The sequence below is a fragment of the Electrona antarctica genome, assembly GCF_951216825.1.
Source record: "Electrona antarctica genome assembly, chromosome: 9".
Classification (NCBI taxonomy): Eukaryota; Metazoa; Chordata; class Actinopteri; order Myctophiformes; family Myctophidae; genus Electrona; species Electrona antarctica.
In genome coordinates this window covers 56,015,487-56,081,360 of record NC_136790.1, presented here as the reverse complement: position 1 = coordinate 56,081,360, position 65,874 = coordinate 56,015,487, and the positions used below count along the sequence as shown (strand labels likewise).

General features: G+C 46.8%; 2 protein-coding genes and 1 pseudogene across 3 annotated transcripts; 1 reads left to right on the top strand and 2 right to left on the bottom strand.

Annotated features, from left to right (window-relative positions):
• Positions 1-46,364: 46,364 nt before the first annotated feature.
• LOC306928994 (uncharacterized protein) lies at positions 46,365-47,507 on the bottom strand. Its single transcript, XM_079509321.1, has 4 exons — positions 47,414-47,507; positions 47,252-47,299; positions 46,988-47,098; positions 46,365-46,801 (listed from the first exon to the last, which is right to left on the bottom strand). The coding sequence occupies exons 2-4, from the start codon at positions 47,289-47,291 to the stop codon at positions 46,575-46,577; spliced, it is 378 nt and encodes a 125-aa protein (XP_079365447.1). The 5' UTR covers positions 47,292-47,299; positions 47,414-47,507; the 3' UTR covers positions 46,365-46,574.
• A 50-nt stretch (positions 47,508-47,557) lies between these two features.
• Positions 47,558-53,387, bottom strand: LOC306930082 (uncharacterized protein; the record flags this gene model as incomplete). Its single annotated transcript, XM_079510824.1, has 14 exons — positions 47,558-47,623; positions 47,743-47,967; positions 48,052-48,300; positions 48,782-48,945; positions 49,094-49,165; positions 49,297-49,523; positions 49,596-49,767; positions 49,914-50,132; positions 50,290-50,322; positions 50,407-50,490; positions 50,577-50,645; positions 50,726-50,841; positions 53,091-53,197; positions 53,316-53,387. 14 exons carry the CDS (start codon positions 53,385-53,387, stop codon positions 47,558-47,560), a joined length of 1,875 nt encoding a protein of 624 aa, XP_079366950.1.
• An 11,058-nt stretch (positions 53,388-64,445) lies between these two features.
• On the top strand, positions 64,446-65,509 carry LOC306930081 (kelch domain-containing protein 3-like; annotated as a pseudogene). Its single transcript has one exon. The product of its transcript is annotated as a kelch domain-containing protein 3-like (transcript).
• Positions 65,510-65,874: the final 365 nt, after the last annotated feature.

The following is a 65,874-nucleotide window of genomic DNA, read 5'->3' as shown; positions in this document are numbered from 1 at the left end:
CCAGCATGCCTGTTAGAGCATGGATCATGAACCAGACAGTATTGGCATGTCACAGAGTTTTATTCAGGCTTTGCAGATATGGCATGATGGCAATGGTGAATGACGGATGATGATGATGATTTTAACTAAACAAGAAGAGAGAGAGTAGCAATCAGTAGTGCAAACAGTAAACAAATGAAACTACAGCAAACGTATAAGCATAAACACATTAACCAGATAGACTACTCAAGGGGGCATTTGGCAAATAGAATGTAGGCATAAACACATTAAGCAAAGGGGCATTTGGCAATAGAAAGGAAACTTACGAGTAATGCATCAATATAGGCACAGACACAGAGGTGCTACCAGCACCTCTCCAGTAAGGTACAAATGTTTGTCTGTGGCTTCTAATTTGTCTATATAGTCCCCATGTGTGCCAATTTGGTGGCCCCACCCACCACCAACAAGGCAACCTGCTACTGCTCCACCCCCACTCTCAGCTAGAGTGGTGGGGTTTTCTATAGCCGCCCCATCAAATATCTATTTGATTAACAGAAGCACAGTTACGAAAAACAAACCAAAACAAACAGAGAAATGTTCAGGCGTTTGCCTTTGAGGATTCGGGGTCGGCCATTGCTGGGAGAGCCACTAGTCTGGCCACGGGTCTGGTGTACACTTTGCCCTTGATCTCCACTTCTGCCGTGCGAACGCGCCCATCTTTGCTAGGCCTGAGTTGAGTCACCCTGCCGATTGGCCACAGACCTCTGGGCAGCTGTGGGTCCATCACCATGACAACGGTGGATTCCTCCAAGTTGGCTTTCTCTCTCTGCCATTTTTGGCGGATTTGAAGGCTGGGTAGGTAGTCCTTAATAAAGCGTGACCAGAAGTGGTCAGCTAAAATCTGGCTATGCTTCCACTTACGTCGGCCAATGAGGTCTGAATCGTCGTACATTGCCTGAGGGAGAGAGGCGTCCCGCCGCCCCATGAGGAGGAGGTTTGGGGTCACAGGGTCGGGGTCGGCCAGGTCTGATGAAGTGTATCCGAGGGGTTTTGAGTTGAGGATTCCTTCTATTTCTATTAGAACTGTGTTCAGCACCTCCTCCGTAACTGTTTGGGCCCCCAAGGTCACTCGCAGTGCTGTCTTAATAGACCTCACTTCTCTTTCCCACACACCTCCAAAGTGGGGGGCGTTTGGGGGGTTGAACTTGAACAGGATTTTCCTTTTACCCAGTTGCTCCTTCAATGCTGGGCTCATTGAGGCAAAGGCGTTGCTGAGTTCCTTCGCTCCGCCTCTGAAGTTTGTCCCACAGTCAGACAAAATTTCGAAGGGTTGGCCTCTGCGTGATGTAAAACGGCGCAGGGACATCAGGAAACTGTCCGTATCGAGACTGGTTAAGATTTCAATGTGAAGGCAGTGCGTGGTAAGGCATTTAAATAGGATCCCCCATCTTTTTTCGGTTTTGCGGCCGGCCTTTATGACTAGTGGGCCAAAGCAGTCCATCCCTGTGGACCAGAACGGGGGCTGTGTTAAACGGACTCTAGAAGGAGGTAGATCGGCCATCTTGGGTACTGTTGGTTTAGCCCTCCACTTCCTGCATTCCACACAGTTCCACTGATGCTGCTTAATGGCCTGACGTCCGCGAGGGATCCAGTATGTGCGTCTGAGCTCAGCAAACACCCTCTCAGGGCCAGGGTGTAAGAGGCGAGTGTCATAGTCCTTTATTATCAGGAGGGTTACTGTGTGTTTGGGGTCAAGCACAATGGGATGCATTGCTCCTGGTTCCATCTCTGCAGCTAACCGAAGTCTGCCTCCGACTCTGATAAGGTTAAGTTTGGACTCTAGCTGTGGGGAGAGGGGAAGGAGGCGACTATGGGTTGGGAGTTCCCTTCCTGACTTGAGAGCCTTGAGGTCGTCGGGAAAGCTTTCTGCTTGGGCTTGTGCAAGGATGCGAGCTTCAGCATCCGCTCGATTGCGTACTGGGGGGCCGGGGGGGGGTTTGTCCAGTGGGATCCTGAGAGCGTTGGTAAGTGGCCTCTACGAGCTCTGCCCAAGTGGTAAATTGGCTGGATCAGGGATATCAGATGATATGCTACTCTGGGTGAGACCACAGAACAGGGGTTTGCGTATGTCAGGTATTGGGTCGGGGGTATGAAGTGGTAAGGCGGGCCATTGGTCAGGGGATAAAGCCAGGAAAGCTGGGCCTCTGTTCCATCTGTTGGGTCCGGTCAGCTCATCGAGGCGCTTGCCCCGAGTAATATCGTCAGCGGGATTGTTACCCGAATCGACATATCGCCACTGGTCAGGGGAGGTGAGCTCTAGTATTTCAGTGATGCGATTGGCGAAAAAAAAGACTTTGTACCTGCATGACACTGACTGTAGCCAGGTCAGAACTACCGTGGAATCTGACCAGAGCACTGTTTTGTCGATTGGGATTGTAAGCTCTCTCTGGAGGAGCTGAGCCATCTGGGCTCCGGTCAGTGCCGCGGACAGTTCCAGGCGAGGAATGGTAATCTGTTGTTTGGGGGCTACTCGTGATCTGGCCATGATGAATGAAACATGAGCCCCCCCTTTCTCATCGTCCATCCTCAGGTAGGCTACAGAACCATACGCTCTTTCTGAGGCATCACAGAAAATATGCAGTTGTCTTAGCTTAACAGGGTAAGGGGCGTTAGCTTCGTACCATCTCTGGTAATGCAGGTTGGCCAGTTGGTTAAGCTCGTTCTCCCACTCATACCATGCTTTCTGAAGCTCTCCAGGAGGGATAGGGTCATCCCATTCTCTTTTCTCCAGCCAAAGCTGTTGGAGGATAACTTTGGCTCGGGTGGTGAAAGGTGATATAAATCCAAGGGGGTCATACTGTGTGGCAAGTACTTTGTATACGTTCCTCATGGTCAAAGTGTCATACAATACAGGTCTATGCTTGTAGCCCAGTGTGTCCACAGTAAAATGCCAGCTTAGGCCTAGAGTGCCCTCTGTCGGGTCGGTTGGGTCTTGGCTCAGCCAGCACTCAGTACTGTCGGCCCGGGCCTCAGGAGGTAGGTGGTCTACAACGGATTGGGTATTGCTGGCCCACTGTCTGAGGTCAAATCCTCTGGTGAGTAACCCTTCTCGCAATCTCATGACCAACTCTTTGGCCTCTACGATATGATGGGGAATATACCAGGACTCTTCGGGTTTAGAGGTCTGCTCAGTGGTCAGTTTCTTTACGTAGCCCGCCTGTAGCAGTTTATCTATTTCTTGGCAGTAGATTTGGGCCAATTCTGAGTTTTGGGTAAGGCGGCGTTCGGTCTGGCGCAGGAGGGGCATGACAGAATCTTGGGAGGATTGCAGCTTTGGGGCATTGGGAATACGGGTAAGGGGTGTTGCATAGCGTTTAAGTCTGTCAACTTCCACTCTTATCGTCTTGGCTTCTAGCAGGTCCATGACCTCTTTGTCCTGTTTGGATCTTGTGATGAGTTTCTCGTTCTTAAAGGGGAGAACATCCAGCTGCCATAGTTTTTCGATGTGGCGACTAAGTTCTGCGTACGGGGTGCCGGTTGAGGTAAAAAGGGCTTGAGCGGTGTCTGACTGCTCCTGAAAAGAGGTTCGCCCTTGGAGTGTCCAGCCTAGCTGGGTATGGAGGGCTACAGGTGTCCCTGATGGCCCTAAGCAGACCTTCTTGGTTGGGGTTAAAAGGTGGGAATTATCTGCTCCTATTAGGAGGAGGGGCTGTGCAATGGAAAAGGGCTGGAGGGGGAGGCTCTGTAGATGGCGATAGCGTGTTTTAAGTTTATCTACTGGGTAGGTCTGTTCTGCCAGTGACAACTTGGCTGAGGTAAATGCATTCGTAATTGGGAATGTTTTCTGGGGGTTAGAGGAGGGTGAGATCTCAAAGCTCACTGAAGCCCCATCCAATGCCTCGGTTTGTTGTCTGATGGTGCGTACAACCAGGCGTTCAAAGTCTCCTTCGAGCTTGAGTTGCTTATATGCTGCTGGTAGGAGCATTGTACGCTGAGAACCATCATCCAGAATAGCATAAGTATCCAAGGTGTGATGTTGATTACGTAAGATCACCTTAACTACTTTAAGGAGGACTTTGGGGGAGCTGGGCTGGGGATTTACGTATAGAACCTTGGATTCCGTCTCCCTATTATTAACATGATGCAGGATACTCAGGTGTTTCCCCTTACACAGGGGGCATGGTGTTCTCAGGTTGCAGTTCCTGGCTACGTGAGGTCCTGCACATCTCCAGCACCTCCTTTCTTGCTTTATCCATACCTTTGCCTCCTCTGTCGTCAGCTCCTTAAAGTCTTTACAGTTGATTATTGAATGGTCGGAGGAATTGCAGTACTGGCATGCTCTGGGTTTACTCTGATTACTTGTAGAGGGTACTGGGGGGGGCTCGGAGCTGGTACCGTGCAATATGGTGGCTGGGAAAGTGGGGGGCCTCGGCATCGATCTCCCGGCTGGGATTATGGTGTCGGTTGGATTCTGAACTTGGGCAGCTACTGACATTAGCATTGAAGCCACCGAGCAAAGTCAATTAGGGTGTAGTAGGTTCCTGGTCGGGTTGAACGCATGTGGCGAATAAAGTTAGCTACTAGGTCAGCTGGCAGCTTACTCAGGAGGTGCTGTACGTGGGAAGAACAGGCCAGCTCGGCAGCGCCCTCGCTCTGGCCCATGGCCTGTAACATTCCCACCAGGGACTGGACCCTAACTGCAAAGGCATGGAAGGCTTTGGAGTCGCCAGGTTGGACCTTTGGGAGGTTTGTTATAGTTGTAATTTCTGTCATGGCAAGGTGGTGGGGCTGCCCATACTGTTGGTCTAGTGCGGCTAAGGCCTTAGTATAGGGCTGGGGGTCGTGGGCATAGGCCAGTGCTATATGGCGTGCTGAAGGTAGTTTGAGGTGGTCTAACAGGATGTGATACTTATGTGTTTCGGTTTCCCAGGGGGACAATAGGTTGGACAGGGCCATCTTAAGCATTATGTATTCGTGGGGGTCTTCTTTATTAAGGTTTGGGAATGTGGGTCCCTCAACTCTGGAGGTCTTGTAGCCAAATGATGAGTCTGTGTGTGGGTTATGCGTTGGGGCTGAGGGCCATTGCGTGTGGGAAGGTACTGGGTGAGTCCACTGTTGTGGCAGGAAGTAGGTGGGAGGTACCTGGTAAGGGATAGTCACTGGGGAGAGTTGGGGTGGGGTGGAGGGCCATGGCTGCGGCTGAAAAACAGTTGAGTGAGGCCATGCAGAGAGTGCTGGAGGTGGTGCTGTGGCCCATCGTTGCTGCTGAGGGGGGGGGCTGCTGCTGAGGGGGCTGCTGCGGGGGGGCTGGGGCCCATAGCTGTTGCTGAGGAGGGGGCTGCTGCTGAGGAGGGGGCTGCTGCGGGAAGGCTGGGGCCCGTAGCTGTTGCTGAGGAGGGGGCTGCTGCTGAGGAGGGGGCTGCTGCGGGGGGGCTGGGGCCCATAGCTGTTGCTGAGGAGGGGGCTGCTGCTGAGGAGGGGGCTGCTGCGGGGGGGCTGGGGCCCATAGCTGTTGCTGAGGAGGGGGCTGCGGGGGGGCTGGGGCCCATAGCTGTTGCTGAGGAGGGGGCTGCGGGGGGGCTGGGACCCATAGTTGCTGCTGCGGGTGGGCTGGGGCCCATAGCTGTTGCTGAGGGGGGGGCTGCTGCTGAGGAGGGGGCTGCTGCTGAGGAGGGGGCTGCTGCTGAGGAGGGGGGTGCTGCGGGGGGGGCTGGGGCCCATGGTTGCTGAGGAGGGGGGGCTGGGGCCCGTAGCTGCTGCTGAGGAGGGGGCTGCTGCAGGGGGGCTGGGGCCCATAGTTGCTGCTGCGGGGGGGCTGGGGCCCATAGCTGCTGTTGAGGAGGGGGCTGCTGCGGGGGGCCTGGGGCCCATAGCTGCTGTTGAGGAGGGGGCTGCTGCTGAGGAGGGGGCTGGTGCTGAGGAGGGGGCTGCTGCGGGGGAGCTGGGGCCCATAGCTGCTGTTGAGGAGGGGGCTGCTGTTGAAGAGGGGGCTGCTGCTGAGGAGGGGGCTGCTGCTCAGGAAGGGGCTGCTGCTGCGGGGGGGCTGGGGCCCATAGCTGCTGTTGAGGAGGGGGCTGCTGCTGAGGAGGGGGCTGCTGCGGGGGGGCTGGGGCCCATAGCTGCTGTTGAGGAGGGGGCTGCTGCGGGGGGCCTGGGGCCCATAGCTGCTGTTGAGGAGGGGGCTGCTGTTGAAGAGGGGGCTGCTGCAGGGGGGCTGGGGCCCATAGCTGCTGTTGAGGAGGGGGCTGCTGCTGAGGAGGGGGCTGCTGCGGGGGGGCTGGGGCCCATAGCTGCTGTTGAGGAGGGGGCTGCTGTTGAAGAGGGGGCTGCTGCTGAGGAGGGGGCTGCTGCTCAGGAAGGGGCTGCTGCTGCGGGGGGGCTGGGGCCCATAGCTGCTGTTGAGGAGGGGGCTGCTGCTGAGGAGGGGGCTGCTGCGGGGGGGCTGGGGCCCATAGCTGCTGTTGAGGAGGGGGCTGCTGTTGAGGGGGCTGCTGTTGAGGGGGCTGCTGCTCAGGAGGGGGCTGCTGCTGCGGGGGGGCTGGGGCCCATAGCTGCTGTTGAGGAGGGGGCTGCTGAAGAGGGGGCTGCTGCTGAGGAGGGGGCTGCTGAGGAGGGGGCTGCTGCTGAGGAGGGGTCTGCTGCTGAAGGGGGGACTGCTGCTGAGGAGGGGACTGCTGCTGGGAGGGGCGCCCGGGTGGTGGCTGGCTCCGGGCAGGCGATGAGTGAAACCTAGCTCGGGGGTCCAGGAGGGGCTCTGGAGACTGATGGACGGAGACCGACTCTAGTTCGAACACATCGCTCCCATTTGCACCATTGTCGCTCATAATTGAGGTGGACTGATCCTGTGTTGGGGGATAAGGGCGGGCAGTGGCTTGATAGTGGTTGTAGTCCCTCAGATGTGTTGGTGCCGTCTTCTGCCTCGCTCCTTTCCCAAGTGCCTCGTCATTTTCCATCTGCCTACTGTGGTCCGTATCTGGTGGCGGGGTGCTCCTGCTCGAAGGACCATGAAGAATTCTCTCTAGCTAGTATAAGAGGAGGTTGCTGGCTATGTACCTGTGCACCTCTACACCAGCATGCCTGTTAGAGCATGGATCATGAACCAGACAGTATTGGCATGTCACAGAGTTTTATTCAGGCTTTGCAGATATGGCATGATGGCAATGGTGAATGACGGATGATGATGATGATTTTAACTAAACAAGAAGAGAGAGAGTAGCAATCAGTAGTGCAAACAGTAAACAAATGAAACTACAGCAAACGTATAAGCATAAACACATTAACCAGATAGACTACTCAAGGGGGCATTTGGCAAATAGAATGTAGGCATAAACACATTAAGCAAAGGGGCATTTGGCAATAGAAAGGAAACTTACGAGTAATGCATCAATATAGGCACAGACACAGAGGTGCTACCAGCACCTCTCCAGTAAGGTACAAATGTTTGTCTGTGGCTTCTAATTTGTCTATATAGTCCCCAGGTGTGCCAATTTGGTGGCCCCACCCACCACCAACAAGGCAACCTGCTACTGCTCCGCCCCCACTCTCAGCTAGAGTGGTGGGGTTTTCTATAGTTACCGTGTTGCAGCTTTCCATGCTCCGTGTTTACACAAACCCTCAAAGCTGGCGCCTCAAAAACTGTTTTCCAGGCCTTTGTCCAAGTTGACCCAATAGTAAAATGTGGAATAGTACTGTGACCTTTACTGGTAACAGTATTTCTACTCTGTGGTTTTTTCATTGTACTATTACTGGAACAAATAAAAATACATTCATAAACCAGTAAGACGCCTGAGGGCGAGAAGCGAGCATGCCGTAAAGGGCGAGGTCGAGTGCACACATCCGCCTCGTTGACGTCAGACTGCTGGGCGAGCGCTGGCGCTTTGTCACGGGGGGTCAGATCAACATATGGAATTAATTCTGTACTGGCCATATACGCAGCGTGTCTTGAGTGTACAGGGTGCGCACTAAGATTAGACACACCAGCAGTCACGACATGTGGAAACAATGGTCAGACAACCTTTGGTTGGTTCGTAAACCTTTTATATCAATAAACACAAGACGTGTGTAACAGCATAGGTTTGTTTATTCCGCCATCTTGGATCTCCCCTAGCATGAACTCCCGTCCCGAAGTCTCGCGGGACTATACCAGTGTGCAACAGGTAACAGGTAGTCTGTGCTACAGTGCCATCGTGTGGTGGTAAATACATGCAGTATGTTACATCTCCCTTCTTAAATAAAAGACAGTTGTTCCATATATTTGAGGTAGCATGGCTTGTAAGGCAAAGTCCAAAAGGCACAATCATTGGCTGAAAAATATATGTGCTCAAAATAGCAAAGTGAAATAGCAAAATAGGCACGTGGCATAAATCACTTGAACAGTGCATTATACGTACTTAAACCTGGGCAAAATGTCCTGTGCAAAATGTTGTATATGTAAACAGGTGTAGGCATGAGGATAGCTGGTTAGAGTAAGTTCAATACTTACTATTATTTAATACCTTAGTGCAACTTCCATAAATGCAAATTCACATGTATAATAACCACAGGTAAGTTATATAATGCATCAAAATAATCAGTGTAAATTTCTTCAAAATGCAATAGGCCTACCCTTCCCCCCCCCCCTTTTTTTTTTAGGAAGGCACAGGCAAAATCAGAGAAAATACAATGTACAATCAAGAACTTGTCTCGGCTTGACAGCACGGCCTGATCGTGTGATGTATTCTTGCCGAGGGTTATCCGGCTGACAGTTCAGGTCTGGAGGTACCACAGGATCACGGTGACGGACCTGTGTGTTGCTGGTGTTGGGCTCCAGCTGTTGGATGACCTCTGCTGTCGCACCGCCTCCGTTGTCGTGTCTCTCTCGGCTCTCTCGGAGGTGTCGGCGGTTGCGTCGATAGGTCTGACCTCCGCTGGTGGTGATGTGGTACCTCCTGTCTGTGTGTGCAGGTCGTGTCACTGTTGCAGGTTTCCAGGAACCGTCCTGCTGGCGAAAACGGACAGGCGTACCAGCAGCTAGCTGGGGTAGAGGTCTGGCAGATCTGTTGAAATACGACTGCTGCCGCTGCTGACAGATCTCTCTCCTCTCACGTACTGACTGCTGACAGACGACTTGAGGTTGCAGGTGTTTGGCTGTTGCAGGAAGAATCGAGCGTAGTCTCCGACTCATGAGAAGCTGTGCTGGTGATTTCAGGTTGTCTACAGGCGTGTTGCGATACTCTAGTAGACTGAGGTAGGGGTCTTTGTTTTCAGCTTTGGCCTTGTCCAGTATGCGCTTGGCTATCTGGACATACTTCTCTGCGAGGCCATTGCTCTGTGGGTAGTGGGGGCTAGTGGTGGTGTGTGTGAAACCCCATGACTCTGCAAAGTGTTGAAACTCACTCGAGCTGTAACAAGGTCCATTATCGCTGATCCAGACCTCTGCGATGCCTTGCCTGGACATGATGGACTTGAGTTTGGAGATAACAGCTGCTGAAGTACAGCTGTATAGTCTTTCCAGCTCAAAGAATCTGCTGTAGTAATCTACAACGATGAGATAGTCTCTTGAGTTCCAGGTGAATAGGTCGGTGCCTATCACCTGCCACAGCCTTTCTGGGATGGCATGTGACAGCAGGGGCTCTCTGGGGTTTGCGCTGCGTCGCTCTTGACATATGCTGCTGGCTTCCACTGCTGCCTCGATCTCTTTTCCCATGCCGGGCCAGAATAGAAGGTATCTAGCTCTGTTTTTGCTCTTTTCCACACCCATGTGGCTGGAGTGTATGCGCTCTATCATGGTCTCCCTGAGCTTACGGGGAATGATGATCTTTTCACTCTTGAACATGATACCGTTGATTTCTGAGATTTCATCTCTGTGGTTCCAAAACTCTTGAATGCTAAGCGGGCAGTGTGACCTTGTGTCAGGCCAGCCATCCAGTGTAGCTTTTCTCAGTGTAGCGAGCTGTGAGTCTTGGCTCGTAGCCTCTCTTATTTCTGACAGTCTCTTGTCACTCACAGGAACGCTGCTGATAACTGTGTGCACCTGGGCCTCCATTCCTTCATGCAGGGTTCTGTCATGGTACTCTATGGACTTCCGTGACAGCGTGTCAGCCACAGGTATGTCTTTTCCAGGCCTGTGAGTGATTGTGATGTCGTACCTCTGGAGTTGCAGTATCATCCTCTGCAGTCATGGTGGCGCTGCTGCCAGTGGCTTCTTGAGTATAGCCTCCAAAGGCTTGTGGTCCGACTCCACAACTACCTTGCGGCCATACATGTACTCGTGGAAACGTTTGCAGCCGAACAGCACAGCATACAGTTCCAGATCTGTGCATAATTCTCTTCGGTGCTGTTGAGAGATTTTTATGCATAGGCAACTGGCTTGCTGTCTTGAAGCATGACTGCACCAAGGCCACTTTTAGAAGCGTCCACTTGGAGCCGTAGCTCTTTCTCAGGGTCAAAGTACGACAGTACTGGGCCTGGCTGCTGAGTTATCAGTTCTTTCATCTGTTTGAATGCTTTGTCGTGGTTGGCATCCCACACAAACTCACTGTCGTGTTTTAGTAGTTGTCGCAGTGGTAAGTTGATCTCTGACAGATGTGGAGCGAATCTGGCCAGATAGTTTATCATCCCTAGGACTGTCTCCAATTCTGCCTTGTTCCGTGGTGGCTGCATCTCCTTCACAGCGTTCACCTTCTGTGGATCAGGCTTTATGCCTTCGTGTGACAGTGTGTGGCCAAAATAACTGACCTCTGACACGCAGATGTGGCATTTGTCAGGGTTCAGTCTCACACCTCTCTCTCTGGTGCGCTGCAGCATGGCTCTGAGGTGTCGGTCGTGTTCCAGCTTGGTTTTACCGAACACCAATACGTCATTGACGATGGCTGCCACACCGCTGAGGCCCTCGTATGTCTTGTCTACACGCCGCTGGAACTTGTCCTGTGCTGAGATGATCCCGAATGGCAGTCTGAGGAAGCGATACCTGCCAAACACTGTGTTAAACGTGGATAACATTGAAGACTCATTGCTCAGCTTTATGGCCCAATAGCCTGACCTAGCATCTAGAACGCTGAAGTATTTTGCTCCGGCGAGCTTTGTGATGACGTCCTCCAAAGTAGGTAGGGGGTAGTGAGGCCTCAGTATGGCCTTGTTGAGGGGCCTGGGTTCTAGGCACACCCTCAACTTTCCTGTCTTTGGCTTCTCCACGACGACGAGTGCGTTCACCCAGTCTGTGAGTTCTGTGACCTTACAGATAATGTTGTTTTCCATACTGTCGAGCTCATCTTTAAGGCGGTTTCGTAGAGCTATAGGGATCCTGCGTGGTGGGCAGACTACTGGTGTGATGTCAGGGTCAACACGAAAGTTGCATTCACCTGGCAATTCACCTATGCCCTGGAATACATCGGCGTACTCCTCCAATATGCTCTGACAGTCAGTGTCCATTTTTCCTTTGTCTTCAGACACGGCCATCACTATCTTGACTAGGTTTAGGTCACGGCATGCTTTCATAGCAAGAACAGGTGGGGCGCTAGTGTCTACAATGTGGAAGTCTAGCAGCAGTGTACTGTTTTTGTGTCTGCACTTCAACTTGCATTTTCCATCCACAGTCAGTGCATGTCCTCCATAGTCTGTGAGCTTGCGCGTCACTGGTTTCAGTGGAACGTCCTGGAAGAGTGTCTGGAAGATGTTGACTGGAATGGTGTTGGCCTGTGCACCGGTGTCCACCTTGAATCTGACCTTTTGTGGGGGAGAGCCAAGCTCAACATATGCGTAAGCTTGCTCACTGCTTTTCCCTTCATTCTCAATAGTGATGCTGTCGATGTAGAGCCCTGACTCCTCTTCATCAATGTCCTCTTCGTATTGTAGTGGCAGAAAATACTACACTGCCTGGAGCAAGGCTTCCACCTGTTGATTGTCTGTCAAGATGACCTATTCTTACCCAAGACCCATGTTTGACCATGTCCACTGACCACACCTCAAATGTATTTGTGTTCCTTCACTGTGTATAAGAGAGACTCATGTCTACAGCTAGGGAGGCTGGCATCCGTGCACCTCCCTGGACTGGTACAGATCATGTTCCTTGTAATAAACGTGACATTGGTTCAGTTCACTCTCTACCTCGATTATTTCTTAAAGTCTCTGTTATGAGTATTAATAATCCACCACAATTATGGCGCATGTGAGCGGCGTGTTTCTACTGTCCGTCAGCATTCTCTTTTTCAGATGAGAGCGCTGTGCATATGGATCTGAGATGCTGGTCCGACAGGGACAACACCTAAACGAACTTTGGGGTAAGAGTGTTTTGACTCAATGTACAACATTTTGTATTTTGAGGCTGTGTTGTTAGAGATACAGCCGTACAAAGTACTAGTTCATCGTATTCATCGTATTTAAAAGAGCTGGTGACAGTCCCTCATCGTATTCATCGTATTTAAAAGAGCTGGTGACAGTCCCTCATCGTATTCATCGTATTTGAAGGAGCTGGTGACAGTCCCTCCTCATCGTATTTCATCGTTGCCGAGTGGTAACAGTCTTTCATAGACATTTATATAGAGAAACTATAGCCTATATCAGTAGGATAGGGAATAGCATAGGAAATCATACAGACAGCGTCCACCGTTATTTTCTTTCTTTTCTCTCCTGTTGGGACCAAACAGCCCACAGGGAAGATTAAAAGAGAATGGTGAAACAGCAAATTGTATATGAGATTGATTCATAGGTTCTGGTAACGCGTAAGACTCGAGCAGCAGGTATGAATGTGGAATGTGGAATGTTGAGTATGAAGTATGGAAGTGGGTGGACACGTACGTGTGGATGAACGGAAAATACTATTTTTGTAAAAAGTCAAATGGTGATTTCCTAGTATAAATGTGGCGTTGTGAACAAGTAAGTATGAAGAATGTAGTCCTGGTATTTTAGTTAAGTGTCACCACCCATGGTTAGTAGGACAGCAGTTAGCAGTTGTCAGCGGCAGACTCAAAATAGCAGGTCTACCGGGACGCACATCCCAGTAAGTGCTGTCTTGTTGGCAGTATAGCAGGCTAGATAGTAGTAATGGTTAATAGTAGGGTTGTTTTAAGGTCCGAGTATTCAAAGTAATTAACAAACAGTAACGTGGTTAGCTGATCATCATGGTCATATATATATTATCTTATTACGTCTTATTATAAAATAATGACAATATAACAATTTCCCAGAGTCACGGCAAGTTGAGTGTAATTGGGCTTTGTCACTCTCTATATTTGGACTAAATAGATAGGCAAAATTATACTCAAAGCATGAAATGTATAGGTAGTAAGTAACTCCTTACAATAGGTAATATTTGTAACTGTCATCACATTTTTACCCAGTCAAGACAGGAACCCCTGTTTGTGTTTTTCCTAGGAACCTTTCGTTTTTGTCGCTATACAGAATATATCGGTATGGCATTTTTTGTGGAAAGATTAGAGAGGTCCTCAGGGAACTTAAGATCAGATTCAAGTAAGGGACATTTTTCAGGACAGGCAGTTCAGAAAGTAGCCCCGTTCTTCTCCCCTACCATTGACAGCAGCTGCTCTGAGTGGACACACTTGGGACGGGTCGAGCTGGGAAGTCTGGTGAGTGTAAATAAGTCTATTATTACAGTAATATGAGTGGTGGAGAAAGGTTCTGAAATGTGTTACTTATACATACACGATATAGGAATACTCTGTAGCAAGTAAATGTCCAGAATTCAAATGTAGGCTTAATAGTAAATTAGTGTTGGCTGTGGCTGTATTTAAGAAACTATAAAACTAAAACAATTTAGCAGAATGTCTCATTTTTAATTATAAAATAACTGTAAAATAAGCAGATCTACGAGCTCACAATGTGTTGTTCTTGTAAATTAGTTATTTGCAACATGGAAAAAATGTATATAGGGCTGGAGTGGTTAATGTATGATTTGTAATAACCATAATCTACACAGTAACCAGTAATTACAGTATTCAACTACATGCGTATTACGGTCCCATATACGGACAGGTCATCCATTAGGGAAGACATGGTTTGAAGTTGTGTTGAGTTGATCATATGGACAAGCGCAATTCCCTCATGAGAAAACTTGAAGTGAGACACAGAACTCATACGTTAGTGTGAGTGACGTGCAATTAGATATGTAAAGGGTATTATTGGCCAAGTTGATTCACCAGACATATAAATGAGTAGTACTGTGTTTTGCGTAACCTGGGTACTGCTGGACCATTGAGTGCACCACTTATCACATCGCACGATTGCTAAAAGAGAGGTCAATAAGTCACATGTACAGTCAGTAGACTGCTTCCGCACTTTGATGTTTGAACGTCAGCATTATGGATAGCTTCAATTCAACTTTATTGTGGTGAGCAGCAACCCAGTGCTCCTGGGCCACGGTCTCTTGGCGTCATTCATGGTGTTGATTTCGTCACCTCCGTTGGTGCATGGTGACGGCGTTGACATTGTTGGTGCCTAAAAGAAGCAGTTTTGCGACGTGGGTAACAGGATACTGTCCTTTGGCTTGTGAGTTGAGATGACATGCAGTATAGTATTTACGTGAACCAGCACTATGCCTATTGCTAGCTGACATGTCATATTTGTTTTAGATGAGATACTGGTGATTTGATTTGGATAAGGAATGGCATGTCGATATGATCATACAACTGTCCTATAGTCAATAATATATCAGACAATTGAATGAGGGGAGGTTAAGGACTCACTCATTTTGTAGTAAATTGGTCTTGATTCAAACGTAATATTAATGAACAAATAGGTCAAATCAGACAACCCCACAGCCAAATAGGGGATGATTCCCTATGTAATGTTTAATGCAGAGTGGTCAATTGCCACTCAGAGACATCATGCAAATAGGGATAAAGAATTGGCATGAGCACACAAGGTTCGACTTTATACATTGACTAATTATGTAGATTTAAAATGCGTAAATACTACTGTAGCACCCTTAAACAAAATAGGTAATTTACGACATAGATATGGAACAGTAAAGTAAGAAATAAGTTGTTGTCACCAACAGTGGATGGCATGACGTCATGTCTCCCTCCCATGCGTGCCCAGGAGCACTGAAGAATATATATAACACAGGCAGATAGATACCGTATACTACTGAGTATCTCATATTGTAAGTAAGACTCGCATATCAAGGGGTACCTAAATCAGTGGGCTTGACTAGTTCACCAGCCCCCCCAACGCCTAAGGCAAGATAGCATAGGCATTTTCAGTTACATAAGTAAACTTGTCCGCAGAAATAGCCCGATCACAGCTGTTAAAATAACAGTGGGGGCTCATATTGGTCAGTTTCAGTTCAGTTGAGTTTTTCTAATTTAAGGAGAGTTTCACAGCATGACATGTCACTTACGCCAACCAGGTGTCCATTTGCACCCCTCATTTCAGAGTAGCAGTGTGATTGACAGGCATCAGTGTTTGGGGGGGGGGGCAAGAGAAGGTCCCCTAATAGTTGGATAATTCACACTCATGGCAAATGCCCTGTTGGCTCATTTTTGTAGTCAACATTTACCTAATACCTCTCCTACCTCACTTTATTCAGCTAGAGATCGTGGTCAGGCATTTCACTTAACTATATTCTTGATTCCAAGCAGTGATGTAAATAGATTATCAATGTAATGAGTCCTGGGATGCAGGAATGATTTTGTAAATAAGTCAGGGGGATATAGTCCCACTTCAACAACGTTAGGAGTTATATTTTGCCATTTTTACAAAGTGCAGCATACTCCACAGTTCAGTAACATAGCGTAATACACACATGCACTGTCACTGACGGTGCATGGTTACAGCTGCTGTTGCATTGTAGTCAGTCTTTTTCCTGTATGAACAATGGTCAGATACCTGTGCAACCGGATTTCTGAATCCGATTGTGTTTTCATTACTGTTAGCAACACTACCAGTGTTGAAAGTGCGAGCTTCATCTTTGTACATAGAATATGGCTTGTAATATCCCAAAAAGGGGCGTAAACAGTTGTCGCTTCCAGCCGGCATCCTTGTTTCAGACAGGGACTTGTCCATGCAATTATGTGCCGGAGGAGGACTTTAGAAGGAAGGATTTTTATTGTCTGGATTTTCCATCAAACAATCAAGCAGCAAGCATACTGGTCAATTAATTAAGACGCATACACATTTGTATGATAAGCTATGAGGTTCAATTTGAATGTCTAGTTGATCATGGTGTTTATTTATATATCAATAAATATATCAATAATAGTGTAAACCATCTACAGCAATGAGAACTTACAGCAGAGTCATGTACATACTATTTTAACAATGAGAACCTACAGCAGAGTCATGTAAATACTATTTTAACAAAGAGAACATTATGTAAATACTATTTTAAGTTACGAGTCATGCAAAGACTAGCATTTTATTTTAAGAAATCAGTTGAGTGAACCCGTGGATCAGCTATTTTCAATGAACAAGATTTAACAGTTAAAAACCATTTAACCAAGTCGGCCTTCCTACTTACCGGAGAAAGTTTATTGTTAGTGTGTGTTTTTTCAAAATGTATTCCTAGATGTGTTTCTTTCCAAATTTAAGTATTTCTAGGTTATCCTTAGTTTATTTCTTTATAGATGTGAGATCATTTTATTTGAAGTTAGGGAAGAAAAAAAAAATACCGAAAGATAGAAAATGATTTAAAAAAAAATAGCAGATCTGCGTGCACAAAACATACCTAGCACGTTGTTTCAATTATAGATAGACTGGCAGGAGGAAGTGACAAATAGGGTAAAATAGCTTAGTGTTAATAGGATGTTGATGCTGTTAAATAGCTTAGGTAATATTAAAAATGTTTAAAGTAAAGCAATGGTTCTAGCAATTATGAGCAATTCTATGGATAAATTCTATCCGAAAGAAGTGCTCAGAGGGGGGACATGTATAGTTTAAGAAGTGTATAGTTTAAAGAAGTATAGTTTAAGTTGAACATAATTTAATTCAAATTCATTTTAAGCATTGGAACATAATTTAATTCATTACATAATTTAATTCAAATTCATTTTAAGCATTGGAACATAATTTAATTCATTTTAAGAATTGGAACATTTTAATTTAATTCATTTTAGGGATTTGTAAGTATTTTAAGTATTTGTAAGTATTTTAAGTATTTGTAAGTATTTTAAGTATTTGTAAGTGTTAGTTGAGTGATTAGCGAGAAAAGGATAGCATATACTGTATTTAAGTAACTAAGGTTATTGAAAAATAATTCATCATGTATGATCTATAAAGAGTTTAGGCATAGGATGGTATAGCTTTGCACATGAGTGTGAGGCAGTTTTTTCTTAGTATATAGCTGTGTGCATTATTAGTTCCATTTAGAGGGAGCATCTTGGTGCAAGAAGGTCTCATATGGGCTGACAGGGGAGGTTTGAGCCAATTAAGGGTCCTAGCAATTACGGGTCCTAGGGTTGTCATGTCAACCTAACAAGGTAACATTAACTTGTCTTCATGGGGGGCATGAAATCAGGTCACCAGTCTAAAAGAAATTGTGACAACAAGAGTGTCTGTGACACATGTAAAAGGAAGCACCCTACCAACCAAGTTAAGCAGACAGGTGGGGCCCAGCCGGGGGTCAAGTGGCGACCTATGGGTTAGGCCACTACACAGATTTGGTGTGATATGGAGCGAAGTAGAATGAAGACCTACGCAGTGGCAAGTGTGGAGAATGAATGGCCCGGGTATGTGTGGAATGTGATGTTTATCGAGTAGGCCTATAAGTAAGTAAAATGTTTTAAGGTATCACTGTGTACAACAGTGTTATTTTTAGGTGAAGTCATTCTAATGAAAATTGTTCTTTCCTACTTTCCAGGACTGGATGGTGAATCAATGAGATGGTCTAAATGTGTTGACAATTTAATGAATAGCTTCCTTTCCCAGTGTGCATGGCATGGTTAAAATGGCGATATTGACTAACTCACTAAAAACTTAGAATAACTCGTCTAGGAAGAGTGTTGTGATACAATGCAATTACAGGAGGAAGGACAAAGGGAAAAATGAGTATCTATAGACATTACATCGACAAGGTAAGAACCCACTCACTCCCACACGATCTCATACATTATTGAAATATTTGTATTGACAGGAGGATACTAGTAGTGATGAAATACAGTGTAAAGATGCAATAATGTGTAACCTGTCAATATAGCTAATAACCATAAGAGAGGGAGTTAACCATAAATCAGACTGTGAAAGATTGTGATCAACTGTGATCAAGATAGATCTTAATAAATTCCTAATTATGTATTATCATCTGGGGAAAAGTATAGAACAAATGTTTTAGAATAGGGGTAGTGTGTTGTTTTGTTTTTTTCCAGCTCTGAAATCCAATAAATTAAGAGAAACATATCAGGAGATGTGTTTAAACAAGGAAAAAACAAACAAACAAATGAAGACAACCAGAGAAAGCACTGAAAGGATTTGGGTTTGTATGATGGGTAAATAGACACACATACATTGACGTCAGTCTAGTGTTATATGAATTACAATTTAGGCATTTAGCAGACGCTCTTAATCCAGAGCGACTTACATTAAGCAATAACAAAAAGCATGGCATACATCACATGTATAAAAAGTAGTTATCATGAATCATGCGTAAACTAAGAACGTAACATTGGAGTATCTATGTAAACTATACATACTATACTATATAATATATTATACATGTGTACTATAAAGTGCTATGACTACATAAAGTGCAATTCTAGAGCTGTCTACATAACAAGCTGAAGCTGAAGACAATTAATGTAAAATAATAATAATAATAATAATAATATTGAAATTAATTTTGTATAACCACCTTTTTAACCACGGTGGAAATAATTCAAGTGAACAAAATTACCTGCAAGTTGTTCTCCCTCTAAGAAAACCTGACAGACATATAAATATGTCACATGGGCCAGTGACACCAATGAGAGCCAAGCCACATCATCATGTCCGTCCAGAGACTCCAGACGTCCCTACAAGGCCCACACGCATTCAATCCCCGCAGTCACCCCCCAGTGACAGCGATGGGAGCCGGATAAAGACGAAATACTGGGCCCACCATGGGGAAAAAAGACTAAAATGCCATGCCACAACGTGTGACAGAAACATAAGGAGAGGAGAACATTTGCATGGAGGAAAGAACCACGGAAAAAGACTACACCTGATGCTGGCTTATGAGTGATCGCTCAAGACAAATCGAGGGTCGTAGGTTGGAATTTCCCAATAAGAAGGAAATGGGTTTTCGCCCCTACCAGCCATCAGAAGTTGTGTGTAATAAAAATAAAATTATCATGTGGGTGAACATTGAATACACTTAAATGTAAACCTTTCTTACTCTAGGAGATAGTCCATATATAAGTCATCTTTTTGTAGTAAATTTGCAGACAGTATAGTATCTCATGTTCCTTGGTATAAATTAATATTAGGAATTTAATTTACATATTTGAAATGGCGGACTGTAGTGGCAGAAAATACTACACTGCCTGGAGCAAGGCTTCCACCTGTTGATTGTCTGTCAAGATGACCTATTCTTACCCAAGACCCATGTTTGACCATGTCCACTGACCACACCTCAAATGTATTTGTGTTCCTTCACTGTGTATAAGAGAGACTCATGTCTACAGCTAGGGAGGCTGGCATCCGTGCACCTCCCTGGACTGGTACAGATCATGTTCCTTGTAATAAACGTGACATTGGTTCAGTTCACTCTCTACCTCGATTATTTCTTAAAGTCTCTGTTATGAGTATTAATAATCCACCACAGTATGCATCTGTGTTCTCGCTGACAGTATGCACTGTCTTGCGGTGAAAACCTGACTGTGCTGGGGCCTTTGATTTACATGCTCTGGCGAAATGATTAAACATTTTGCATTTCATGCATTGTTTTCCTTTTGCTGGACAAACATCCTTGCTGCTGTGTTGCCCTGCACAGTAGCCACAGGTTCTCTGAGTTGAATCATGTTCTCTTGGTCTTGCAGCTTTCTGCGGTCTCTCCTGCCTGTATGGCTTTCTGCTTACAGCATGCACAGTATCGTGATCTCTGGCATTACATTGTCTTCAGCTGCTGCTTTGCTAGCTCATGGGACCTTGTAATGTCAATGGCTTTCTCCAATGTGAGCTCTGCTCCCTGGCTGAGTAGTTTCTCACGTACATGTGGTGAATTTGTTGCAAAAACAATGCGGTCTCTGACCATTTCATCACTATCTCGGTAGCCACAGTCTTTTACAAGCAGTTTTAGCTCAGTCAAAAACTTTTCAATTGATTCATGCTCACCCTGCATCCTTTCTTGAAACTTGTATCTAGCATAGATGGGGTTGGCTTTGGGAGTGATGTAGGCCATATACTTATCATAATAAGTTTGTAACTTCTTGGCGTCGTCTGCTGTGAGTGTCCAAGTGTTGAAAACATCACAACCTTTTTCCCCGATCCATAGAAGGAGATAGCTGCATTTGTCCGCCTCTTCCTTCTCTCTGAGCGGGCCGGTGACCATCAGCTGGGCATGTTGCTGGAAGCGTCTCCATGCTTCAGGCAGGTTTGTGGAATCCCAGTCCATCCGTGGAGCAGGAACACCGTAGGAATCCATTTTTTCAGCGATGGGTTAGCAGATTGTCCGCTACTCTGACACCATGTATTAGTTTACCATTTGGTTGGTTCGTAAACCTTTTATATCAATAAACACAAGACGTGTGTAACAGCATAGGTTTGTTTATTCCGCCATCTTGGATCTCCCCTAGCATGAACTCCCGTCCCAAAGTCTCGCGGGACTATACCAGTGTGCAACAGGTAACAGGTAGTCTGTGCTACAGTGCCATCGTGTGGTGGTAAATACATGCAGTATGTTACAATATGTAATGTCAGAACAGGTGAGCTTCAGTATATGGAGATCTAAGGGTGGTAGCGGGGACATTCTCTTGAGTGTACAGGGTTTGATGAGGGCCCAGGTATGGCCGGGCCTTAATTTTCCGGCCTGTTTGAGAACTTCAGTTTTCGCCGGCTGCCCCGGGTGCGGCTGCACTAATAACTTTGGGGCAGGCACGTCTAGAGTTTAAATTTTGAATGGACAGGTATAAGTCACACACACACACACACACACACACACATACACACACATACACACACACACACACACACACACACACACACACACACACCTGGATTCCTAGTTAAAATAACCACTGTAGCACATGTCAGAGTAGTAGCAGGTCAGTCTATGACGTCAGTCATCTACGACACACCAATTTGGCCTACATGTGACATCATGTCTACGTCACACGTAGGCCCGCTAACCTATATAAGTGCTGACCCACACAGTAGGACTGCATTCCTTCAAGTCATTCATTCAAGGTATTCAGGACTGCATTCTTTTACAGGGAGAAACCTATAAACTACTGTGTGAAATGTTTCGTTGGACGGTGCACCTAAAAGGGCTTCCAGAGACACCGTATGATGCTGCTGTAGCAGTGGACCACAAAGTGTACTGCTTTAGAGGAGACGTTCTCGAGTCTGAGCGTCGGACTGCAGTGCATGTCTTCAACACATTGTCTTTATGCTGGACCGAGTTGCCCCCAGAGACACCCGGAAGAGGACAACACCCCCTTGAGGTTCACCCCATGAAAACCAGCCGCACAGCTGTGCTGATCGACCCTTTCATCTACATCTGGGGGGGAGTTACTGACAAATGGAACTACAGCAAGGCGCTTTATGCATTTGATATCGACGACCACAGAATGCTCACACCCAAGGTTTCTGGGACTGTTCCAGAAGGGAGACATGGCCACTCAGCCTGTGTCGTTGAGAAGGTCATGTTTATCCATGGAGGATACATCGAGAATACTGAAGACACTAATGACATCTACAAGTTGGACACCACCACGATGGTCTGGACTTCAATCAACACCAGAGGAACTCCACCTCCTGCTACAGATGGCCACTCTGCCACCATCATCGGGCCAAAGATGTTTTTATTTGGGGGCTGCTGGTCCAACAACACCATCAGAGTGTTTGACACAGAGAACAACCATTGGATGAACACTCCTTCTGCACAGCCTCTTCCAGAAGGACGCTACGGTCATTCAGCCTTTTCCTACAATGGAGAGCTGTACATATTTGGTGGCAGGAACTATAACCAGCACTTAAATGATCTGTGGAAATTCAGTCCAGCGACGTTCACCTGGAAGAAGGTTGAGTCCAAAGGGAATGTTCCATGTTTAATAACTCCTAACACATTACGGGGTCACATGGTATGCTGTTGCATGGTGGGAGATCGTATCATCCTCTTTGGAGGACATCAATCACCATACAGTTCATCAGTCAATGATGACCTGTATGTCTTAGACTTGAGTCCTAGTCTGAAGACCTTATGCAAGCTGGCAGTTATTCAGTACGGTCTGGATCAGTCTGAACTCCCACACAACATCAGGTGGGAACTGGCAGCCATGACAACCATCAGCCAATAGAAAGAAAAATCAGACTTGTGTGAAGTGAGGGGCGCTCTTATCATCATACATCATCATACATCACAATCCGTGCTCAGCCTATCAAATCATTGCTATGGGGTACACACATTGCTCAACCAATCAAATCATCACACAAAAAATAAATCACCGCTCAAAAAAAAAAGAGAAGGCCGGCATCTCCAAATATGGAGTTCCAGGCTGACGTCATCAACATGCCATCAGAGATGAATGAAACAGTCAGATTGTTCTGATCCGACTTCGGCGCTCTGTAGCTGATTCATCATAGAGGTGACCTTTGACCCCTAGACTCATTAAAGTAATATATTCTACAGCTGATTCATCATATGGCCAAACCCACCTGACACAGAGGTGACCTTTAACCCCTAAATGGAACTATTGGGCCAAATAACTAGTGCACTGTTTGTTTCCCAAACAGTGGGTCGGGACCCCCATGAGGGTCGCGGACCAATGTTTATGAGTCTAGAGTAAATTACCCTTTATTTGTTTGTCTTTTGCTTCCTACATTTTGTTTTTAATTAATTATAAAGTAAAACAATTAAAACAAATCTTCCACTCCCACAGGGCAGATAACAGCGTGAAGCCCCTATGCCCCACTTCCACGGGGCAGGTAACAGCTTGAAGCCCCTACGCCCCACTTCCACGGGGCAGGTAACAGCTTGAAGCCCCTACGCCCCACTTCCACGGGGCAGATAACAGCTTGAAGCCCCTACACCCCACTTCCACGGGGCAGGTAACAGCTTGAAGTCCCTACGCCCCACTTCCATGGGGCAGATAACAGCTTGAAACCCCTATGCCCCACTTCCACAGGGCAGATAACAGCTTGAAGCCCCTACGCCCCACTTCCACAGGGCAGGTAACAGCTTGAAGCCCCTACACCCCACTTCCACGGGGCAGGTAACAGCTTGCAGCCCCTACGCCCCACTTCCATGGGGCAGGTAACAGCTTGCAGGCCCTACGCCCCACTTCCATGGGGCAGGTAACAGCTTGCAGCCCCTACGCCCCACTTCCATGGGGCAGGTAACAGCTTGAAGCCCATACGCCCAACTTCCACAGGGCAGATAACAGCTCTCCAGCCAGCCTCCCTGCACTCCACCACCAGGTCTGAATACTTGGCTCGCTTGCGCTCCTTAGCAGCATCCAAACCTCCCTCCCATGGCACGGTGAGTTCCACCAGAAGGACTGTCTTCAAGCCTCTGACCACATGACTAGGTCAAGCCTCTGACCACATGACTAGGTCAAGCCTCTGACCACATGGCTAGGTCAAGCCTCTGGCCACATGTCTGGCCACAGCGACTGATGCCCACTCTTCCTGCACCCTTTTGTGAAATTCCACCTGTTGAGTTTCACAGATCCTTAGCGTGTGTACCAGGAATAAATAAGGTGAAGAATAATATACGGAGGAATAACACTCAGTAAACTAGAAAAAGTGCCCTTCTGGGCACAGGTCTCCACCAGGAGGATAGGACTGTGTGAGATGTTTGGCAAAATGTTTAGGATTAATATAAACATGTTTTTGAAGCATTTTGTTCCAAAAATGTGTTTTGCAAAAATCAACCTGTTGGTGGCGCTATAACAGGCCAATGTGAAAAGGGTGGGATATATTCCTCAGCCTAGTAAGAAAATGTGTGAAAGATTTCACGTAAATGGCATGCTGCGTTCATGATTTGAGGCTTTTGTTCAAAACGGGGCAATCTTGCAAACTGTGAAAGCCAATTATAGCCAATTAGGATGGAATATGAAATATCGGACAGATCCGACTTGAGCACATGACCATAGAGATACTGTGTAACGATGTGTGAGATTTTTGGACAGAATCTGGAGGAGTAATATCAAAAAATGTGTTTTACGAAAGTCGGCCTCCTGGTGGCGCTATAAAAGGCAGATGCGGAAAATGCAGGTCAAAGGTTTGTCCTTGGCCTCTAGGGAGTGTGTGTGCAAAGTTTGGCATTGATCGGGCCAACGATGCCGGAGATTAGCTGATAACGGACGGACGGAAGGACGGCAGGAAGGACACACACACACACACACACACACACACACACACACGGACGGAGTGCAAAACATACTCTCTCCCCATGCCTTCGGCCTGGTGGAGACAATAATAACACATGAGGAGGCATCAGCGTTGTGTTGCTGGATCTCAGTACGACACACGTCAACTCAGCAGGTTTATTATGTCAGACTTATATACACATAGGACTTAACAAGCACTTCCTGTCTAGGTCTTGTCACTTCACAATAAGAGGGGTCCTATCTTTTCAAATGGGGGTCCACAGGCTAATACTCTATTATGGGGGTCCTTGACATGAAAAGGTTTGGGAACCACTGTCTGTCAAAGGGTGCTAAATGGAACCAAAAGTCGCTATTTGCCAAAAAGTACTAAATTGTTTACACGTTAGTCATGGCAGATATCATAGATGACTTAATATGCTTCTAAATTCACACTTCTATTTTTACCAAATAGGGCTTCAAAGATTCAGAATCAAACTTACAATTTAGGCATTTAGCAGACGCTCTTAATCCAGAGCGATTTACATTAAGCAAGAACAAAAAGCATGGCAATAAATCACATACATAAAAAGTAGTTATCATGAAACATGCGTAAGCTATAAGAACGTAACAGTGGAATATCTATATAATGAAACTATACATATAAACTACATACTATACTATACTATACTATACTATGGATATATACTATAAAGTGCTATGACTACTTAAAATGCAATTATAGTGCTGTCTACGTAACATGCTGTCAGGATCTGCCTTCTGTGTGTTGTGTTTGGTGTTCCTGAATCTTATTTTGAAGTGATGCTTTTGTGTTTCCTGTCCTCCCTTGTAGTAGTTCTCCTGCCACACCTTCCCTGATTTTTGGTTCTTTGTTTCACCTGTGTCTTGTTTTCCCTCAGCCAATCCTTGTGTTGATTTGATTTGAGTTCACCTGTGTCCTGTTAATCTTGTGCCTATTTAAGCCCTGTGTTTGGTTGTGTTCTCTGTTGGATTATTGTATTGTCACCTGAGTTCCAAGTCTGTTTTATGTTTGCTAGTGTTGCGCTACTGCAGGTCTTTGTTTGAATAAAGATCCCGACTTCCTTGCATTTGGGTCCTGCTTGAAAACCACCCCTGACACATGCTATAAGTCTGTTTAAAATACTATCTAAGTCTATACATAAAGTGCTATCTAAGGGGGTAGGGTAAGTGCTACGGGCCATGATGGAGTCTGAAAAGGTGGGCTTTCAGACTACGGTGGAAGATTGGGAGTGAGGCTGCAGTTCTGATTGTACTGGGAAGTGCATTCCATAGTTTTGGAGCCAGAATGAACTAAAAGCATATTGAGAAACACAATACATAACTTTTCAAAACTCATATTTATTCAAATATTCAAATATAAATGGATAAATAGATACATAAATAAATAGATACATAGATAGATATATTGATAGATAGAAAAATAAATGCATAAATAAATAAATAGATTGATACATAAATGAATGAATGAACGGACAGACGGACGAGCGGACGGACAGGTGATCCATAGACTAATGCATGTCAAACTGCATGGGGGCCCTTGAAATTAAACGTGTTGAGAATCAATGGGCCGTAAACATGCATGCATGGGGTCCCTGACATATCACTATAAACTGGGCCGTAAACATATGCATGCATGGGGTCCCTGACATATCACTATAAACTGGGCCGAAAACATATTGCATGCATGGGGTCCCTGACATATCTCTTCAAACTGGGCCGTAAACATATCATGCATGCATGGGGTCCCAGACATATCTCTTTAAACTGCAGGGTGAGCCTGTCTCTTGTGAACGCTGAGGGACGAAGGCTGTTTCAGTCCTTAGGACACATGTCGCACTTATAAGGCCTCTCCGTGCTGTGAGACATCATGTGGCCCTTCAGCTCCCGGGTGTTTCGGAAGCTCTTCTCGCACTCCTGGCACTTCACGGGCTTTGCCCAGGCCTGGCGGTGCACGACCTGGTGCCGGGCATGAGCTCCTTGTGTGGAAAATGATTTTTTTGCACGATCCACATGGGTAGTCCTGCTGCTGCTCCCCGATGGCCTCCTCCGCAATCACCTCGTTCTGTAATGGATGGAAAGAACAGTCACAATTCAATTACAATTCACAATGTAGGCATTTATCAGACACTCTTAACCCTGTAACACCCAGCGTTGCAATAATACAACATCTTTTAATTAATTAATTAATTATTCATTTTTATGTTCTTTTTTCACCTAAAAGTCATCATTGATGTTCATTGCAATGCCATTGGTTATGATATTTGCATATAAATAACCCCACAGAGGCTGAAATTCACACAAATTAAAAATCTCTGGACTTATTTTTCATGTAGATTCCATGTAGTTTTCGTCAGTCGGAAAAAGGGTAATCGATGGACATTTTTCGTCTTAGTTTTAGTCGACAAAATCAACAGTAGGCTACCAACCTCTTCCAAACTGGCCATGTTTTCTACTCTCTTCTCTGCTCGGCTCTGCTCGTCTCTTCAACGTCTGGAGACAAACCAAAGTTTGGTTAATTAGCACCAACTACATAACATTATTATTATTATTATTACATCAACAAGGTTTTCAACCACTTTCATATCAAGGCCCATCATTTATTTATGTATTTATTTATTCAGCATTTGGTGACATTTTGCCTCTCAGAAATGTTGATCAAAATAACAATTCTTCTACATTAACTAATTGTGTCGACTTCTAGTAAATTAAGTGATGTCCAACCATGGTTTGGTTTAATTTCATCCTCTCAAGAGTTAAAGATATTTAAGGGTTAAATATCCATCATGGGTCCATTTGGTTACCAAGTCAAACCACTGACATAGACTGATTGTTGGTGATGTTTTAATTAAAGTGATTTAAACAGTCATCATAGAGTCACCATATTAAGCTCTAGATAGAGAAGTATTTGTTGTGAAATGATAGATTTATTGTTTCTCCACCTACCGTCACTCGTTCTATCTTCAAAGTATTTTGCCTAAATAGGTCAAAATGTTGTTTTAAAACAAAGACAAAGTTTGTCAACCAATTCCAACAATCATCGATGTGTCTTAAATTGTCACTTAAGTTTATGTGGCGGGAAGTTAGATTCGCGGGCCTTCACCTACGTGATGATGACGTCATCGCGCAGTGTGTGTGTGTCTGTGTGTGTGTGTGTGTGCATGCATGTGCGTGTGCGTGTCCCTCCTCTGTATGAACGCACGCGCACACGTACATGCACACGCACACACACACACACACGCACACACACACAGAGAGAGAGAGTGACTAAAGTTTGTGTGCAGCCTGCACAGGTCTACAGAGCAGCAGCGAGGCTCCGTGCGTGTTGAACCGGGTCCGTGCATGCACAACAACAACAACACCATGCGGGTCAGTGCACCGTGCTTTTGGAATAGCAGCAGATGAAGGTAATTATTCTCTCTATGGATGTGATCTCCATGTCTCCGTGGCTTGTTACCCCTTTTCCCCTTACTATATATTTTTTCCGGTCTATTTGGTACGTCTCTAAGGGGCAATTCACACTATGGTCCCGGGTGCGCACTCGGGACCACTTGGCAGATCATGTGGTAGTGTGAATGATGCGTACCGTTCCCGGGAGCGGATCGCCCAACCGTCCCCGAGACCGCATGGGGGGCGGATACATAGATAGATATATTGATAGATAGAAGAATAAATAATAAGAATAAATGCATAAATAAATAGATTGATACATAAATGAATGAATGAACGGACGGACGGACGGACAGACAGACAGACAGGTGATCCATAGACTAATGCATGTCAAACTGCATGGGGGCCCTTGAAATTAAACGTGTTGAGAATCACTGGGCCGTAAACATATGCATGCATGGGGTCCCTGACATATCTCTTCAAACTGGGCCGTAAACATATGCATGCATGGGGTCCCTGACATATCACTATAAACTGGGCCGTAAACATATTGCATGCATGGGGTCCCTGACATATCTCTTCAAACTGGGCCGTAAACATATCATGCATGCATGGGGTCCCTGACATATCTCTTTAAACTGCAGGGTGAGCCTGTCTCTTGTGAACGCTGAGGGACGAAGGCTGTTTCAGTCCTTAGGACACATGTCACACTTATAAGGCCTCTCCGTGCTGTGAGACATCATGTGGCCCTTCAGCTCCCGGTTGTTTCGGAAGCTCTTCTCGCACTCCTGGCACTTCACGGGCTTTGCCCAGGCCTGGCGGTGCACGAACTGGTGCCGGGCATGAGCTCCTTGTGTGGAAAATGTTTTTTTTGCACGATCCACATGGGTAGTCCTGCTGCTGCTCCCCGATGGCCTCCTCCGCAATCACCTCGTTCTGTAATGGATGGAAAGAACAGTCACAATTCAATTACAATTCACAATGTAGGCATTTATCAGACACTCTTAAAACACTGTAACACCCAGCGTTGCAATAATACAACATATTTTAATTAATTAATTAATTATTCATTTTTATGTTCTTTTTTCACCTAAAAGTCATCATTGATGTTTATTGCAATGCCATTGGTCATGATATTTGCATATAAATAACCCCACAGAGGCTGAAATTCACACAAATTAAAAATCTCTGGACTTATTTTTCATGTAGATTCCATGTCGTTTTCGTCAGTCGGAAAAAGGGTAATCGATGGACATTTTTCTTCTTAGTTTTAGTCGACAAAATCAACAGTAGGCTACCAACCTCTTCCAAACTGGCCATGTTTTCTACTCTCTTCTCTGCTCGGCTCTGCTCGTCTCTTCAACGTCTGGAGACAAACCAAAGTTTGGTTAATTAGCACCAACTACATAACATTATTATTATTATTATTATTACATCAACAAGGTTTTCAACCACTTTCATATCAAGGCCCATCATTTATTTATGTATTTATTTATTCAGCATTTGGTGACATTTTGCCTCTCAGAAATGTTGATCAAAATAACAATTCTTCTACATTAACTAATTGTGTCGACTTCTAGTAAATTAAGTGATGTCCAACCATGGTTTGGTTTAATTTCATCCTCTCAAGAGTTAAAGATATTGATGTATATGGAAAACCATAATTCACATTAATATAGTCTGTTTTAGCTAGTGTAAACCTGGATCTTTGTCTCTCATTGAGAGAGTGACATGACATGTTTAGACAGGATGCCTGCATGGGCACTGCAGGAGGGACCCTAAAGATCTGGCTTGCTGATAGTAAACGGCCAGGCCTGCAGGACACCTACTGTTCTGTGCTTGCTTCCTGGTGACCATATATGGAGACAATTTAGGCATGTTTGACCACTTTAGACTTAAGGGGGGTTGGGACCACCTTTGCATTCTTCCTTTGATGTCTCTGTCTTTAAGGTCTACTGAAAATGTTTGTAACAGTTAGTCAGTGGCTCACACGCCGTGAGGCGGGTGGCCTAGGCCCATGCAGGAGAGATGATCTGTACTTTGTGTCTGCAAATAAACTGAACTCCGGAACCTTCATCCATCTGCTTGCCTGCCTGTGCTCCTTCATCCATCTATCTGTCTGCAGATTAGAACTTCTCCGTATTTTTGCCTGAGTATTTTCTAGTCTAAGTATTTAACGTCTGTTTATGCTCTATGGGGAGAGGAAAAGCACTCTCTCCTTTGTAGATTATATTCTTCAAAGTGGTGCCGAGCTCGGTCGTGTTGATGCATTTTTGCGTCGGGCGAGAGGACCAGTGGACAATTGACAATTCAGTCTAATAGATATTTCGGTCGGCAATTTTTTTGGACGGAGGAGAACGACGACGGCGCTGCAGTCGACCGGCGAGACAATGGCGACGGCCTGCCCGGCGCGGTGGGGGGGGTTTCATTCATCACCACCACGACGGAGGCGGCCTGCACCGAGGAGCGGCGATGGGCAACGGCGTGATGCTCTCGGCGATCGTGGCCGGAGGCGATGCTCGGCGGCTGGACGGCGGGGAGAGGGGTGCTACGGAGCACAGCGTGCCCCGGCCCGAGGGCGTTCATCGGCGGTCTGCGGTCCAAGGGAGGCGATGGCCACTTCATTGACTCTTCTCGGCGCGTCTCGACTCGACAGGCGGCGAGGCGTCGTGGCTTCGTTCCATTCAGCGGCTCGACAGAGCTGATCTACAAGCTCGCAACGCGGCGAATCGCAAGTTTCTGCCTCGCAGAGGCCTACGGCTCCTGTGATGACACTGGTTCACTTTCTCGTTTTTTAGTCATGTTGTATTATCATGACTGAAAGGGAGGAGGTGATAAAGTGAATTCAGATCAGAATTCAGAATGAAAGTTTCCGGACGGGACAAAGGGCAACTCGACAACAGAGCGGCCTACGCCATGCGGTGCATAAGTGTACTGCATCACAAACCTCGTTTGGCCCGTGTGCGCTGACTGATGACGAAGGTGAGACAAAAGGAGAAGAAACGTTACAGAAGATTCTATTATATCAGATGGATATCGTTCCATTTGATTCCAAATGTATGTCTACGTTTGTCTAGTTCAACATAGTAATGGGCATGTATGTTGATTTTATGTGTCAGTATTTAATTAGTGAAGTTGGCTTAATGGGATGAATATGCCTACGGGAGATTTGGAGCTGAATAGAAATATTTACCGGAGTAAAATTAGTTAGATGTTTCTTTGTCAGGCGAAAGACAGCGCTCCTGTCGTACGCATAAGTGTTAATCGTCCTAATTGTGCATAAAGTTCTTATTTTTGTTCGAATAAATTTGTGAATGGGAAAAGTCAACGAAGGTATTTCTGCTATGACATGTGGGGAAAACTCTAAAGTTATATAAATTACTCTAGGATTTTAACATAAGTGGGTAATAGTAGCATGCACGTTTTTTATATGTTGTTTCGTGGGTGTGAATCACAAAGAGGTGGTCAGGTCTCGCATTGGTCCGTCCATGACCTAAGGGGTCATGAAGTGAATGTTGTAAGTGCCGCAGTGCTGTTATTTGTACGAGCCTTGGGAAATCTAGAGTGTTGAAATAATTTGGATGATTTCTGCATGTCCTAAAGATGAGTTAACTAAACAAAAATGAATCATTTTATGGATGACTATGGTAAAATTTATCCTTAACATTAACTGATGCTAAGAGCATCAGATGTAAAGTTTGAAGAACCGTAACACACTTTGTATTCAATAATTGGGTGCTTTGGAGTGAAGCAAAAGGGGTTGGATTTAGCGACGGTGTATTGTGTTTAAATGTCAGATATATGTTTACGGGTTATCATTTATGTCAATGATCATGTTTTGAGTTATGTAAAGGTTAAAAAGTGAAGTTGATTACAGTACAGAGAAGTTAGTGTGTAAGAGAGAACACAGAAGGGAGTTCTATAAGCACACCGATGATAATACTGTAATGGAATGAGAACACTGGTAACAAGTTATGTGATTTGAATGCCTAGAAGTTTGTACGCCATTTTTAATTCTACTGTAATTGTTTGATTTCTTTGTGTCATCTTGATGTTCCAGTCAGTGCCAAAGGGAGGACGAGGGTCAATAATTGTGTTTCCATATTCGTTTTTATGAGACATGATTGTCTCAAAGGGAGGTTATGATGTATATGGAAAACCATAATTCACATTAATATAGTCTGTTTTAGCTAAAGTGTAAACCTGGATCTTTGTCTCTCATTGAGAGAGTGACATGACATGTTTAGACAGGATGCCTGCATGGGCACTGCAGGAGGGACCCTAAAGATCTGGCTTGCTGATAGTAAACGGCCAGGCCTGCAGGACACCTACTGTTCTGTGCTTGCTTCCTGGTGACCATATATGGAGACAATTTAGGCATGTTTGACCACTTTAGACTTAAGGGGGGTTGGGACCACCTTTGCATTCTTCCTTTGATGTCTCTGTCTTTAAGGTCTACTGAAAATGTTTGTAACAGTTAGTCAGTGGCTCACACGCCGTGAGGCGGGTGGCCTAGGCCCATGCAGGAGAGATGATCTGTACTTTGTGTCTGCAAATAAACTGAACTCCGGAACCTTCATCCATCTGCTTGCCTGCCTGTGCTCCTTCATCCATCTATCTGTCTGCAGATTAGAACTTCTCCGTATTTTTGCCTGAGTATTTTCTAGTCTAAGTATTTAACGTCTGTTTATGCTCTATGGGGAGAGGAAAAGCACTCTCTCCTTTGTAGATTATATTCTTCAATATTTAAGGGTTAAATATCCATCATGGGTCCATTTGGTTACCAAGTCAAACCACTGACATAGACTGATTGTTGGTGATGTTTTAATTAAAGTGATTTAAACAGTCATCATAGAGTCACCATATTAAGCTCTAGATAGAGAAGTATTTGTTGTGAAATGATAGATTTATTGTTTCTCCACCTACCGTCACTCGTTCTATCTTCAAAGTATTTTGCCTAAATAGGTCAAAATGTTGTTTTAAAACAAAGACAAAGTTTGTCAACCAATTCCAACAATCATCGATGTGTCTTAAATTGTCACTTAAGTTTATGTGGCGGGAAGTTAGATTTGCGGGCCTTCACCTACGTGATGATGACGTCATCGCGCAGTGTGTGTGTGTCTGTGTGTGTGTGTGTGTGTGTGTGTGTGTGCATGCATGTGCGTGTGCGTGTCCCTCCTCTGTATGAACGCACGCGCTCACGTACACGCACACACGCACGCACACGCACACAGAGAGAGAGAGTGACTAAAGTTTGTGTGCAGCCTGCACAGGTCTACAGAGCAGCAGCGAGGCTCCGTGCGTGTTGAACCGGGTCCGTGCATGCACAACAACAACAACACCATGCGGGTCAGTGCACCGTGCTTTTGGAATAGCAGCAGATGAAGGTAATTATTCTCTCTATGGATGTGATCTCCATGTCTCCGTGGCTTGTTACCCCTTTTCCCCTTACTATATATTTCTTCCGGTCTATTTGGTACGTCTCTAAGGGGCAATTCACACTATGGTCCCGGGTGCGCACTCGGGACCACTTGGCAGATCTTGTGGTAGTGTGAATGATGCGTACCGTTCCCGGGAGCGGATCGCCCAACCGCCCCCGAGACCGCATGGGGGGCGGATACATAGATAGATATATTGATAGATAGAAGAATAAATGCATAAATAAATAAATAGATTGATACATAAATGAATGAATGAACGGACGGACGGACGGAAGGACGGACGGACGGACGGACAGACAGGTGATCCATAGACTAATGCCTGTCAAACTGCATGGGGATCCTTGAAATTAAACGTGTTGAGAATCACTGGGCCGTAAACATATTGCATGCATGGGGTCCCTGACATATCTCTTCAAACTGGGCCGTAAACATATGCATGCATGGGGTCCCTGACATATCACTATAAACTTGGCCGAAAACATATTGCATGCATGGGGTCCCTGACATATCTCTTCAAACTGGGCCGTAAACATATCATGCATGCATGGGGTCCCAGACATATCTCTTTAAACTGCAGGGTGAGCCTGTCTCTTGTGAACGCTGAGGGACGAAGGCTGTTTCAGTCCTTAGGACACATGTCGCACTTATAAGGCCTCTCCGTGCTGTGAGACATCATGTGGCCCTTCAGCTCCCGGTTGTTTCGGAAGCTCTTCTCGCACTCCTGGCACTTCACGGGCTTTGCCCAGGCCTGGCGGTGCACTACCTGGTGCCGGGCATGTTGTGTGGAAAATGTTTTTTGCACGATCCACATGGGTAGTCCTGCTGCTGCTCCCCGATGGCCTCCTCCGCAATCACCTTGTTCTGTAATGGATGGAAAGAACAGTCACAATTCAATTACAATTCACAATGTAGGCATTTATCAGACACTCTTAACCCTGTAACACCCAGCGTTGCAATAATACAACATATTTTAATTAATTAATTAATTATTCATTTTTATGTTCTTTTTTCACCTAAAAGTCATCATTGATGTTCATTGCAATGCCATTGGTTATGATATTTGCATATAAATAACCCCACAGAGGCTGAAATTCACACAAATTAAAAATCTCTGGACTTATTTTTCATGTAGATTCCATGTAGTTTTCGTCAGTCGGAAAAAGGGTAATCGATGGACATTTTTCGTCTTAGTTTTAGTCGACAAAATCAACAGTAGGCTACCAACCTCTTCCAAACTGGCCATGTTTTCTACTCTCTTCTCTGCTCGGCTCTGCTCGTCTCTTCAACCTCTGGAGACAAACCAAAGTTTGGTTAATTAGCACCAACTACATGACATTATTATTTTTATTATTATTATTACATCAACAAGGTTTTCAACCACTTTCATATCAAGGCCCATCATTTATTTATGTATTTATTTATTCAGCATTTGGTGACATTTTGCCTCTCAGAAATGTTGATCAAAATAACAATTCTTCTACATTATCTAATTGTGTCGACTTCTAGTAAATTAAGTGAATTAAGTGATTAAGTGAACCATGGTTTGGTTTAATTTCATCCTCTCAAGAGTTAAAGATATTTAAGGGTTAAATATCCATCATGGGTCCATTTGGTTACCAAGTCAAACCACTGACATAGACTGATTGTTGCTGATGTTTTAGCTTCAGGTTAGCTGTAGCTAAAGTAGCTAACAATTAAAGTGATTTAAACAGTCATCATAGAGTCACCATATTAAGCTCTAGATAGAGAAGTATTTGTTGTGAAATGATAGATTTATTGTTTCTCCACCTACCGTCACTCGTTCTATCTTCAAAGTATTTTGCCTAAATAGGTAAAAATGTTGTTTTAAAACAAAGACAAAGTTTGTCAACAAATTCCAACAATCATCGATGTGTCTTAAATTGTCACTTAAGTTTATGTGGCGGGAAGTTAGATTTGCGGGCCTTCACCTACGCGATGATGACGTCATCGCGCAGTGTGTGTGTGTGTGTGTGTGTGTGTGTGTGTGTGCGTGTCCCTCCTCTGTATGAACGCACGCGCACACGCACATGCACACACACACACACACACACACGCACACGCACACAGAGAGAGAGAGTGACTAAAGTTTGTGTGCAGCCTGCACAGGTCTACAGAGCAGCAGCGAGGCTCCGTGCGTGTTGAACCGGGTCCGTGCATGCACAACAACAACAACTCCATGCGGGTCAGTGCACCGTGCTTTTGGAATAGCAGCAGATGAAGGTAATTATTCTCTCTATGGATGTGATCATGTCTCCATGTCTCCGTGGCTTGTTACCCCTTTTCCCCTTACTATATATTTTTTCCGGTCTATTTGGTACGTCTCTAAATGCTTTGATGAATTGAACAAGGTGGACCCTCTTGTAAACAAGTGTAATGCTTTATATTGGGTCGTCCACTCACAGTTAACAGTCTTTGTATTGAGTTGTGCTTGAAATGTAGGGGAGAACGGGGTAAGATGAGCCAGCGGGTAAGTTGAACCACCCCCGTTATCTAGAAAACTAGAAAACTGTGTTGCCATGTGACCTTAAATCTAGTAAGCATCCATCATTTACACCTGGCTGTGAAGTTGGGAAGCACATGGGGAAAGTAGAAAACATTATTTTACACAAAAAACAGTTTTTTGTCGGTCAAAGTAATATTTCGACACATCGTGTAAAATGACTATTATAAAAAGCAAAATGTACCTAGGTCTAAAATGTAATATCATACACGTTGATGATTTGCCAATGGATAGAACCATACCATGTGAATCATTTAGCAATTAAATTGTCTGAAGTAGCTTATTCTAGTCATTGTTTTCTAAAATGGTGGCTATGGGTAAGATGAGCCAATGTCCGGGGGTAAATTGAGTCAATGGGAATCACTATTCATATTTTTCGTATTAAGTCTACTCAAATTATACTGAATGACCTTTAATTTGCATGTACATACTCATTTAAGAGAAGTTTGCAATATTGTATTAATAATATTGCAAATATAAGGTTCTTAATAACAAACTTTATTTAATTGTCTTAATATTGTTTAAATAATAAATAAACAAATAAATAAGACTATTTGCAAAAGGGAAAACTGTTATTATATTATTATTGATAAGTGAATACATTATCTGTTCAAGTTTAGGCCCAGGCCACACCACTCTGGATCTTTTGCAAAACGGAGATTTTCGTCCTCCGTTTTAGAAAAAATCCCTGGCCATACGACAGAGATATCTATGTCCACACCCAAACGCAGAAACGCATTGAACACTGGATAAAATCACTGCAGTAGCAGATTTCAATTGTAGGCTATATTATATTTGATTTTATATTTACACTTATGAGGTGCCAATCATATTTTTAATGAAGGAATAAGTACAGCATTTTAAAAACCACCTAAATTGTGAGTGGAAGTATATGTTTCTTTCATTGTCTGTCAGCATGTCACACTATGTGCGTAAATCTCCAGATCCCGACTCTCGACTTTTCTCTCCATATAATTTAAAAATGATAGACACTTTACCATTGCTCTGGCGACCTGGCAAGTCCTGCACAGAAATTAATAGCAGAGTCAGACCTATAGAAGTGTCCACAACCAGTTGTGAGCTTGCAGAGTGGCTATATTTTAGGCTAATACAAGTTCACGCGCACATTGTCAGCATGTAGGCACAGTGACATGCAGTCAATGGTGCGCCCTAAACATGAGAGAGATGTGCCATAATGCGCACGCACGATGCGATCCCATTCACACGTCTCTCTCTCTCTCTCTCTCTCTCTCTCTCTGCACCCTCTCTCTCTCTCTCTCTCTCCTCGCATGACCATGATGCAACATACAGCACGATATAGTTTCACATGCGGCTATGCACACACCACGCATAGACTTGTTGGTGTAGGCTACTGCGCAATGGCATTTGGCCTGGGTCCTTATTGGTAGGTTAATATCCACAGTTTATCTGTAGCGGTCGCAATGAACCTATTGGCTTCGCACTCGGCACCAATACAAATGAAACTATTTGAATAAAGGTTGTACACATCAGTGAAATTAACCTCTGGGAAAATCCCTAATTGAGAGTGTAGACCTAGCAAGCGCACCACAGCTCATATAGGCTGCATGGCTATACGGGCTTGGACACTACCCTACCATCTCTCTATATCATTTGATGAAGGCATATTAAAAACATGACTTGTACACCCAATGAAAATATAAACTTCACGGAATATATACCACTTCGAATTATAACAATCGGTTGAATATTATCTGAATATAGCACGAGTAAAATCTCAACCTCTTTGCGCAACGGGCCATTGCGCTGAGGACTGGGCTGGCAGTGTTTTTTTTACCTATACTTGTGAGGACCTCTGCTTGACAAGCTGCATGTGGGCGGTGGCGGTGACATCATCGTTTCTCAAAAACTCCGTTTCGCATGACTACACCGCTCCACTGATCCGGATATTTTCGAAAATCTTCACTTATTTATCCGTTTCAAAAAACCTCCGTTTGAGTGGCCGAAAACGCCGTTTGCGTGTGGCTGAAAGGCCCAAACGCACAGAGAAATGTGCGTTTTGCAAAAGACCCATATACGTGTGGCCTAGGCCTAAATCTTTTAACATTAGCTTTAAATTGCCTCCTGGCGCCCCCTGGACCCTGGAAAAGAAGAAGAAGAAAGTTAGACAGTACTACGGTTGGTAGACAGCCCAGACGGGAGCCTGAGGCCCCACCTAGCTACTGTCTCTGTACTTTGACCTCATGCTAATCCCACCTCTCATCCTCTGCAGTGGGGAACCTACCTGAAGACCAGACTACGTGAAAGAAAGTTAACGCATGAACATTCTCTGATATAAAGTGACATTTATTTGCTTTTGTGTGAAATAAAACGAGGGGCACCACCGTGTGTCAAACCCCTGATACTGCATCTGACTCCTGATTCCCACCAGACCTCCCACAGTAGTCATTGGCCATCTCCCCCCCCCCCCCCCCCCTTCATTTGTATTTACCTATTTTTTTGTATTGTTTTTGTATTTTATTTCAGTTATAGTTGACATCATTAATGTACAATTTGTGGTTTTTACATTGTATTTCAGACTTTTATATTGTATACATGAATGTTGAGTACTGGTGTTGTTGTTTTGTCCTGTATCTGTTGTCTGTCCTGTCTTAAGTGCAAACTTCAATAAAAATACTTGAATAATAATAATGGACCTTCCCATACATCTTGCCAGTTATTCCAGTCATCCGGGTTCTCCATACATCTGCCCGGGTGCAGTACTTAGTTTAGACAGTACTTAGTTTAGACCAGTCATTGGTCGAACAACTACAATCTATCTCAAACCCTCACCCTAACCCTAATTAGGGATATTATTGCTATTTATCGGGTATTGAGGGCTAATTGGGCGTTGTGTTGATGGGTTATTGGGTCTAGGGGTTGATGGGTTATTGGGTTAGTTTGATACGAAGTTGGGTATCGCCCTATTAATCTTTTTTCACATGTTTAATCATGTTATAAAAAATTATTGACAGGTGATAAATTAAGTTCCCACCCCTGTCTTTCCCTTAAAAATACCGAGGGGTCTTTATCTCATTTCTAGACAGAGATATGATTTTTTGAAAAAAAATTGGTTAGGGTTTTTTAGGGGTGCACTACACAACTTACAACACACGATTGAGGGGGGCGTAAGGGCTGGATTTGAGCCCCCAATTAACCATAATTGACCCCTCCCAATGCTTATTAATTGTCCCTAAACCCTAAGCTAGACCCCCACCCCAAAACCCATCAAGGACCACCCCCAATGCACATTAATTGTCCCTGACCCCTAACCTAGCCCCCCACCCCAAAACCCATCAAGGCCCCTCCCCCAATGCACATTAATTGTCCCTGACCCCTAACCTAGCCCCCCACCCCAAAACCCATCAAGGCCCCTCCCCCAATGCACATTAATTGTCCCTGACCCCTAACCTAGACCCCCACCCCAAAACCCATCAAGGCCCCTCCCCCAATGCTTATTAATTGTCCCTGACCCCTAACCTAGACCCCCACCCCAAAACCCATCAAGGCCCCTCCCCCAATGCACATTAATTGTCCCTGACCCCTAACCTAGACCCCCACCCCAAAACCCATCAAGGCCCCTCCCACAATGCTTATTAATTGTCCCTAGACCCTAAACCACTTTTTTTGCGAGCTTAGGGACCCACCAATGTGTCACTAAAAACCCTTACCAATTGACTCCAAATCGTCTGAAACATGCTCCTAGCTCATTTCCCCACAAACTTCTGAAAAAAAGAGGAAAAAATAACTAGGTGTAACCCTAAGTGCCCCCCAGTGCCTCCCCAGACAGTTCCCCCAAGTGCCCCCCCCCAGTGCATCCCCAAGCAGTGCCCCCCAGTGCCCCCCAATGCCTCCCCAGACATTGCCCCCCCAAGTGTCCCCCAAGTGCCTCCCCAGACAGTTCCCCCAAGTGCCCCCCCAGTCCATCCCCAGACAGTGCCCCCCAGTGTCCCACCAGTGCCCCCCCAAGAGCCCCCCAATGCCTCCCCAGACAGTGCCCCCCCAAGTGCCTAAGCCCCTGGGTTAGGGTTAGGGTTAGCCCTAAGCCCCGCCCACCTGCATTTCAGAATGGAATTGATATGGAATTGGGTAACCCTAATTGAATGGAATTGATATGGAATTGGGTAAACAAAATCGAAAAAATGACTAAGTGTAACCCTAAGTGCCCCCCCAGTGTCCCCCAAGTGCCTCCCCAGACAGTGCCCCCAAGTGCCACCCCAGTGCCTCCCCAGACAGTGCCCCCTCAGTGCCCCCACCCAGTGCCTCCTCAAGTGCCCCCCAAGTGTCCCCCAAGTGCCTCCCCAGACAGTTCCCCCAAGTGCCCCCCCAGTCCATCCCCAGACAGTGGCCCCCAGTGTCACCCCACTGCCCCCCCCCCCCCCAAGTGCCCCCCCAATACCTCCCCAGACAGTGCCCCACCCCCCAAGTGCCTAAGCCCCTGGGTTAGGGTTAGGGTTAGCCCTAAGCCCCGCCCACCTGCATTTCAGAATGGAATTGATATGGAATTGGGTAACCCTAATGGAATGGAATTGATATGGAATTGGGCACCCCAATATCTTATCAAATCAATTCATTTCTTCACCCAAGAAGGTATCACTTCCAGTTTCAGATATTGGGTGAGAAATGAATGGAATTGATACGGAATCGGGCACACCAATATCTTAACAAATCAATTCATTTCTTCACCCAAACAGGTATCACTTTCGGTTTTCAGATATTGGGTGAAAAATGAATGGAATTTATATGGAATTGGGCACCCCAATATCTTATCAAATCAATTCATTTTTTTCACCCAAAAAGTCTCACTTCCGGTTTCTCCCCCCCAGTGTCCCCCAGTGTCCCCCTAGTGCCTCCCCAGACAGTGCCCCCTCAGTGCCCCCCCCCCCAGTGCTTCCCCAAGTGCCCCCCCAGTGCCTCCCCAAGTGCCCCCCACCCCCAGTGCCTGAATTTTTTTTTCAGTGCCCCCCCAAGTGTCCCCCAAGTGCCTCCCCAGACAGTGCCCCCCCAGTGTCCCCCAAGTGCCTCCCCAGACAGTTCCCCCAAATCCCAGTCCATCCCCAGGCAGTGCCCCCCAGTGTCCCCCCAGTGCCCCCCCCCCCCCAATTGCCCCCCAATGCCTCCCAAGACAGTGTCCCCCAAGTGCCTCCCCAGACAGTGCCCCCCAGTGTCCCCCAAGTGCCTCCCCAGACAGTTCCCCCAAGTCCCTGTCCATCCCCAGACAGTGTCCCCCCAGTGCCCCCCCAAAGTGCCCCCCCAATGCCTCCCAAGACAGTGCCCCCCAGTGTCCCCCAAGTGCCTCCCCAGACAGTGCCCCCCCAAGTGTCCCCAAAGTGCCTCCCCAGACATTGCCCCCCCAAGTGTCCCCCAAGTGCCCCCCCAGTCCATCCCCAGACAGTGCCCCCCAGTGTCCCACCAGTGCCCCCCCCCCCCCCAAGAGCCCCCCAATGCCTCCCCAGACAGTGCCCCCCAAGTGCCTAAGCCCCTGGGTTAGGGTTAGGGTTAGCCCTAAGCCCTGCCCACCTGCATTTCAGAATGGAATTGATATGGAATTGGGTAACCCTAATTGAATGGAATTGATATGGAATTGGGTAAACAAAATCGAAAAAATGACTAAGTGTAACCCTAAGTGCCCCCCCAGTGTCCCCCAAGTGCCTCCCCAGACAGTGCCCCCAAGTGCCACCCCAGTGCCTCCCCAGACAGTGCCCCCTCAGTGCCCCCACCCAGTGCCTCCTCAAGTGCCCCCCAAGTGTTCCCCAAGTGCCTCCACAGACATTGCCCCCCCCAAGTGTCCCCCAAGTGCCTCCCCAGACAGTTCCCCCAAGTGCCCCCCCAGTCCATCCCCAGACAGTGGCCCCCAGTGTCACCCCACTGCCCGCCCCCCCCCCCCCAAGTGCCCCCCCAATACCTCCCCAGACAGTGCCCCACCCCCCAAGTGCCTAAGCCCCTGGGTTAGGGTTAGGGTTAGCCCTAAGCCCCGCCCACCTGCATTTCAGAATGGAATTGATATGGAATTGGGTAACCCTAATGGAATGGAATTGATATGGAATTGGGCACCCCAATATCTTATCAAATCAATTAATTTCTTCACCCAAGAAGGTATCACTTCCAGTTGGGAGGCATTGGGGGGCAATTGGGGGGGGGCACTGGGGGGACACTGGGGGGCACTGTCTGGGGATGGACTGGGATTTGGGGGAACTGTCTGGGGAGGCACTTGGGGGACACTGGGGGGGCACTGTCTGGGGAGGCACTTGGGGGACACTTGGGGGGGCACTGAAAAAAAAATTCAGGCACTGGGGGTGGGGGGCACTTGGGGAGGCACTGGGGGGGCACTTGGGGAAGCACTGGGGGGGGCACTGAGGGGGCACTGTCTGGGGAGGCACTAGGGGGACACTGGGGGACACTGGGGGGGAGAAACCGGAAGTGAGACTTTTTGGGTGAAAGAAATGAATTGATTTGATAAGATATTGGGGTGCCCAATTCCATATAAATTCCATTCATTTTTCACCCAATATCTGAAAACCGAAAGTGATACCTGTTTGGGTGAAGAAATGAATTGATTTGTTAAGATATTGGTGTGCCCGATTCCGTATCAATTCCATTCATTTCTCACCCAATATCTGAAACTGGAAGTGATACCTTCTTGGGTGAAGAAATTAATTGATTTGATAAGATATTGGGGTGCCCAATTCCATATCAATTCCATTCAATTAGGGTTACCCAATTCCATATCAATTCCATTCTGAAATGCAGGTGGGCGGGGCTTAGGGCTAACCCTAACCCTAACCCAGGGGCTTAGGCACTTGGGGGGGCACTGTCTGGGGAGGCATTGGGGGGCTCTTGGGGGGGGGCACTGGTGGGACACTGGGGGGCACTGTCTGGGGATGGACTGGGGGGGCACTTGGGGGAACTGTCTGGGGAGGCACTTGGGGGACACTTGGGGGGGCAATGTCTGGGGAGGCACTTTGGGGACACTTTGGGGGGCACTTGGGGGGGCACTGTCTGGGGAGGCACTTGGGGGACACTGGGGGGCACTGTCTTGGGAGGCATTGGGGGGGCACTTGGGGGGGGGCACTGGGGGGACACTGTCTGGGGATGGACAGGGACATGGGGGAACTGTCTGGGGAGGCACTTGGGGGACACTGGGGGGCACTGTCTGGGGAGGCACTTGGGGGACACTGTCTTGGGAGGCATTGGGGGGCACTTGGGGGGGGGGGGGGGCACAGATATTGGGTGAGAAATGAGAAATGAGAAATGAATGGAATTGATACGGAATCGGGCACCCCAATATCTTATCAAATCAATTCATTTCTTCACCCAAACAGGTATCACTTTCGGTTTTCAGATATTGGGTGAAAAATGAATGGAATTTATATGGAATTGGGCACCCCAATATCTTATCAAATCAATTCATTTTTTTCACCCAAAAAGTCTCACTTCCGGTTTCTCCCCCCCAGTATCCCCCAGTGTCCCCCTAGTGCCTCCCCATACAGTGCCCCCTCAGTGCCCCCCCCCAGTGCTTCCCCAAGTGCCCCCCCAGTGCCTCCCCAAGTGCCCCCCACCCCCCAGTGCCTGAATTTCTTTTTCAGTGCTCCCCCAAGTGTCCCCCAAGTGCCTCCCCAGACAGTGCCCCCCCAGTGTCCCCCAAGTGCCTCCCCAGACAGTTCCCCCAAATCCCAGTCCATCCCCAGACAGTGCCCCCCAGTGTCCCCCCAGTGCCCCCCCCCCCAATTGCCCCCCAATGCCTCCCAAGACAGTGTCCCCCAAGTGCCTCCCCAGACAGTGCCCCCCAGTGTCCCCCAAGTGCCTCCCCAGACAGTTCCCCCAAGTCCCTGTCCATCCCCAGACAGTGTCCCCCAGTGCCCCCCCCAAGTGCCCCCCCAATGCCTCCCAAGACAGTGCCCCCCAGTGTCCCCCAAGTGCCTCCCCAGACAGTGCCCCCCCAAGTGTCCCCAAAGTGCCTCCCCAGACATTGCCCCCCCAAGTGTCCCCCAAGTGCCTCCCCAGACAGTTCCCCCAAGTGCCCCCCCAGTCCATCCCCAGACAGTGCCCCCCAGTGTCCCACCAGTGCCCCCCCAAGAGCCCCCCAATGCCTCCCCAGACAGTGCCCCCCCAAGTGCCTAAGCCCCTGGGTTAGGGTTAGGGCTTAGCCCTAAGCCCCGCCCACCTGCATTTCAGAATGGAATTGATATGGAATTGGGTAACCCTAATTGAATGGAATTGATATGGAATTGGGTAAACAAAATCGAAAAAATGACTAAGTGTAACCCTAAGTGCCCCCCCAGTGTCCCCCAAGTGCCTCCCCAGACAGTGCCCCCAAGTGCCACCCCAGTGCCTCCCCAGACAGTGCCCCCTCAGTGCCCCCACCCAGTGCCTCCTCAAGTGCCCCCCAAGTGTTCCCCAAGTGCCTCCACAGACATTGCCCCCCCCCCAAGTGTCCCCCAAGTGCCTCCCCAGACAGTTCCCCCAAGTGCCCCCCCAGTCCATCCCCAGACAGTGGCCCCCAGTGTCACCCCACTCCCCCCCCCCCCCCAAGTGCCCCCCCAATACCTCCCCAGACAGTGCCCCACCCCCCAAGTGCCTAAGCCCCTGGGTTAGGGTTAGGGTTAGCCCTAAGCCCCGCCCACCTGCATTTCAGAATGGAATTGATATGGAATTGGGTAACCCTAATGGAATGGAATTGATATGGAATTGGGCACCCCAATATCTTATCAAATCAATTCATTTCTTCACCCAAGAAGGTATCACTTCCAGTTTCAGATATTGGGTGAGAAATTAATGGAATTGATACGGAATCGGGCACCCCAATATCTTATCAAATCAATTCATTTCTTCACCCAAACAGGTATCACTTTCGGTTTTCAGATATTGGGTGAAAAATGAATGGAATTTATATGGAATTGGGCACCCCAATATCTTATCAAATCAATTCATTTTTTTCACCCAAAAAGTCTCACTTCCGGTTTCTCCCCCCCAGTGTCCCCCTAGTGCCTCCCCAGACAGTGCCCCCTCAGTGCCCCCCCCCAGTGCTTCCCCAAGTGCCCCCCCAGTGCCTCCCCAAGTGCCCCCCACCCCCAGTGCCTGAATTTTTTTTCAGTGCCCCCCCAAGTGTCCCCCAAGTGCCTCCCCAGACAGTGCCCCCCCAGTGTCCCCCAAGTGCCTCCCCAGACAGTTCCCCCAAATCCCAGTCCATCCCCAGACAGTGCCCCCCAGTGTCCCCCCAGTGCCCCCCCCCCAAGTGCCCCCCAATGCCTCCCAAGACAGTGTCCCCCAAGTGCCTCCCCAGACAGTGCCCCCCAGTGTCCCCCAAGTGCCTCCCCAGACAGTTCCCCCAAGTCCCTGTCCATCCCCAGACAGTGTCCCCCCAGTGCCCCCCCCAAGTGCCCCCCCAATGCCTCCCAAGACAGTTCCCCCCAGTGTCCCCCAAGTGCCTCCCCAGACAGTGCCCCCCCAAGTGCCCCTCCCAGTGTCCACCAAGTGCCCCCCGCCCCAAGTGCCCCCCAATGCCTCCCAAGACAGTGCCCCCCCCCCAAGTGCCCCCCCAATGCCTCCCCAGACAGTGCCCCCCCCAAGTGCCCCCCCCAGGGTCCCCCAGTGCCTTCCCAGACAGTGTGTCCCCCCCCCCCCCCCCCCCCCCCCAAGTGCCTAAGCCCCAGGTTATGGTTAGAGTTAGCCCTAAGCCCCGCCCACCTGCATTTCAGAATGGAATTGGGTAACCCTAATTGAATGGAATGGATATGGAATTGGGTAAACAATATCTTATCAAATCAATTCCTTTTTCCACCCAAAAAAGGACTCACTTCCGGTTTCAGATATTGGGTAAGCATACATTGGAATTGATATGGAATTGGGTATACCAAATATATCAAATCAATATTTTTTTCAACCAAAAAGTCCCCACTGTCCCCCCAGTGCCTCCCCAGACAGTGCCCCCTCAGTGCCCCCCCCCCAGTGCCTCCCCAAGTGCCCCCCCAGACAGTGCCCCCCCAGTGTCCCCCAAGTGCCTCCCCAGACAGTTCCCCCAAGTGCCCCCCCAGTCCATCCCCAGACAGTGCCCCCAGTGTCCCCCCAGTGCCCCCCCCCAATGCCTCCCAAGACAGTGCCCCCCCAAGTGTCCCCCAAGTGCCTCCCCAGACAGTGCCCCACAGTGTCCCCCCAAAGTGCCCCCCCAATCCCTAAGCCAGTTTCAGATATTGGGTGAGGAATGAATGGAATTGATACGGAATTGGGCACCCCAATATCTTATCAAGTCCATTCATTTTTCACCCAAAATTGTCCCTAAACCCTATGTTAGCCCCAGAACCCATCAACCCAGCCCAATAGCATATCAATTACATGAATTATCTCTAAATCTTAACCAAAGCCTCACACGTATCCCTGGCCAACCAAAGTCTTGAAAGAAACAACCATAGCTCAAAGTTCAAACATTTATTATTTTTTCACGCACACACACACACACACACACACACACACACACACACACACACACACACACACACACACACACACACACACACACACACACACACACACACACACACACACACACACACACACACACACACACACACACACACACACACGAGGCAACTGTGCCTGAAACACAATAGCCTTATCAAAGGCACACAACACAAATAAAACAATGGGGTTGGGGATAAAAACAAAATAAAACGACCTGCCTCAGGTGACTTAAATGAGAAAAAAATTAAAACAAACAAAAAGAAACAGCCGTGCTGTTCGGCTCACATCTAGCCAGGGCTAGAAGGCTTCCTCGTTCTCAGAGTCTTCAAATTGGATGGGGTGGGGTAGTGGGGTAGCCTCAGTCTTGGAAGCGGATGGGGGGGGTAGTGGGAGGAGGGGGGAGGCTTCCTCAGCCTCAGAGTCTCGGAAGAGGATGAGGGAGGTAGTGGGAGGAGGGGGGGAGGCAGGGAAAGGAGGTTGTGGAAGTCCTCCAGTGGATCCTTCCACTACTCGGGGAGCTTTATCTGTTGAAATAAAGATGATTTATTTAGTTTTACTGACACACACACACACACACACACACACACACACACACACACACACACACACACACACACACACACACACACACACACACACACACACACACACACACACACACACACACACACACACACACACACCAATTCCTCTTGAGTAATTGTTCTCACCTTGTGGCTCTGCTGGGCTGGAGGGACGGAGTCCCAGGGAAAACATTGGCGGAAGGATACGCCGGTGAGGAACTCGTCCACGACGGGGGCCACCTGTTGACCTCTCCTCTCCTGTTGAAACAAACATTATGGATGTTAGACACCATTATTATTCGATGTCCTTTGTTTTGCATGTGTGAAGGTTGTCAGGACCAATGTCATATCAAGTCCTATGTTAAATATCCCAATAAGGGCCAAGGACCCTCTACATGTATTTTTTCTCACTTTTGTGCTCTGCAGCTGCGTTAGCATCCTTTCTTTGCATTAGTCCTTCTGGAGGTGTTGGAACAAATAGAACATATAGGTGGTCAGGACCAATTCCAGTCCTATTGATCCAGTCACACACAAGTATTCTTACAATTTGAAGAGTAATTGTAAATGTCTTACCTAAGCCTTTGAACAGTCGAATCCTAGGATTCAAGTCTTGCGGCTTAATCCTGCTGAGTGCCTTCTCTGTTCTTGGGGTGAACTTTATTTTATCAACAAGAACCACTACAGGGGAGGAGGATGGAGAGCGTTGCCGCTTTCGTGCTAGCCTTCTTTCCTCCTTCTTTCCTCCTCTTTCCTCCTGTTCCTCCTCAGATGAAGTCGAGGACTCTGTAATAATATCGAACAAAACATAATTAGTCTGATAGTGTGTTGTCAACTGGTCAACGTAATTGCTGAATATCTTGGTTCAAGAGAATCTTGCATACGTGTACAGCATTGGCACTCACCTCCTCCCTTTTGTCCTCGTCTGCCTCCTCCCGTTCCTTCTCCCGTGCCTCTCTGCTGTCCTTCGCCGCCTTGCACTGCTTGTACCCCTCCATGAGGAGGACGCGGGCCGTCATGACCTCCTCCTCATCGGCGATGCTCATATAGAAGCGGCTGGCTGTCTCCTCCGAATGCTTCATCGCCTTGCTGACCTTTGCCCGGCTGGTCACATCAAGGCTTTTCCGTGCCTTTGAATGGAAGAGAAAGGATCTAAATCATACTACTTAACTTTAATAGTTGTCTGTTAAACGTGCTTGGTCTGAAAGATTTACCTTGCTGGATGCTGAGGACCTGATGAGGTTGAAGGTTGGCTTCCCTTCAAGCCCAAGTCTTCCCCACACCTTCTCAATTCTTTTTCCGAGGTTTCGCACCTCCTTCCCCCCGCTGGTGCAAAACACAAGTTCAGTGCTGGTCCCCTGACACTTGGTGGTGTTTATGAGTTCGAGCAGCCACTGCAGCTCTTCCCTCTTCAAGGCCAGGGGGGCAGGACCGTGGCTGTTGAATGATTTGTGATTTCGAACCTACCACAGGTGGATATCATTGTTTGATGTTAGGGTTGAAAAATAAGTTGGGAAAACCATTTCCTATCAAATCAATTAAGTTTTCCACCCAAAAAAGTGTCGCCATACTAACCCTGATCACAGAAACCTCTTATGGAGCACGTTCACTGAAAAGTGGTGTTTATAGGGACCCCAATAATTCTACCAACATAACGGTACCACACAAAGACATTTAGACATGATAAGACCACTGGAAGTTGGTGAAAATAGAATGTATTACTTTTTGGTTGTAAATATAAATGTATATGATAAGAAGTTGGGCAAACAATTTCCATCAAGTCCATTCAGGTTTCCACCCAAAAAAGTGTCACCATACTAACCCTGATCACATAAACCTCTTTAGTTTAATGAAATGTGGAACAGGGACCCCAATAATTCTACCAATATAATGGTACCACAAAAATACACATTGATAATGGAATCGTTAGAAGTCTTGACTCACATAAATCACAAATCCGCTCTTGGAGGGTTTGGCATCGTTCACTTCAGACACTGTCAGGTTCTTGAACACACCGGCCCGATGGCCGTGCGTGATCGCAAGGAATCCGGCCAGGAACCCATGTATCTCCTGCACAGCATTGAGTGTGAAGCAGGCCTGGAGTTGTTCTAAAAAGAAAAGATAGTTTAAACTTGGCATTTGTTTAACAACCGGTACACATATCAACTTGTGTTGAATATTCCTTTTGTTGCAGGTCCACTGGTAAGTATCATTATTTCTTTCTTCAAAGGAATATTTCTTTACAAGTTTACTTACCGAGCAGCCCCGGCAGCCGATCCTCGGCGACCTTCAGGAACCTCATCTCCATATTTATGTCCAGCTCCTCGTCTGTATAGAAATGCATACAATTAGTTTAAGATAAAGGTCTTACTGTGTGCTGTGGCATTGTGTTTGATAGAGAATACAGTGTCTTGGACAAACCAAAAAACTATGACATTACGGTCTGTAAATACACTCACTCGATTTCTTAACGAGGACTGCATATTTCTGGGCGAGCAAGGGGACGGTGAGGCTCTTCTGCATCGCCGACATGCTGTACTGGACACTATCAAGCTCTACCTGGGTGAGGGTGGACTGCTTCCTGAACCTGGGTACACCTTTGACGTGTCTCAGGAAGCCCCCAAAGTCGAGAACATAGGTCTTTAACGTGCCGGGTTTGGCCGTTTTGGACAGTGCTCTAAAGAAGCTGTGAAAGACAATATATGAGTTAAAAACTAAGGAGTTAGTCTTTGGTGGAAACTCTGTGGACTCTACCTACTCTCTGGTCTTGTCCAGGTCCAGGAGGGGACGGAGGTGGGCTTTCCCCACACAGCCCAGGCTCTTGCAGACCTTAGCTGCACGTCTGCCTCTTTGCTGCTGGTTGTCCAGGTATTTTGGGTCGTCTTGTCTCAAAGAGACAAGATGTTCCACCCAATCATCAATGATGATGGCTGTTGACAGAAACACATTTGTGAGTGAATACAGGATTTAAATGTTTTTTTCCCATTTCAAAAGGACACACGTCAACATGTCGTAAATCCTCAAAGTCACTAACAAATTCCATTTAAGAAAATGTAAAAATGAAAAGAATACTTACAAAAGAGGCCCTGCTCCCCCTCCGAGAGCTTTGTCTTCTCGGTGGCCTTTCTGCCGGTGCCCTTGACCGGGGTGGCCTTTCTGCCGGTGCCCTTGACCGGGGTGAGGTGGACCTTTTTAAATGTTTCGAGCTCCATCAGCCTCCTCCTCAGCTCCAGGTTCTCACCCAAAATCCTCTCAAACTCTGCCCGCAGGTCCACGCAGGCCGACTGCGAGCAGACTGGGGTTGAATTTGAAGAAACATAATTAATATAGATAAGCTGTCAAACATCCTTATTATTCAATATTGATTTGGTCAGGCACAACTTCATATCAATCCCTATGTTAAATGACCCCATAAATGCAAAAGACCCTAACTTGAAGAGTATTTTTCTCACCTTTTTGACCTGAAGGGCGGTTGGTAGGCAGATCTGTTAAAACAAACATCATTAATATGGATATCCTTGCTGTCAAACACAAGTATCCTTACAATTTGGAACAATTATTGCCCTCACATTTAACGCCTGACGTTGACGGAGGTGACATCCCATAGGTGACAGGTGTCACCGGACCTGGTGAGGACATGTCGTCACCTGGAGCTGTTGAAACAAACATCATGAATCTAGATGTAAGGACACAAAACACAATTGTATATTCTCACAATTGGATGAGTAATTGCACTTACGCTCAATAGAGTCGGAGGTAGGCCCAAGCAGGTCAAGGGCCCTGCACACCTCATCCACTTCGTCAGTCGCTGTTGAAATAAACATTATTAATGTAGTTGCCCTTAAACAACACAAGTATTCTTACAATTGGAAATGTGATCGTTCTTACTCAGCTGGGTGGGGTTGGCCTGATTATCTGGAGGGCTGGGCACTGGGCGCTGGGCCCTGGGCACTGGTCCTGGGCGCTGGGCCTGGGTGCTGGGCACTGGGCACTGGGCACTGTAGCTGTTAAAAAAAACATTAATGTAGTTGACCTTAAAACAACACAAGTATACTTACAATTGCAATGGTAATTGGACCTGCCTCTTTCGAACAGGTCAAGCCGGCTGACCATTCCGACACCCGTGGCCCGTAGGGCAGCCAATTTGCTGATGGTCAAGGAGCGCTTCGCTGCTGTTACAAGTCTCTTTTTTTCATCCCCCTGTTGAAAAGCAACAGGTTAAAATAATGTACAACCGGGTCAATCACAGGATGTTGGGGTAGTGAGGTTCCTATTCATTGGCATTCTACTTTGACCCAATGCGTGTTCCCTGACAGGATTTGACTTCTAGGGGTCACCATGTCACGGGGGCCCTCAGAAGCCAACTGGGGGAAAGTCTTTCCAAAGGGTTAGGCCATGTTGCCCCCTAATTGGGATTTTTTTTAGAGAATAAGACATGCAAGCTGACACATATCTGTTTTAACCCAATATCAGGTCTCAACAATCTGGGACACAATTTACTATAATTATTTGTTTGGGTGGTTCTAGTTGTTAACCACTTGAACCGGTTAGGGTGATGACTGTTATTGGGTGAAAAAGTAAGAGAGGTTAATACTTAGCTGGGTTGCAGAGTTTTAGGGTATTGGCCCAATAACAGTGCAAAATACCCTAACATAGCAGGCTTTTTTCAGCTTTCTTCGCAATACCAATGCTAAGGTTTAAGTGGTTAAGTAGCAAGCACACATAATTAACTTACTTCTATCAGGTGGACGTCAGCAAGATGCTTATCAATGCGTGCATTGTTCTTCTTGCCACAAATGTCACAGGTGGGATAGTCCATTTTTTTGACTCTACAGTTACAAAACAAATGTATACAAGGTAAGCCAAACCAGTGTAGAAAGCGCACCATTACACAATAATCATGTTCTCATTAAAAAATAACACTGCAGGAGTCAACTTTACCTTCCATATGCATAGTCCTGGATGAGAAGCCTCTCCACATTATTTGTGACCTTGTGGCCTTTTTTCAGGTGGGAGGTAAGGAAGACCACCTTTGAGCATATTGGACATTGGACTTTGTCCACGGTAGCCTAAAAAAAAAGTTAAAAATTGGGATTAGTACAGTTAATGGAAAGGTTTTCCATTGTTGATTTCTCCATCCAGAAATCCATCCCTTTTTAAAACCATTTTGATAGAATTATTCTCTGCTCCCCAAAATGTACACACATGTTGAAAATGAAAATCAATTATACTTCACCAAAACCTAACCCAAAATCTAGCAAAATCTAACCACCAAATCATAAGCCCCAAAAATATAGAATATTTACTCACAGGCATGTTGATGCGTTGTTGGAATGCAGGATTCAGTTGATTGTAATGTGAGTTATCTAGCAGCTTGCAGCACTCTCTCCCTCTCTCAATACAGACAATGAATGAAGCACATGGCACTTCCCCTCCCTTATAAACCCTTCCAGCAGGTGAAACAAATTCTGTCAATTAGTCATTAATTTGACATGGGTAGGGTTGTTGTCAGTAATTGGGCTATATAAAACATGGAATTGATAGGATGTTGGGCAAAGGCAAGTGTTTGGATGAGTGTGGTCGACATGGAAAGAATGCATGGATTTGATAAGGAATTGGGTACCCAAACTCCTATCAAATTTAATATTTTTTTCAACCAATTTGGGATGAAATTATCTAACCAATCAAATCCATTCATAATGGATATGATGTGAAATTGGGCAACCCTAGCCTAACCATAAAATCTAAATGAATGGAATAGAAAAACCATTCAAGACAGAGTTATCCTCTGTGCCCCAACATTTACACAATAAAGACCACATACCCCAGACCCATTAAGAACCCTCCCTCTACATATTAATTGCCCCTAAACCCTTTGCTAGCCCCCCACCCCAAAACCACTCAAACCCTGCCCACTGGAATATCAATTACATTTTAATTATCTCCAACCCCTGTCACTAATTATCACTAATCACCAACTACATGATATCACTACATGATATTACCATTTTTTGGAGAGACTATTCATAAATGGATGACTCAGATTTACGTGTAAGAGGAACAACATTTATTTAGGAAAAATCAAAAGCAAGAAAAAACAAAAGGAATAACAAAACAAACAATAACAAATCATTTTTAGGATGCCCCAGATCCTCCGGAGGCCCCAGATCCTCGGGCTGGAGGTCGAAGGCGTCTCCTCAGAATGCGCTGTCTGGCCTCCAGAAATTGGGCGTAAATGAGGAGTATCTCGTACCTCCTCCTGCCTCTGACCTCGATAACAAATTCCTCTTCCTCCGAATCCTCCTCTGAATTTGTTGGAACCAAATATTGTGGCTCCTCCAGGACCTGGTCATCATGTGTCTGTAGACAAACATAATTGGATTAATGTATATCCCTGTGTTGAAAGGTACAATGAATTTGAATGATTAGGTCGCTCTAAAAAGGTTTGCAGCCACACATCTTTTTAGGATGTACTTACATCTTCAGGAGAAGGGTTGGTGGTGGTGTCAGGCGGTGTCGGGGGGTCTCCCTCCTGGCTTGGTTGTTCCATTCTGTATAATATTATAAAGATTTCAGATTGCAAACCATGCAATGTTGATAGTCTTTTCGAAAGAAGATAGTTGATGTAGAATTTGTAGAACAATATTTAACAAAAATACCAACCTCTTGGTTGCTTGTTAGTCCTTTGTCAGTCCTTCTTCCATGCAAGTCTGATGCTGTCTGACAGTCACTCTGACTCAAAACATATATAGTGTGCCATTAGCTTCAATAACCAACACCTGGTCCGACTTGATTAACTCCAGCTGGATCAATTATATGCATGTCAACGCATGGAATACCTTAGGCGTAGGGTGGTAATATTTAATTGGGTGAAAAGAAAAGGGAGGTTGATATGAATCCTTATTAAATTAGGGGATCTTAAGAATTTTGATTGACCTCTCGTGTACCGTACATGCTAGGATCATAATGCAGATGTCTACGCGTTAGGCAGAGAATTCTGAAAAGAATGGATGGTGATTGAACACCTGCGGGACCCCATGACATGACTTATGGCAGGTCAAAGGTGAGGGTTAGGGTTTTGACACTAAAATGGGTGGTGTCTTCATGAAAATTGGGGGGCTCTAAAGACCACCTGGATTGTGTCTGAGGTCTGTTTTTCGGACCAAACGTACCCAGGGCTGTGGTCTCTGCTGTGTTCTTAGCCCTACGCCCTGAGACCCGCACAACCGGCCTGAACCCTCAAAAAATAGGAGCTGGGTTAGCGGCATACGTTCATGGGTGATTGGGTCAATCTCTTTTTTATAACCATTAAAGATATAATCAATCTCTGCTCAACAACCTTTATACACTTGTTTGCTGAACCCCAGGGGACGTGCCCTTCGAAGGACGGCTTGGACCCTCACACCCTGAGTTCTGACCTTTCGGACAGCAGAAGGCCGTACAATAGAGGCCTTGGTTAGGGGTATAGCTTGCTCTTTCGCAACCACGCGGCAGCCGTGCGCGGCAGCCGTGCACAGCACCGGCTCGAGGCCGGTACTGACGGATTGGGCTCGGCTTCACGATTCAGAAAACGTCCAGTCTGCGCAAAAAGGACCCCCCATTTATGATATATCTGTGTTCCGATTAGTAATCAATCTCCATGTTAATAACGCCCAAAATACCCCTGCCCACACTAACCCGTGTATACAATTGTGCACACTAATTAACCACCTTCCCGACGAGGTACAGCCACGGGACCAACACCATTCGATTCGGCGTGCAAAAGTAAGTCAGACTAAGTTGTCCTTTTTTGGAATAAGAAGAAAGTCTATAGCGCACCTAATTAAGAGTGTTTAACTCCGCCCACAAAGGCCGCACAGGGGCATGGCGCACATTCACGCGTAGTGCTTGACGAGACGAACACGTTGCTGTGTGTTTCTCCACACACGGTCATGTGGTTCAGAAAATGAGGATTACACTTTGACGCACGATAACTCTGCCCACAAAGGTCGAAAAGGGGCGTGCCGCATATCCACGCATAGCTCGCGATTAGACGAACACGCTCATATGTGTTTCCCTGCATACGGACTTATGGTTCTCAAAATTAGGTTTAGCATTTCACCCTTCAATACACTGTCAGGGTTACCAAGTCTATAAGGCTTGTTGATGACGGGTCAGAGTTGGCGAACTCTTGCTACGGGTGTCGCACGAGTGTGGCGGACCTATTGGAGCGTAGATCTTGGAAAGCTGAACGCGCCCATGTAAATGACATCGCAAACAGACTTTTCGTTGGCGATCTATTGTGCGTCGAAGAGTAACCCTAGCCCTAGCCAATTAAGAGAACCGTAAGTCTGTGTGCGCAGTAACCCATATTGGTGCGTTCGGCTCGTCGCGCTGAGTCCGAAAATGGTCTTGGTTTTGCCGAGACGTGTCCGGGGGCAGGGTTTAACCTTTAGGGTTAGGGTCATAAAAAGGTTAGGGCGGTAACTAGAAATTGGGTGAACAGTAAAGGGAAGTTGATAGTTAGCTGGGCAGGGGCCTCATATGATTAGATTAGGGGATCTTAAGAATTTTGATTGACCTCTCGTATACCGTACATGCTAGGATCATAATGCAGATGTCTACGCGTTAGGCAGAGAATTCTGAAAAGAATGGATGGTGATTGAACACCTACGGGACCCCATGACATGACTTATGGGAGGTCAAAGGTGAGGGTTAGGGTTTTGAGACTAAAATGGGTGGTGTCTTCATGAAACTTGGGGGGCTCTAAAGACCACCTGGATGGCGTCTGAGGTCTGTTTTTCGGACCAAACGTACCAAGGGCTGTGATCTCTGCTGTGTTCTGAGCACTAGGCCCTGAGCCCAGCGAAACCGGTCTCAGCACTCCAAACATAGGAGCTGGGTTAGCGTTATATGTTAATGGCTGATTGGGTCAATCTCTTTTTTATAACCATTCCAAATAGAATCAATCTCTGCGGAACAACCTTTATACACTTGTTTGCTGGAGCCCAGGGGATGTGCCCTTCGAACGACGGGCCACTCGGACCCTCGCCCCCTGAGTTCTGAGCTCTTAGATAGCAGAAGGCCGTAATCAAAGCCTTTGTAGGGAGTGAAGCTTGCTCTTTGGAAACCACGCCACAGCCGCGCACAGCACCGGCTCGAGGCCGGTACTGACGGATTGGGCTCGGCTTCACGATTCAGAAAACGTCCTGTCTGTGTGAAAAGGACCCCCCCCCATAGCATTAGGGTTAGGATCATAAAAAGGTTAGGGCGGTAACTAGGCATTGGGTGAACAGTAAAGGGAGGTTGATAGTTAGCTGGGCGGAGGCCTCGAATGAAGCCTCACTGGTGTTTGGGGGTCTTACGTATTTTGATTGACCTCTCGTGAACCGTACATGCTAGGGTCATAATGCAGATATCTACGCGTTCGGCAGACAGTTCTGAAAAGAAGGGATGGACATTGAACACCTGCGGGACCCCATGACATGACTTATGGCAGGTCAAAGGTGAGGGCTAGGGTTTTGATACTAAAATGGGTGGTGTCTTTGTGAAACTTGGGGGGCTCTAAAGACCACCTGGATGGCGTGTGAGGCCTGTTTTTCGGACCAAACGTACCCAGGGCTGTGAACTCTGCTGTGTTCTGAGCACCAGGCCCTGGGCCCCTGCGAAACCGGCCTGAGCACTCCAAACATAGGAGCTGGGTTAGCGTTATATGTTAATGGGTGAATGGGTCAAAGTCTTTTTTATAACCATTGGAGATAGATTCAATCTCTGCTCAACAACCTTTGTACACTTGTTTGCTGGAGCCCAGGGGATGTGCCCTTCGAACGACGGGCAACTCGGACCCTCGCCCCCTGAGTTCTGAGCTCTTAGACAGCAGAAGGCCATAATCAAAGCCTTTGTTAGGAGAGGAGCTCGCTCTTTCACAACCACGCGGCAGCCGTGCACAGCACCGGTAAGTCAGACTAAGTTGTCCTTTTTTGGAATAAGAAGAAAGTCTATAGCGCACCTAATTAAGAGTGTTTAACTCCGCCCACAAAGGCCGCACAGGGGCATGGCGCACATCCACGCGTAGGGCTTGACGAGACGAACACGTTGCTGTGTGTTTCTCCACACACGGTCATGTGGTTCAGAAAATGAGGATTACACTTTGACGCACGATAACTCCGCCCACAAAGGTCGAAAAGGGGCGTGCCAAATATCCACGCATAGCTCGCGATTAGACGAACGCGCTCATATTTGTTTCCCTGCATACGGACTTATGGTTCTCAAATTTAGGTTTAGCATTTCACCATTCAATACAGTGTAAGGGTTACCAAGTCTATAAGGCTTGTTGATGACGGGTCAGAGTTGGCGAACTCTTGCTACGGGTGTCGCACGAGTGTGGCGGACCTATTGGAGCGTAGATCTTGGAAAGCTGAACGCGCCCATGTAAATGACATCGCAAACAGACTTTTCGTTGGCGATCTATCGTGCGTCGAAGAGTAACCCTAGCCCTAGCCAATTAAGAGAACCGTAAGTCTGTGTGCGCAGAAACCCATATGGGTGCGTTCGGCTCGTCGCGCTGAGTCGGAAAATGGTCTTGGTTTTGCCGAGACGTGTCCGGGGGCAGGGTTTAACCTCTAGTGTTAGGGTCATACAAAGGTTAGGGCGGTAACTAGAAATTGGGTGAACAGTAAAGGGAAGTTGATAGTTAGCTGGGCAGGGGCCTCATATGATTAGATTAGGGGATCTTAAGAATGTTGATTGACCTCTCGTATACCGTACATGCTAGGATCATAATGCAGATGTCTACGCGTTAGGCAGAGAATTCTGAAAAGAATGGATGGTGATTGAACACCTACGGGACCCCATGACATGACTTATGCGAGGTCAAAGGTGAGGGTTAGGGTTTTGAGATTAAAATGGGTGGTGTCTTCATGAAACTTGGGGGGCTCTAAAGACCACCTGGATGGCGTCTGAGGTCTGTTTTTCGGACCAAACGTACCAAGGGCTGTGATCTCTGCTGTGTTCTGAGCACTAGGCCCTGAGCCCAGCGAAACCGGTCTCAGCACTCCAAACATAGGAGCTGGGTTAGCGTTATATGTTAATGGCTGATTGGGTCAATCTCTTTTTTATAACCATTCCAAATAGAATCAATCTCTGCGGAACAACCTTTATACACTTGTTTGCTGGAGCCCAGGGGATGTGCCCTTCGAACGACGGGCCACTCGGACCCTCGCCCCCTGAGTTCTGAGCTCTTAGATAGCAGAAGGCCGTAATCAAAGCCTTTGTAGGGAGAGAAGCTTGCTCTTTGGAAACCACGCCACAGCCGCGCACAGCACCGGCTCGAGGCCGGTACTGACGGATTGGGCTCGGCTTCACGATTCAGAAAACGTCCTGTCTGTGTGAAAAGGACCCCCCCCCATAGCATTAGGGTTAGGATCATAAAAAGGTTAGGGCGGTAACTAGGCATTGGGTGAACAGTAAAGGGAGGTTGATAGTTAGCTGGGCGGAGGCCTCGAATGAAGCCTCACTGGTGTTTGGGGGTCTTACGTATTTTGATTGACCTCTCGTGAACCGTACATGCTAGGGTCATAATGCAGATATCTACGCGTTCGGCAGACAGTTCTGAAAAGAAGGGATGGACATTGAACACCTGCGGGACCCCATGACATGACTTATGGCAGGTCAAAGGTGAGGGCTAGGGTTTTGACACTAAAATGGGTGGTGTCTTTGTGAAACTTGGGGGGCTCTAAAGACCACCTGGATGGCGTGTGAGGCCTGTTTTTCGGACCAAACGTACCCAGGGCTGTGAACTCTGCTGTGTTCTGAGCACCAGGCCCTGGGCCCCTGCGAAACCGGCCTGAGCACTCCAAACATAGGAGCTGGGTTAGCGTTATATGTTAATGGGTGAATGGGTCAATGTCTTTTTTTATAACCATTGGAGATAGATTCAATCTCTGCTCAACAACCTTTGTACACTTGTTTGCTGGAGCCCAGGGGATGTGCCCTTCGAACGACGGGCAACTCGGACCCTCGCCCCCTGAGTTCTGAGCTCTTAGACAGCAGAAGGCCATAATCAAAGCCTTTGTTAGGAGAGGAGCTCGCTCTTTCGCAACCACGCGGCAGCCGTGCACAGCACCGGCTCGAGGCCGGTACCGACGGATTGGGCTCGGCTTCACGATTCAGAAAACGTCCAGTCTGCGCAAAAAGGACCCCCCATTTATGATATATCTGTGTTCCGATTAGTAATCAATCTCCATGTTAATAACGCCCAAAATACCCCTGCCCACACTAACCCGTGTATAAAATTGTGCACACTAATTAACCACCTTCCCGACGAGGTACAGCCACGGGACCAACACCATTCGATTCAGCGTGCAAAAGTAAGTCAGACTAAGTTGTCCTTTTTTGGAATAAGAAGAAAGTCTATAGCGCACCTAATTAAGAGTGTTTAACTCCGCCCACAAAGGCCGCACAGGGGCATGGCGCACATCCACGCGTAGGGCTTGACGAGACGAACACGTTGCTGTGTGTTTCTCCACACACGGTCATGTGGTTCAGAAAATGAGGATTACACTTTGACGCACGATAACTCCGCCCACAAAGGTCGAAAAGGGGCGTGCCAAATATCCACGCATAGCTCGCGATTAGACGAACGCGCTCATATTTGTTTCCCTGCATACGGACTTATGGTTCTCAAATTTAGGTTTAGCATTTCACCATTCAATACAGTGTAAGGGTTACCATGTCTATGAGGCTTGTTGATGACGGGTCAGAGTTGGCGAACTCTTGCTACGGGTGTCGCACGAGTATGGTGGACCTATTGGAGCATAGATCAAGGAAAGCTGAACGCGCCCATGTAAATGACATCGCAAACGGACTTTTCGTTGGCGAGCTATCGTGCGTCGAAGAGTAACCCTAGCCCTAGCCAATTAAGAGAACCGTAAGTCCGTGTGCGCAGAAACCCATATGGGCGCGCTCGGCTCGTCGCGCTGAGTCGGAAAATGGTCTTGGTTTTGCCGAGACGTGTCCGGGGGCAGGGTTTAACCTTTAGGGTTAGGGTCATAAAAAGGTTAGGGCGGTAACTAGAAATTGGGTGAACAGTAAAGGGAAGTTGATAGTTAGCTGGACGGGTCCTCATATGCTATCTAGCCTTGCTAGATTAGGGGATCGCTCTTTGGAGACCACGCGACAACCATGCACAGCACGGGCTCGAGGCCGGTACCGACGCATTGGGCTCGGCTTCACGATTCAGAAAACGTCCTGTCTGTGCGAAAAGGACTCCCCCATTTATGATATATCTGTGTTCCAATTAGTGATCAATCTCCGTGATAATAACGCCCAAAACACCCCCTAACACCAACCCATCTATAAAATTGTGCATACTAATTAACCACTTTCCCGTAAGTCTGTGTGCATGGATACGGTCACGTTCGGCTCGTCACGCTGAGTCCGAAAATGGTCTTGGTATGTAAGTATGCACCCGGGGGGGTGCATACTTAGTTTAGACTAGTCATTGGTTAGACATGGGTTAAGGTTAGGTTTAGGTGTGCTGCCCCGTGGGAGGTTAGGTTTAGGGTGAGGGTTTGAGATAGGTTGTAGTTGTAGGACTAATGACTGGTCTAACCAATGACTAGTCTAAACCAAAAACTGTCTAAACTAAGTACTGCACCCGTCCGGGGGAGCAGGGTTAGAGTGTACCAGCAGATGGCAGCAGAGGATAAGGCATATAGTGAGTAGTGTACATAGTGCCCCTTCTTTGGTGTTAATGGAGTGGGGGGTCATTGGTTAGGGGGTTAGGGATAATTGATGTGGAATTGATATATCATTGGTTAGGCTCTTGATGGGTTTTGGGGTGGGGGTCAGGGGTGGGGGTCATGGCTTAGGGGGTTAGGGATAATTGATGTGGATTTGATATATCATTGGTTAGGGTCTTTATGGTTTTTGGGGTGGGGTCATAGGGCTAGGGGGTTAGGGAAGAGTTGACTGTTATTGATAGTATATTGGTTATTGGGTGGATATTGGGTGAATTATAGCGCCCCCTACTGGACCGGGGTGAAACGGGGTGGAAAAACAGCACCCCCCGGTGGCCGTTTCGGGAAATTGGGTGCGTACCCAATGACCTATCAACCAACACATTCAAAGACATATCAATCCCATTGATCCGTTTTCTTATCAAGTTGATGGGATCCGGGATAAAGTTATAGGGAAATCGTCTGAAACCGACCCCTCATCAACTCCTATGTTAAATCGCCCAATAACCCCCGAAATGTCCCTAACCCTAACCTCCCACGGGGCAGAACACCTAAACCTAACCTTAACCCATGTCTAACCAATGACTAGTCTAAACTAAGTATGCACCCCCATCTGTCCAGTTTATTGGCCATTTTGTTGGCCCCCTTTCCGGGGGGTCTCAGTCATCCAGACATGAGAGAACTCCATATTTGACTAAGACTGACGTCATAGTTGATGAGGTCAGGTTTCAGTCAGCTTGACTTAATAGCTGATTACACAGAGTGTGAGGAGCAGTAGACGACGACAGTCAGAGAGAGAGATGGACCGTTAGATCACACATAGAGAGATAAACCCTTAATAACACCTTAATATTCTGCTGTAATCACAGCATAAACATTCCTGGATTGTATAAAGACAGACATCAGTGGTTGAAGACACCCCGTGAGAGAGACCAAACGTATCTGTCAATAGTTTTGTTTCTGAAATGGTTCGTCCATTCAGGTATCTCGAGTGGAAAGAAGAATACGACAGAAAGACAGAGGCTGAAATCCAGACGATGATCCAGGAGAGACGAGAGAAGATTCAGGAGGTCAAACGCTCAGTAGAGCTCAGCAGGAAAGATGCAGATTCAGTCATAGCAGACAGTGTGCAGGTCTTCACTGCTCTGATCAGCTGTATTGAGAGAAGCCAGGCTGAGCTCATTTATGTGATTGAAGAGAAGCAGAAAACAACAGAGAAACAGGCTGAAGGCTTCATTGAAGATCTGCAAAAGGAAGTCACTCAGTTAGAGAAGAGAATCTCTGAGCTGAAACAGATCTCACACTCTGAAGACCACCTCCTCCAGAACTTCACCTCCATCAACACCCCTCCACCCACCAAGGACTGGACAAAGGTCAATGTCCATCAGTCTTCACTTGTGGGGACAGTGAGGACACCTGTGTCTCAGCTGGAAAAGACACTCAGTCAAGAGATGAAGAAACAGCTGTGTGATGTTGAGCTGAGGAGGATCCAACGATATGAGGTGGATGTAACTCTTGACCCTGATACAACACATCCCTGCCTCATCCTGTCTGAGGATGGAAAACAAGTGAGTTGTGGAAACATAATTAAGAATCTACCTGACAACATAGAGAGATTCACTCCATGTATCTGTGTCTTAGGAAAGCAAAGCTTCTCCTCAGGAAGGTTTTACTATGAAGTTCAAGTTGGAGGGAAGACTGACTGGACAATAGGAGTGGTCAGAGAGTCCATCAACAGGAAGGGAGAAGACACACTGAGTCCCAACAATGGATACTGGACTATAGTTTTGAGGAATGGAAATGAGTACCTGGCTGCTGCTGACCCTGTTGTCGTCCTCCCTGTAAGAGAGGAGCTCCAGAAAGTGGGAGTGTTTGTGGATTATGAGGAGGGTCTGGTCTCCTTTTATGATGTGGAGACCAGAGTTCACCTCTATGCTTACATTGGCTGCTCCTTCACTGAGAGACTCTATCCTTACTTCTGTCCTGATCTTAATGCTGGTGGTAGAAACGCTGCTCCTCTCATCATCTCTCCTGTCAACATGGACGCTGATCTTGGTGACGACGGAGGGAAAAGAAGAAAAACATGACATCGTCCTGTCCATTAAATTAATTTAGAAATACATTTAGCATATATTCAATATGAGCTGACTCCTTTTAACGCCTGGTGGACAAAAGTGGTGGCGCTTGGGTGCCTGGGATTTTAGACTATGCCGTGTGTCCTCTTCTGGCTTCCATCTTGAATGCTAAAGCATAGCATCTATGCTAGCGAGCAAAAATGAGGTCCTTCCTTGCTATAGAAAACACCAATGTTCCCATCGCACTCACCAGATAATCAGAAAATACCTCCAAACATCTCCGATCTGTTCAACACCACGGACTGCGACATTAGTTTCCGAGAAAAAAGCGTGCATCGGCCGCGACTAAAACAGAATCTAACGGCTATTGAGAAACAATTCAGTATTTTAGCCGTGACGTGAGCGCCCCCTCCTGAGATACATCCGGGTCCTACTTTGTGTCGCTTTTGTGTCCCCATAGAGTTATACTGTGACGCTCCGTCGGACTAAATCTGAGACGAAAACAACCACGAAAGTCTCATTTTACTGCTTTCCTCGCAACAACAAAGCTGCGCTGCTCTCCCAAATCTGGCGGTGACAGGCCGTCTGCCCCACACGGAATACTATCGCCATTTTATTATGTGTCAACTAAATCCTAATTAATGCAAACTAGATTCAACATACTCAAGCCTGCAAACATTCTAAATATGCGCCCGAAATATTTTACTGAGCAAATGGACTGTTACCACCTTCAATAATAATGATAATAATAGTCTTTATTGTCTCCACATCATTAGTTTTTTTTGTCATAGACACTTGTACAAAACATTAATAATTCTACTCGAGTGGAAGCATTAAGACCAATTTTAACCCTCAATGGCTTCCTTTCTGAAAAATAACGTCATTGTAAAAAGATTCACGCGTTTAGATATTCTATTTACAATGAGATGCGGACGGGAGCTGGTGCCACTTGGACCCGGACGTTACATAGCACTACAAAATGACGTCGGACTTAAATACTGTTTAGCAGTGTGGGCCCCTTTTTCAGAAGTTACAAAAATGTTTAATTCCTTAATAAAATAAAATAAACATGAATTTGAGGGGGGTGAAAATATCAGATCTACAAGCTCACAGCACGTGTTGTGAGCTTGTAGATGGTCTATTTTCACTAGCTTGGGTCCCGGGGGAGACGTTACATTTCTCTTTAGGGTCTCCAGCTACAACGTTTGATGACCTTGTCTACAAGGCCCCTGATTGGCTGATTAGAAATCTTTTGTATTTCTTTTCCTTTTTTGTATCTGTGAATTATCAGTTTCATGGTTCCCATTAGTCCTGCAATTACTGGAAATGTTTAAAAAGAATCACACCCGTGTGAAGTGAGGGGCGCTCTTATCATCGTACATCATCATACATCATCTCATTCCGGCCAATCAGAAGTTGCGTCCGCAGCTTCGGCATCAATGTTCGTGTTACGCAATGTTTGTGTTTACACAAACACTCAAAACTGTCTATTCATTATCAATGGCATTTAATGTTTGTTTTGCGACATTGTTTGTGTTTACAAACACCCTCAAAGCTGGACATAGGAGAGGCTGGCGCCCCTCAAAAATAACGACTGTAGCAGTTGTCAGAGTAGTAGCAGGTCAGTCTATGACGTCAGTCATCTACGACACACCAACTTGACCTACATGTGGCATCATGTCTACGTCACATGTAGGCCGCTAACCTATATAAGTGCTGACCTACACAGTAGGACTGCATTCCTTCAAGTCATTCATTCAAGGTATTCAGGACTGCATTCTTTTACAGGAAGAAACTTATAAACTACTGTGTGAAATGCTTCGTTGGACGGTGCACCTAAAAGGGCTTCCAGAGACACCGTATGATGCTGCTGTAGCAGTGGACCACAAAGTGTACTGCTTTAGAGGAGACTTTATCGAGTCAGATCATCGGACTGAAGTGCATGTCTTCAACACAGTGTCTTTATGTTGGACCAAGTTGCCATCAGAGACACCTAGAAGAGGACAACGCCCCCTTTTGGTTCACCCCATGAAAACCATCCGCACAGCTGTGCTGATTGACCCTTATATCTACATATGGGGGGGAGTTACTGACACAGAAAACTACAGCAAGGTGCTTTATGCATTTGATGTCGACGACCTCAGAATGCTAAAACCTAAGATTTCTGGGACAGTTCCAGAGGGGAGGTGCGAACATTCGGCCTGTATTTTGGGGAAGGTCATGTTTATCTATGGAGGACGGTCACGGACCATGTATAGATACTTTAATGACATCTACAAGTTGGACACCACCATGATGGTCTGGTCTTTAATTAACACCAGAGGAACTCCTCCACCTGCTACAGAATGTCACTCTGCTACCATCATCGGGACAAAGATGTTTGTATTTGGGGGCTATGGGTCTGGGGTCAACAACTACACTATCAGTGTGTTTGACACAGAGACCATCCTATGGATGAACACTCCTTCTGCACAGCCTCTTCCAGAAGGACGCTACGGTCATTCAGCCTTTTCCTACAATGGAGAGCTGTACATATTTGGTGGCAGGAAAAATAACCAGGACTTCAATGATCTGTGGAAATTCAGTCCAGCGACGTTCACCTGGAAGAAGGTTGAGTCCAAAGGGAATGTTCCATGTTTAAGAACTCCTAAGATATATGGGGTCACATGGTATGCTGTTGCATGGTGGGAGATCGTATCATCCTCTTTGGAGGACATAGATCATACAACACAGTCAATGATGACCTGTATGTCTTAGACTTGAGTCCCAGTCTGAAGACCTTATGCAAGCTGGCAGTTATTCAGTACAGTCTGGAACAGTCTGAACTCCCACACAACATCAGGTGGGAACTGGCAGCCATGACAACCATCAGACAATAGGAAAAAAACAAACAGACCCCCAAAAAAGAGAAGGGCAGAATCTCCAAATATGGAGTTCCAGGCTGACGTCATCAACATGCCATCAGAGATGAATTAAACAGTCAGATTGTTCTTATCCACACCAGTTCTAAGTCAGCTGCTGGGGGTGTGGCCAGCCGAGGACAACCTCCTAAACAGTCACGCCCCCCAGACCGAACCCAGCGTCGCCATGTGACGTGTTGTGAGTTTGTAGATCGGCTGTTATAATCTCTATTCAGCGTACAAAGACTTATGTAGAGATCTAAGGGGTTTTAAAAACGTTGCTGCCACCGTGTGGCCATGAGTGGTACAGCGTGACCGCCAGGCGGACATGAAGCTTTGTTCTG

Excerpts from the sequence above, each read along its gene's own strand:
- LOC306928994 (XM_079509321.1), bottom strand. The coding sequence starts at position 47,291 with ATGCAAAGAAAGGATGCTAACGCAGCTGCAGAGCACAAAA. Across the intron at positions 47,099-47,251 it reads CGCAGCTGCAGAGCACAAAA|GAGAGGAGAGGTCAACAGGT; the intron begins GTGAGAAAAAAT and ends TTGTTTCAACAG. Across the intron at positions 46,802-46,987 it reads CAGCCCAGCAGAGCCACAAG|ATAAAGCTCCCCGAGTAGTG; the intron begins GTGAGAACAATT and ends TTATTTCAACAG.